The 72,089-nt window shown below is 33.9% G+C and overlaps 3 protein-coding genes across 5 annotated transcripts; 2 read left to right on the top strand and 1 right to left on the bottom strand.

Moving 5' to 3' along the window:
• Nucleotides 1-27,462: 27,462 nt before the first annotated feature.
• Nucleotides 27,463-36,915, bottom strand: LOC131952590 (zinc finger protein 62 homolog). 3 transcript variants are annotated; one of them, XM_059315335.1, is made up of 2 exons: nucleotides 36,878-36,915; nucleotides 27,463-32,986 (listed from the first exon to the last, which is right to left on the bottom strand). In XM_059315335.1, exon 2 carries the CDS (start codon nucleotides 32,954-32,956, stop codon nucleotides 28,919-28,921), a length of 4,038 nt encoding a protein of 1,345 aa, XP_059171318.1. In that variant the 5' UTR covers nucleotides 32,957-32,986; nucleotides 36,878-36,915; the 3' UTR covers nucleotides 27,463-28,918. The 3 variants fall into 3 exon arrangements, with proteins under 3 accessions (XP_059171318.1, XP_059171319.1, XP_059171320.1); XM_059315336.1 differs by lacking the exon at nucleotides 36,878-36,915 and adding an exon at nucleotides 35,420-35,441; XM_059315337.1 differs by lacking the exon at nucleotides 36,878-36,915 and adding an exon at nucleotides 35,145-35,204.
• Nucleotides 36,916-40,961: 4,046 nt separating this feature from the next.
• Nucleotides 40,962-51,058, top strand: LOC131952589 (zinc finger protein 729). Its single transcript, XM_059315333.1, has 2 exons — nucleotides 40,962-41,085; nucleotides 46,718-51,058. The coding sequence occupies exon 2, from the start codon at nucleotides 46,758-46,760 to the stop codon at nucleotides 50,811-50,813; it is 4,056 nt and encodes a 1,351-aa protein (XP_059171316.1). The 5' UTR covers nucleotides 40,962-41,085; nucleotides 46,718-46,757; the 3' UTR covers nucleotides 50,814-51,058.
• A 3,476-nt stretch (nucleotides 51,059-54,534) lies between these two features.
• On the top strand, nucleotides 54,535-71,053 carry LOC131952593 (ficolin-2). Its single transcript, XM_059315341.1, has 5 exons — nucleotides 54,535-54,686; nucleotides 66,284-66,597; nucleotides 67,259-67,414; nucleotides 70,286-70,405; nucleotides 70,643-71,053. The coding sequence occupies exons 1-5, from the start codon at nucleotides 54,632-54,634 to the stop codon at nucleotides 71,015-71,017; spliced, it is 1,020 nt and encodes a 339-aa protein (XP_059171324.1). The 5' UTR covers nucleotides 54,535-54,631; the 3' UTR covers nucleotides 71,018-71,053.
• Nucleotides 71,054-72,089: the final 1,036 nt, after the last annotated feature.

Here is a 72,089-nt window from a genome sequence, read left to right as displayed (position 1 = left end):
AATAATTTATGGAAATGGTTTGAACGTTTGCCTATCTTTCACACTACAGCTGTGTTTATTATTTTTTTATTTTTTTTACGCAACAGCATGTCTTAGCTACTATATAACATCACTACTGTATTAGATCTGTATTCTGTTTGTTACTTACAAAACCACTATCAAGTTGCCAGTGACGAAACTAATATATATATTTATATATATATATATATATATATATATATATATATATATATATATATATATAAAATGTGTATCTAAACAGAGTAATTTAGTCTACTTCATTGCAATATATAACCATTCTGAGAGAACAAACTAGACACATTTTGTGTTGTTCTTTTTTCTTTCATTTTTAACTGGTCAAAAATATATAAAGACGTAAGCCTAATGCGTGAATGGTTTCTCGCGTTATGTTTATTTTTTTCATTTTTGGCTTTTATAATATCAATTTTGAAAACATTGATTTTTATATCTATACCATTGTTTAGTACGTCATATTTAAATAACAATTCAGAGAATCAATTGCTTTTTACTATACATAGTACAAAACTATGTAAATGAGATTCATGGGCATCCCTATTTTAAAGAAGGGCAGTAAGTCATGGAAGTTGTGTGAATGTTTGCCTACCTTTCAGACTATAGCCCTTGGTGATTTTAAAATATTTTTCTACGCAACAATCTCTGCTATAGTAGACCTGTTTTTTTTTTTTTTTTTTTTTTTACAAAACCACTTTTAAGATGCCTGGAAAACATAATTTTTGAAAAAAAATTCATTGTTTTTTGGTCGGAAATGGGCCCCTAAACGTCCTGGGCCCCCCGCACTGCGGGGTCTGGCGGTATGGTAGTTCCGCCCCTGAGTCAGTGCAATCCTGGTTAAAATCCTAACCTCAGTTTTATAATAAAAGAAAACAAAAAAATACTTAATTTATAAAAATTACTGTATGAAAAAAATGGGACCCAAATTTAGCAAAAAAAAATGTAAATTAAAAAAAAAAGGTAACAAAAAATAACCAAACAAAACATCCAAAACACCCTGCCAAGTTGCCAACGCAACCTTAATGAGAAGGGGAGGAGATAAGAGAAAAGAATAAGAAAACATAAATATATTGCATGGAAAATTTATACATAAATATATACACATGTTTAAAACACTACTTACTACTACTAATGATACCTAGCTAAAGCCTCGAGTTAAATACTAATCCGTACTATTAACACTAATTCTACAAATACAAAAACAACACAGTATAAAAATAATCAAGTAAATTACTATTAAAACATACACACGTCCACACCAGTTTAAGAAATGCAACCTAAACATCCAACTAAACCACGTGGCCTAAAATTACAACACCACCACGGAATCAGAAAATACAAAACCATATTTTAAATCACAAAAAGGAATACACAACGTATGTACCCTTCACACAAATCTCGACATTTTACAGCAAAACTTAGTTTTGCAATTTTCTCTGTCGCTCTGTGTGTGTATGTGTGTGTGTGTGTGTGTGTGTGTGTCTGTGGACACGATAACTTGAGCACCGTTACAGCTAGGTTGATGAAATGTCGTATATCAAATTAGAAGTTCCTTATTTACTTTTCAACGTTTTCTGGCAACAGGGATTGGATCTTGTCATTTTTTTTATTTTTCAAAACATATCACTTGAATACTGTTTTAGATAGATAAACGAAATTTCACATATAAGTAGGAAATCTACTTCTCTGCCTTCTATTAAATTTTGAATAATTTCCGTTTACCTAAAGAAGTACTTTATGCTTTTTCCGATCTCTCAAAAAAAAAAAAAACACAAATGAATTTTTAAAAAACTAATATTCGGCACTAGCATACATACCTTGTTTCCTGTTCACTTGGTGCGCAATTCTTTTTTTCTACGAGATTCTATTCTATTTTTTAAAAGTTTAAGTAATTAAAAATGGATTAAAAATCATGATTATGTCCCAAGTTGCCATGCCCTGTAGTGTTATCTATATGTATAATTCTCTACGTGTGGACCATTCGAGACACCACCAAGACGTAAGCTCAACAGAACATATCGCTACCACCCCCACCCCAACCAGTCTGGTGAGCTGTTTACAATGGGGGCAGATAATTTAGTTTTTAAACGATTTAAAATTAAGGGGAGGTAATAGCATGTCCTGCTTTTTCATTGTCGCGTGTTAAATCTCGTCACAGACGGCTTCTTTCACGGAGGCGGGGGGGGGGGGGAGTGAGGGTGACGATAATCGTCCTTCACGAGCTACCGATAGTGTTTTAAAGTAGAATATTTTCAGTCACAGCATTGGCAGTGTCGAATTCACAAATTATAAATTACTAAAAATAAGAATTAATTTAAATAGCAGCGTTTGCCACATCGCGGGTCATCTCGTATAAGTATATTCGAGAAAGTTTAGGGGAGATCACTCCCGCTTTATTTGCAAAGGACTCGAAGACCTGCTCTTCATACAAGGATTATTTAATCGAAGAAAGTTATCTTGCTCAGTACATAAATACCAAGCTAGTCACGTAACTCGTACACTTGGGATTGCGTTGTTTGTTGTTTTAGAGGATGGGGGCACAAACAATTGGGTCTCCGATAAATCTTTAAGACTACACAATTATAACGGGCATAAACCCCTCTCCATCCTCCCCCCTACCAACATACATACACTTTGTTACGCTACTGATTACACTACAATACTATGCAACTGTTTAGAGAGACCATTAAAATGCGTTTTAGTAGAAAATCAAAGAAGATGATTTGAAAATTTCTTCAACCACACACACTATCCCCCACCAATTTACGATTCAGTTGAAAAATATATTTTTTTACAAAAGCAATGGGAATGTATAAAACTTTGCGACTTTTCACTCTTCTTTTAGATTGTTGTGCATCAACAAAATACTCTTACAATAATCCGTATACAAAATAAAAGTATAAATGATAAAGTTGTAAGGCAATCAAGAAGTAAATATATTTTACCCAATTCAAGGCCCTAAAACAATCTAAATATGTGAGTCAAAAATTAAAAGTAGAAAATATGCTAGATATATGAATTAAAAAATTGTGTAATGTCTATGTTAAGCTTGCATTACTTTGCGTTCTACATTAAAATTGTAACTTGTTTCATGCCCTTTACAAGCAAATGTACTAAATACATTATTGTTGTTTATTCACGACATACCCCTACACTATGGACTCAAACTACTTAAATAAGGGGATATGCTTAGTTTTGTTTTTCAATTATTTTCAATTTATCATGTGAACCATTTTAAATATTTTTGCCATGCTTGGCACATACAAGTAAGTACTAAACAGCAAAACAGAGTTTAAAAACAATTTCAGATTGCTTGGAAACCCGAAAAAATCATCCGCATATTTGAATTTTTGGGCACTTATAAAAACGTTGAAGGATTTTTAGTTATGCATTTAACGTAATCAAATATTCGGCATGGTCGAGTCGGTAAAGCTCATGGTTGCTAAACTGAAAAGACTCGAGTTCGAACCCTCAGGCAGATGAGGCTCGTTAGCTGGGGACAGCAACTCTTCTAGGAAATCAAGCAACTGCTGCCTTGTAGTTTGTTCTTGGTTGGACAAAGGCTATGGAAGCAAATCCAAAAACGAAAGCAGGCTGAAATTTGAGTCAATGGCCTCAATGGCGCATAACCAGTAGACACGTATTCTTAATTGTGTTGGAGGGGGATCCCTTCCAACATTAAAATTAAGAACGAAGAAGAAGAAGAAAATATATCTCGTGAATGGCAGTGAAATAGAAGCCACAGTTAACCAGAAAGCCAAGAAAGACGTGGGGGTACTCTGCAGAGAAACAATTGACAAGAGCACGACTATCTTGCGGAAGTGCAAAAACGTTGCCAGATACTGGTAAGATCGGAAAGTTCTTTCTGTGGCAGCTCCGTGTGTCCTCGGCACAAAACAGATGATGAAAGTAATATCGTTAAAAAGACTAACTTTCATAAACCAAATAATGACATGCCTATTTGTATATAGGCTTTTTTGTCCAAACCATGTTGCAGAACGCACAATCTGTTCCATTACTAACAACCCTGGACTTTCTTAGCACATCATCCAAAATACAACTTTTTCATATAGGTTGCTTCTCGTACTCAGGCATTAATAAATGGGCAAATATTTCTAAAACTAAACATAACCAACAACAGAAAAAAATATTTCAAATTTAGCTAAGAAAACATATTATCTCATGGCATAATAAACTAAGTTATCGCAATGTTTCTCATTCTTCTGAAACTATTTCACAAAATATCATAACTTCGTAATTATTGATTTGGTTTTTAAAATTTTGTAACAAACGTCATGGCTTAAAAGAAAATCCACCTCAAGTATTATTGTCACAATAGAAAAAAGTATTTTATTACGATTATTGTGAATTTTATCTATAAAGTAATGTTGCATAGACAATTAAAAAAGACATTTTGCACATATAACTGAGATATAAAATAGATATTGAAGGATCTCAGCGTTACTGAGATAACAATAAAAGAAGACATTTCTACTAGACTTTATTACACATTGTTCCACGAAAGAAATTTGCTTATATTACTTGAAGTAAGGTATGACTGTCATTTCTTACAATAGTTATTAATAGCGTAGCGTGAGGACAAAACTAGTTGTTTTTTTTTCTTGGGGAGAATTGTGTCACTTATGTCAGCAGGTCTTGTAGAAAAGCAAATGCAACCGCAATAACGATCATCAGCATACCGCTTTACTAGCTTTTTTAATAGAAATATAATTTTCAAACATGATTTTATTTCAAATTTCTAAGCATAAATTTACCATAACGCGTTCTGATTCAAAGTTATAATTCTTCTCATCTGCATGAACACTTGCAGTGTGTCTGTTTCTAGTAACATAAACGTATGGTGAACATTTTATGATAACATTAAGTACTTTTCTAAGTTATTTTAGAGTTTATTAAAACTTAGCGTATAAATACTAAGTAAAAATACACAAAAAAGTAAACATTTATATATATATATATATATATATATATATATATATATATATATATATATATATATCATGGTTCCTCCCTATTTTTTAAACCAAGCTTAAACTAGTTTTAAACCAAGATTTAACTTGATCGCTACACTGACATTCTACAAAATGGTGTTTTTAGCGTCAACCGGAGTAAATTTAACAGATAGCATAAGCCCTTTAACTACAGACAACTCAATGTATCTTGAATGTTACTTGACGGATGAGATTGATCAAGAAGTGTTTTATTATCTGGTGTTATGCTTTATGATTTTATTCAGCGTGCTCGGAACTTTGGGCAATATTCTGACTATAGTTAGCGTGTGTTGTCAGGGATTGCAAGAAAACATTGACATTATAATCGTGTTTTTGTCATCGTCAGATCTTTTCATGTCAGTTACTCATTTCATGACAGCTGCGTCTATGGTTATGGCGAGAAATTGTCAACATATAACTGTTTCTTTCGGTTTACAGTTTTTATCTACGATCATCTTCTTCAATCGTTTGTCCATCTCATCAAGTTTTCATCTTGTCTCACTCCTAGCCGTAGAAAGATTTGTGTCCCTTTGTTTGCCCGTTCATATTTCCCGTCTTATCACACCAAGACGTTTTGCAATTCTAGCAACACTAACACTTATTTACGTTATAATTATGTGTTTGTTTGATTACAAGTTAACCGAAACTTTCTTAAATTTCGATCAGTTTAATTTCATACGTGTTGACCTTAAAAATTACAATGCGTATGGATTTTATGATCTAATTGTATTTATTGAATTGCTTTTTATTCCATTTACTGTTACTTGTTTTTTCACATTAATTACGGTGGTTAAAATTAAAATTTCATCTAAAATAAAACAAAAAAACACATTGATTGAAGAAAATTCATCAAACACAGTTAAGCACTTAAAAGTGATGAAGTTATTTTTCACAATATGTTTGATGTTTGTTATTTTGACTTTGCCGTATTTGTATTTGCGCTTTCATTATATTCATTTCAGAAAAACTTTAAACTTTATTGACCCGATTTTATCAATGTTCATGTCCAATTTAAATCAGCTAGGCTCTTCGGTCAATTTTTTCATATACATAACAATGTGGGGAAATATAAAAAAACGCATAAATAAATGCTTTTGAAATATATTTGTTTACGTGTCGATAAATACGAAGCGACAAATACGATATTATTTTATAATTATTTTAAAATAAAAATTGAATTGTATTCAAAGCATAATCAATTTTTATAGCCCTAACTTTAAAGTAAAATAATGAACAAAACCATATATTTTTATCTACATTTATTGCTATTTCTTAAAATGTTTGCTCGTCTAAGAATATATTACATTCCATATTTTACAGTTTTGTAGAACTTTCTGTACTTTGACTGTGCCGTATTTATATTTGCGCTTTTATTTTGTTTATTTTAGAAAAATTTTTAAACTTTATTGACCCGATTTTATCAATGTTTATTACTATTTTAAGTCAACTACCTGCTTCAGTTAATTTTTTATATATATAACAATGTCTAAGAATATTCTAAACCGATTAAAACGTATGATAATAAAATGTTGGTTAACATGTTCATAGATTTAAGCAAATGCAAGAACAATTTTTTAAATTTATAAAATTTAAAATACAACACTATTTTAAAGAAATTAGTCTTTTTCTTGTTATAAATTAGGGCCTATATGCCCAAGCCGTAAGATATTTGAAATAATATTTAAGTTAATTGTTGTTTTATTTTTAAAATAAATGCTGTCTGACATTTTCCGGTCAAAAAGAAACATTAGAATCTATGAAATATAACTTTTAATATTTTTTTCCCAAATTTGCAAAAAGTTGGGGAGAAATGAAAAGAAAAAATTGAAAAAATCAAGTCTTGAAGAAAACCTAGATCTATCATTATTTTAAAAAAAAGTTTTTTCAGTATTTTCCCATCATAGATTTTATGTTTTAAATAGCAGACTTTATTTGCTAAGAAGTGATAGTAATAATTTTATTGTAGTTTAAAGGTTTAATTTTAAGCTATAAACTGTCATAAATCCCCAGTAGTGATTTTTTTAAAAATCTACTTCTTCATTTTAAGAATGACTGACAAATGTTAAGGTATTAACTTTTTACATAAATTACTTGTCCTAAGGTATATATTTTTGCCTCTACCATTATCTCTCTTTTTTAATCCCGTTCGTGCCCAAGACACATGGGACAGATGAAATAGAGTTCAACTAATTCATTGACCTCGGTATATGAAGGGATAGTTTGGTCAGCACTTTGCCCAGCCGCCTTTGTTTCTCTAATGTAAGTAAGGTACCCATCAGACCTGGGTAGACTCAGTGAAGTTCCACTGTTGGGAACTCGGATTCGAGACTCTCGGGTTAGTCGTATAGCTCTCTACTGCTAGGGCGACGCCGCCCCCCTCTGCCATTAGATAGATACCTTCAAAATTACGGAAGTGGTATATATTATTTGTTCAGCATTCACAAAGAACGTTTTTACTGTATTATATTTTTCAGATAAAGTAACCATCTGAATGGATAACTCCACCACAACTGAAGCATTTTCGCTTCAGTGTTCTGTTTGATATTTGAGAATTGACGCCAAATGTAACTATACATTCCCATGCCCTACGAGTATTCGTTACTTACATACTGTCTGTTCAAGGCGTGGTTGGGAACATTTTTACAATTGTAGCCATCTTCCGCAATGATATGAGGACCACTACAAACATTTTATTGTTTAATCTCTGTTTTTTCGACGGCATTTTCTCATTGACTAACCTAGTGTCTCTTGTTATAGATCAATTTAAAGATAAGTTTGATATACCGACTTTTCTCATCATTATGTTTAAAGTTAGACCGGCTGTATATTTTTTTAATCGGTTTTCAATGCCGGTCAGTTATCAAATCATCGCCTTGGTGTCATTTGAAAGGTTTATCGCCGTCTGCTTACCTTTCTCCGTGTCTAAAATTATGTCACCTTTTCGCGTCAAGTGCATTTTGGTGTTGGTTGTATTCTACATAGTGGTACTTAGTTCACAAGAGTATATCGACTCGAACGATTATCTATTTGCTCTAATTTTTATTAAAGATAACTCGCACAGAGTAAACTACGAGAGCAGTATCATATTTAAGTTTGTATTTTTAATCTATAGGCATACTGTTGAATCTCTAGTACCGCTTGTCATAGTGACTGTGTGTACAACAATGACTATCTTGAAGCTTGTCTTTAAAACTAGTGTGTTGGATGCTGCTAGTAAAAAATCATGGAAAGAAATGAGAGCAGTTAGGCTGATGCTGAACGTCTGTGTGGTGTACATCGTGCTTGTTGTCCCCGTGACAATTTTACAAGTGTATGATTACACTCAATTTAAACGCGGATCAATTTATAAGTCAGTGGCCGTCTTCTGTTATCAGTTAAATGCGTCGGCTAATTTTATTATTTACGTAATGCACAGTCCAAAGTTTTCTCGGTTACTGAAAAAGAAAATTAATAAAAAATAAACTCAAGGTTTTACAATAAAGTTTTATAATTTGATGTTTTATATTTAATGTTGTAGCACACTATTATATTTTTATTAGCGTTCTTCTAATAAACTAAAACAGATTTTAATGTAAACGTCAAAATGTACAAATGTCACATTTAAGTAATCTTTGTTAAAAGGCTGTAGACAAATCAACAAGCTTAGTCTCACGCCAAGCAGATTAGCAGATTAGAAAGATCAAATGTATTTATTGCTCATTACATTGTTTCAAATATTAAGTTGGTTAATGTAAGAAATTCCTTATCAAAGGACTGTGTATTTTTCAAATAATGAACTCAAATAAATATTTCGTGTTAAATAGTTGTGTCGTGTTGATTATTATATTTATTGGTAGTCTTTGGACATTACTTACTACGCGAATGTAGTTTCGCTCTGCATTTTGATCACAATTGATCAACATATGTGACTATAAAGTAACTTTAATGTAAGCCCTGTTAGGGGGGGGGGGGATACCTAAAATCTACCCTTCTAGGCTTATCTAACTAACTGTCCGTAAGTGCAAGTCCGGCTAAACCCAGACTGGTTAATAACCTAACCTTAGTCTAAATGATAAAAACAAAAAAAACTTTAACAATACAATAAAATTTATTTAACAAAAATATGGAACCAAAACTTACATTAAAAAACTAGAATCTAGAGTCTAGATCTAGACAGAACACTCAAGACATACAAAACAAACAGAACTCAACGAAAAAAAAAAACAATTTATATATAACAAAACATTACGTTCGACCATTTGATGGTCTTGCACCGACTTATGATGTCTACGATGTTCCAGGCCCTGACACACATAAACCTCCCTTCATCCATTCTCGACATCCAAAAGTCCACACCAAACAAAACACTACGTACAACCACTACGTACAATACTTTACGTAGAAAACATTACGTACAAAACAATATATACAAAACAAACTTTTTACACCAAACAAAACACCCAGCCAAGTTGACCAAGCAACCTCACTGGAAGGGGGGGGGGGAGAGAAAAAGAAAAGGAAAACATAAGAAAAATGAATGGAAAAATATATACATCATTATATACATATGTTTAAATACTAATAACTTTTGCTAGAGATATCTAAAGCCTCGAGTAAAAAAAACACAACTAACCACTGTCTAACCAAGAACTAGCAACTTAAAAATAACGAGTAAAACAAATTCATTGTAGAACCAATCTTTCCTACACAAGGAGCAGCCAGAAGCCATTGGTCTACCTATACAACATCCATATTGATAACACTGAAGTTAACAAACTCCGCTAGGGCCCCAATAAAGGCAGACACCAAGCAAGCGATACTCAACATGACGTTGCACGAAACAGCGCACACATTAATTTTAAACAACCTAAAACTCGAGGCAACTAAAATATACTCATTACTGTCTAAAAGAACTGACTATTGACTAAGCCAATCTTATTCATCGTGGGGGGGGGGGACACCCACAATAACAACACATCATAATAAAGTAAAATACGTAAATGCACACACACATTCGCACTAGTTTAAACACACTGACCTAAACCACGTGGTCCGAAAACACACGCCAAGTGTTTAGAAAATACAAAAATACATTTCAAATCTTTCTAAAAGAACACACCACGTGCATACCAGACATGCCGATGCTCACTATCTCGTTTTAGACGAAAATGAACGAAAACAAGAAACATCGGCAGTCGCATTCATACAAATCACTCATATAAAAGTAAAATAAAAACAAATACCTTCACGCGTGAGGTGCGCCACGCGCCACGCGCCCACACACACAGAAACCGACCCTAACTATATCTTGCCTCGGGTTAAAAGAAAGAAAATTATCCGAGTGGTCAGTTTATATGCTGACCGCTTCGGGCGGAAGGGGAACCCCGTAGCCGCTGTCCATTCGACCATTTACTCACAGATTCGCACCAAATAAAAATAATACAAAATAATCATTTCACCCGCTCACATTAATGAGGCTCTCAAATTACTTTATAGTTATATAGCATAGATTGGGCGTGCAAATTTGTGGTGTTTGTTATAGGTTGTCATGTTGGTGTGAAGTGTGTGGTGGCCGAATTCAGGGTGACTTGGGGTCCAGTGTATTACTAGGCATGCTGCCCAGCTTCGCTTAGGCTTTCGAAAACATTGAGAATTTGAATGCTGAATTAATTCGCCCGAGGGTCGGTCTACGACCTCAGGAGTTATGAAGAGGTTCCTATGTGGACATTTTTTTTCGATTTATAGCTCATATAAGGCGCCGGTCAGTCGAGGTAAGTTTTGACCCCCTCATCGTAAACTTTTCGGCCAAACGGACCCCGTGTTCTGTCGCTCCAAGGCAAGATCCTGCCAAATTTGAAGCGCCTGCGGCGCCGGGAAGTGCCCTATCGGGGATATCACAACTTTGCATTATATATTATAGAGAATAGCAAATTGCATAGATAAACAAAGATTTCGATTATAAAGTAATTAAGGCCTGAAATACTTTAGTATAGAAATGTATTATTTGAATAGATTCTAGATCTAGGTAGGGTCTACATCTGTGTAAGTCTAGTTTTTCGATAGATCTTGATCTAGATAGATCTTTCATCTAGATCTAGATTCTCTAGAATATATTTTGTTTTTTAATCTCTGCTTTTACTACTGTATTTTCTCATTGACTCATCTAATGTCTCTTGTAATAGATCGATTTAAAGATAAAATTGATATATCGACTTTTCTCGTAATAATTTTTATGTTCAGACCAGCTGTAAATTATTTAAATGAATTTTCTTAGCCCTGGTGTCATTCGAGAGATTCATTGCAGTCTGCTTACCGTTCTCTTTGTCCAAAATAATGACACCTTTTCGAATCAAGTGCATTTTGGTGTTGATTGTTTTCTACGTGCTGGTAATTAATTCACTAGAAGGAATCAACTCAAATGATTATTTGGTTGCTCTGATTTTTATTAAAAACAAAAATTATAGATTATCTATCAAGAGTTTTATCATATTTAAGCTTATATTTTACATGTACAAGTTAACTTTAGTATCGCTAGTACCGCGTGTTATAGTGACTGTATGTACAACATTGACTATCTTGAAGCTTGTCTTTAAAACTAGTGTGTTGGACGCTGCTAGTAAAAAAATCGTTGAAAAGAAATGTGAGCAGTTTGGTTGATGCTGAACGTGTGTGTGGTGTACATCGTGCTCGTTGTCCCCGTGACAATTCTGCAAGTGTATCGAGTAATTCAATTTAAACGTGGATCTGTTTACCAGTCAATCGCCGTCTTGTGTTATCAGTCAAATGCATCGTTTAATTTTATTATTTACGTCGTGCACAGTCCGAAATTTTCTCGAATGCTAACAAATAAATTAAGGAGCAAAAACTAATATGATGTATAAACTGATTTTTTTTTTCTGTGAAGGACTTGATATATTTTTTTCAACGTCTATTAATTGCAATGAATGGTTAAAACCTATACTTAGCAAAGTTTAGACGTGCATTGAATACATAATCTACTGATGTATTTAGGCAACACATCAAAATAAAAGAAAAAATTAACTTTTATCGATATATCATTTGCATATGTTATTGTTTTTTGAATATTGTGTAGTTTATATTACACGCTTGTTTTTATTTTAAGCATGTGAAAACACAATACATATTCTTCGTTCAATTTATTGTATGGTATTGATTTGTGGTTTTTTTGTTTTTAGTCATTAACATATATTTTTTTTCCTTTTCTTTCTTGAATTGTAATAATTTTGACATGGTAATACAGACTCTAAGAGTATAAATAACAAATTCACAGTTGTAAGCCTTTTTATTGAACATCAGTGGTTTTTTGTTTATAAAATAACTATCTTTAAACAAAAACAACCTTTTTAGATGTAAGCCCTGACAGGAGGTAACTATACTACTTCTCAGTGTTTCTTCCAGACTTTTTTCTTCGGGCGTGCACTTAAAAATTTCGGGGAGGGGGGGGGGGGCGGACAATAATTTCCGGGGGGGGGGGGGGGCGGATACTAAAAAATGTATATATTTTCTATATAAATTCCATTTCGTTCGAGGGGGTGGTAAACTTTCTTTGTGGAGTGGGGGGCACTGCCCCCCCCCCCCCCCCCCCGAAAAGATGCCTGGAAGAAACTCTGCTACTTCCCAAGGTTTATGTAAATAAACCATCAAGTCAGTGCAATCCTGGTTAAAATCCTAACCTCAGTTTTATAATAAAAGAAAACAAAAAAAAAAAACTTAATTTATAAAAATTACTGTATGAAAAAAAATAGGACCCAAATTTAGCAAAAAAAAATGTAAATTCAAAAAAAAAAAAGGTAACAAAAAATAACCAAACAAAACATCCAAAACACCCGGCCAAGTTGCCAACGCAAGGGGAGGAGATAAGAGAAAATAATAAGAAAACATAAATATATTGCATGGAAAATATATACATAAATATATACACATGTTTAAAATACTACTTACTACTACTAATGATAACTAGCTAAAGCCTCGAGTTAAATACTAATCCCTACTACTAACACTAATTCTACAAATACAAAAAAAAAACACAGTATAAAAATAATCAAGTAAATTACTATTAAAACCTACACACGTCCACGCCAGTTTAAGAAATGCAACCTAAACATCCAACTAAACTACGTGGCCTAAAATTACAACACCACCACGGAATCAGAAAATACAAAACCATATTTTAAATCACAAAAAGGAATACACAACGTATGTACCCTTCACACAAATCTCGACATTTTACAGCAAAACTTAGTTTTGCAATTTTCTCTGTCGCTCTGTGTGTGTATGTGTGTGTGTGTGTGTGTGTGTGTATGTCTGTGGACACGATAACTTGAGCACCGTTACAGCTAGGTTGATGAAATGTCGTATATCAAATTAGAAGTTCCTTATTTACTTTTCAGCGATTTCTGGCAGCAGGGATTGGATCTTGTCATTTTTTGTATTTTTCAAAACATATCACTTGAATACTGTTTTAGATAGATAAACGAAATTTCACATATAAGTAGGAAATCTACTTCTCTGCCTTCTATTAAATTTTGAATAATTTCCGTTTACCTGAAGAAGTACTTTATGCTTTTTCCGATCTCTCAAAAAAAAAACACCAAGGAATTTTTAAAATACTAATATTCGGCACTAGCATACATACCTTGTTTCCTGTTCACTTGGTGCGCAATTCTTTTTTTCTAAGAGATTCTATTTTTTAAAAGTTTAAGTAATTAAAAATGGATTAAAAATCATGATTATGTCCCAAGTTTCAATGCCCCGTAGTGTTATCTATATGTATAATTCTCTACGTGTGGACCATTCGAGACACCACCAAGACGTAAGCTCAACAGAACATATCGCTACCACCCCCACCCCAACCAGTCTGGTGAGCTGTTTACAATGGGGGCAGATAATTTAGTTTTTAAACGATTTAAAATTAATCGGAGGTAATAGCATGTCCTGCTTTTTCATTGTCGCGTGTTAAATCTCGTCACAGACGGCTTCTTTCACGGAGGCGAGGGGGGGGGGAGAATGAGGGTGATGATAATCGTCCTTCACGAGCCTCTGATAGTGTTTTAAAGTAGAATATTTTCAGTCACAGCATTGGCAGTGTCGAGTTCACAAATTATAAATTACTAAAAATAAGAATTAATTTAAATAGCAGCGTTTGCAACATCGCGGGTCAGCTCGTATAAGTATATTCGAGAAAGTTTAGGGGAGATCACTCCCGCTTTATTTGCAAAGAACTCGAAGACCTGCTCTTCATACAAGGATTATTTAATCATCGAAGAAAGTTATTTTGCTCAGTACATAAATACCAAGCTAGTCACGTAACTCGTACACTTGGGATTGCGTTGTTTGTTGTTTTAGAGGATGGGGGCACAAACAATTGGGTCTCCGATAAATCTTTAAGACTACACAATTATAACGGGCATAAACCCCTCTCCCTCCTCCCCCCTACCAACATACATACACTTTGCTACGCTACTGATTACACTACAATACTATGCAACTGTTTAGAGAGACCATTAAAATACGTTTTAGTAGAAAATCAAAGAAGATGATTTGAAAATTTCTTCAACCACACACACTATCCCCCACCAATTTACGATTCAGTTGAAAAATATATTTTTTTTACAAAAGCAATGGGAATGTATAAAACTTTGCGACTTTTCACTCTTCTTTTAGATTGTTGTTCATCAACAAAATACTCTTACAATAATACGTATACAAAATAAAAGTAAAAATGATAAAGTTGTAAGGCAATCAAGAAGTAAATATATTTTACCCAATTCAAGGCCCTAAAACAATCTAAATATGTGAGTCAAAAATTAAAAGTAGAAAATATGCTAGATATATGAATTAAAAAATTGTGTAATGTCTATGTTAAGCTTGCATTACTTTGCGTTCTACATTAAAATTGTAACTTGTTTCATGCCCTTTACAAGCAAATGTACTAAATACATTATTGTTGTTTATTCACGACATACCCCTACACTATGGACTCAAACTACTTAAATAAGGGGATATGCTCAGTTTTGTTTTTCAATTATTTACAATTTAACATGTGAACCATTTTAAATATTTTTGCCATGCTTGGCATATACAAGTAAGTACTAAACAGCAAAACAGAGTTTAAAAACAATTTCAGATTGCTTGGAAACCCGAAAAAATCATCCGCCTATTTGAATTTTTGGGCACTTATAAAAACGCTGAAGCATTTTTAGTTATGCATTTAACGTAATCAAATATTCGGCATGGTCGAGTCGGTAAAGCTCATGTTTGCTAAACTGAAAAGACTCGAGTTCGAACCCTCGGGCAGATGAGGCTCGTTAGCTGGGGACAGCAACTCTTCTAGGAGAGACAACTCCAAAATCAAGTAACTGCTGCCTTGTAGTTTGTTCTTGGTTGGACAAAGGCTATGGAAGCAAATCCAAAAACAAAAGCAGGCTGAAATTTGAGTCAATGGCCTCAATGGCGCATAACCAGTAGACACGTATTCTTAATTGTGTTGGAGGGGGATCCCTTCCAACATTAAAATTAAGAACGAAGAAGAAGAACAAAATATATCTCGTGAATGGCAGTGAAATGGAAGCCACACAGAACCAGAAAGCCAAGAAAGACGTGGGGGTGCTCTGCAGAGAAACAATTGACAAGAGCACGACTATCTTGCGGAAGTGCAAAAACGTTGCCAGATCCTGGTAAGATCGGAAAGTTCTTTCTGTGGCAGCTCCGTGTGTCCTCGGCACAAAACAGATGATGAAAGTAATATCGTTAAAAAGACTAACTTTCATAAACCAAATAATGACATGCCTATTTGTATATAGGCTTTTTTGTCCAAACCATGTTGCAGAACGCACAATCTGTTCCATTACTAACAACCCTGGACTTTCTTAGCTTATCATCCGAAATACAACTTTTTCATATAGATTGCTTCTCGTACTCAGGCATTAATAAATGGGCAAATATTTCTAAAACTAAACATAACCAACAACAGAAAAAAAATATATTAAATTTAGCTAAGAAAACATGACATAATAAACTAAGTTATCGCAATGTTTCTCATTCTTCTGAAACTATTTCACAAAATATCATAACTTCGTAATTATTGATTTGGTTTTTTTAATTTTGTAACAAACGTCATGGCTTAAAAGAAAATCCACCTCAAGTATTATTGTCACAATAGAAAAAAGTATTTTATTACGATTATTGTGAATTTTATCTATAAAGTAATGTTGCATAAACAATTAAAAAAGACATTTTGCACATATAAGTGAGATATAAAATAGATATTGAAGGATCTCAGCGTTACTGAGATAACAATAAAAGAAGACATTTCTACTAGACTTTATTACACATTGTTCCACGCAAGAAATTTGCTTTTATTACTTGAAGTATGGTATTACTGTCATTTCTTCCAATATTTATTATTAGCGTAGCGTGAGGACAAAACTAGTTGTTTTTTTTTCTTGGGGAGAATTGTGTCACTTATGTCAGCAGGTCTTGTAGAAAAGCAAATGCAACCGCAATAACGATCATCAGCACACCGCTTTACTAGCTTTTTTAATAGAAATATAATTTTCAAACATGATTTTATTTCAAATTTCTAAGCATAAATTTACCATAACGCGTTCTGCTTCAAAGTTATAATTCTTCTCATCTGCATGAACACTTGCAGTTTGTCTGTTTCTAGTAACATAAACGTATGGTGAACATTTTATGAAAACATTAAGTACTTTCCAAAGTTATTTTAGAGTTTATTAAAACTTAGCGTATAAATACTAAGTAAAAATACACGAAAAATTAAACATTTATATATATATATATATATATATATATATATATATATATATATATATATATATATATATATATATATATATATATATATATACATATATATATCATGGTTCCTCCCTATTTTTTAAACCAAGCTTAAACTAGTTTTAAACCAAGATTTAACTTGATCGCTACACTGACATTCTACAAAATGGTGTTTTTAGCGTCAACCGGAGTAAATTTAACAGATAGCATAAGCCCTTTAACTACAGACAACTCAATGTATCTTGAATGTTACTTGACGGATGAGATTGATCAAGAAGTGTTTTATTATCTGGTGTTATGCTTTGTGATTTTATTCAGCGTGCTCGGAACTTTGGGCAATATTCTGACTATAGTTAGCGTTTGTTGTCATGGATTGCAAGAAAACATTGACATTATAATTGTGTTTTTGTCATCGTCAGATCTTTTCATGTCAGTTATTCATTTCATGACAGCAGCGTCTATGATCATGGCGAGAAAATGTCAACATATAACTGTTTCTTTCGGTTTACAGTTTTTATCTACGATCATCTTCTTCAATCGTTTGTCCATCTCATCAAGTTTTCATCTTGTCTCACTCCTTGCCGTAGAAAGATTTGTGTCCCTTTGTTTGCCCGTTCATATTTCCCGTCTTATCACACCAAGACGTTTTGCGATTCTAGCTACACTAACACTTATTTACGTTATAATTATGTGTTTGTTTGATTACAAGGTAACCGAAACTTTCTTAAATTTTGATCAGTTTAATTTCATACGTGTTGACCTTAAAAAGTACAATGCGTATGGATTTTATGATCTAATTGTATTTATTGAATTGCTTTTTATTCCATTTACTGTTACTTGTTTTTTCACATTAATTACGGTGGTTAAAATTAAAATTTCATCTAAAATAAAACAAAAAAACACATTGATTAAAGAAAATTCATCAAACACAGTTAAGCACTTAAAAGTGATGAAGTTATTTGTCACAATATGTTTGATGTTTGTTATTTTGACTTTGCCGTATTGGTATTTGCGCTTTCATTATGTTCATTTCAGAAAATCTTTAAACTTTATTGACCCGATTTTATCAATGTCCATGTCCAATTTAAATCAGTTAGGCTCTTCGGTCAATTTTTTCATATACATAACAATGTGGGGAAATATAAAAAAACGCATAAATAAATGCTTTTGAAATATATTTGTTTACGTGTCGATAAATACGAAGCGACAAATACGATATTATTTTTATAATTATTTTAAAATAAAAATTGAATTGTATTTAAAGCATAATCAATTTTTATAGCCCTAACTTTAAAATAAAATAATGAACAATACCATATATTTTTTAACTACATTTATTGCTATTTCTTAAAATGTTTGCTCGTCTAAGAATATATTACATTCCATATTTTACAGTTTTGTAGAACTTTCTGTACTTTGACTGTGCCGTATTTATATTTGCGCTTTTATTTTGTTTATTTTAGAAAAATTTTTTAAACTTTATTGACCCGATTTTATCAATGTTTATGTCTATTTTAAGTCAACTAGGTGCTTCAGTTAATTTTATATATATATAACAATGTCTAAGAATATTCGAAACCGATTAAAACGTATGATAATAAAATGTTGGTAAACATGTTCATAGATTTAAGCACATGCAAGAACATTTTTTTTAATTTATAAAGTTTAAAATTCAACACGGTTTTAAAGGAATCAGTCTTTTTCTTGTTATAAATTAGGGCCTATATTCCCAAGCCGTAAGATATTTGAAATAATATTTAAGTTAATTGTTGTTTTATTTTTAAAATAAATGTCTGACATTTTACGGTCAAATAGAAAAATTAGAATCCATGAAATATAACTTTTAATATTTTTTTCCCAAATTAGCAAAAAGTTGGGGAGAAATGAAAAGAAAAAAATTGAAAAAATCAAGTCTTGAAGAAAACCTAGATCTATCATTATTTAAAAATAGTTTTTTTTTCAGTATTTTCCTATCATAGATTTTATGTTTTAAATAGCAGACTTTATTTGCTAAGAAGTGATTGTAATCATTTTATTGTAGTTTAAAGGTTTTATTTTAAGCTATAAACTGTCATAAATTCCCAGTAGTATTTTTAAAAATATACTTCTTTATTTTAAGAATGATTGACAATGTTAAGGTATTAACTTTTTACATAAATTACTTGTCCTAGGTATATATTTTTGCCTCTACCATTATCTCTCTTTTTTAATCCCGTTTGTGCCCAAGACACATGGGACAGATGAAATAGAGTTCAACTAATTCATTGACCTCGGCATATGAAGGGATAGTTTGGTCAGCACTTTGCCCAGACGCCTTTGTTTCTCTAATGTAAGTAAGGTACCCATCAGACCTGAGTAGACTCAGTGAAGTTTCACTGTTGGGAACTCGGATTCGAGACTCTCGGGTTAGTCGTATAGCCCCCTCTGCCATTAGATAGATACCTTCAAAATTACGGAAGTGGTATATATTATTTGTTCAGCATTCACAAAGAACGTTTTTACTGTATTATATTTTTCAGATAAAGTAACCATCTGAATGGATAACTCCACCACAACTGAAGCATTTTCGCTTCACAGTGTTCTGTTTGATATTTGGGAAGTGATGCCAAATGTAATTATACATTCCCATGCCCTACGAGTATTCGTCACTTACATACTGTCTGTTCAAGGCGTGGTTGGGAACATTTTTACAATTGTAGCCATCTTCCGCAATGATATGAGGACCACTACAAACATTTTATTGTTTAATCTCTGTTTTTTCGACGGCATTTTCTCATTGACTAACCTAGTGTCTCTTGTTATAGATCAATTTAAATATAAGTTTGATATACCGACTTTTCTCATCATTATGTTTAAAGTTAGACCGGCTGTATATTTTTTTTATCGGTTTTCAATGCCGGTCAGTTATCAAATCATCGCCTTGGTGTCATTTGAAAGGTTTATCGCCGTCTGCTTACCTTTCTCCGTGTCTAAAATTATGTCACCTTTTCGCGTCAAGTGCATTTTGGTGTTGGTTGTATTCTACATAGTGGTACTTAGTTCACAAGAGTATACCGACGCGAACGATTATCTATTTGCTCTAATTTTTATTAAAGAGAACTCGCACAGAGTAAACTACGAGAGCGGTCTCATGTTTAAGTGTGTATTTTTAATCTATAGGCATACTGTTGAATCTCTAGTACCGCTTGTCATAGTGACTGTGTGTACAACAATGACTATCTTGAAGCTTGTCTTTAAAACTAGTGTGTTGGATGCTGCTAGTAAAAAATCATGGAAAGAAATGAGAGCAGTTAGGCTGATGCTGAACGTCTGTGTGGTGTACATCGTGCTTGTTGTCCCCGTGACAATTTTACAAGTGTATGATTACACTCAATTTAAACGCGGATCAATTTATAAGTCAGTGGCCATCTTCTGTTATCAGTTAAATGCGTCGGCTAATTTTATTATTTACGTAATGCACAGTCCAAAGTTTTCTCGGTTACTGAAAAAGAAAATTAATAAAAAATAAACTCAAGGTTTTACAATAAAGTTTTATAATTTGATGTTTTATATTTAATGTTGTAGCACACTATTATATTTTTATTAGCGTTCTTCTAATAAACTAAAACAGATTTTAATGTAAACGTCAAAATGTACAAATGTCACATTTAAGTAATCTTTGTTAAAAGGCTGTAGACAAATCAACAAGCTTAGTCTCACGCCAAGCAGATTAGCAGATTAGAAAGATCAAATGTATTTATTGCTCATTACATTGTTTCAAATATTAAGTTGGTTAATGTAAGAAATTCCTTATCAAAGGACTGTGTATTTTTCAAATAATGAACTCAAATAAATATTTCGTGTTAAATAGTTGTGTCGTGTTGATTATTATATTTATTGGTAGTCTTTGGACATTACTTACTACGCGAATGTAGTTTCGCTCTGCATTTTGATCACAATTGATCACCATATGTGACTATAAAGTAACTTTAATGTAAGCCCTGTTAGGGGGGGGGGGGGGGATACCTAAAATCTACCCTTCTAGGCTTATCTAACTAACTGTCCGTAAGTGCAAGTCCGGCTAAACCCAGACTGGTTAATAACCTAACCTTAGTCTAAATGATAAAAACAAAAAAAAAACTTTAACAATACAATAAAATTTATTTAAAAAAAATATGGAACCAAAACTTACATTAAAAAACTAGAATCTAGAGTCTAGATCTAGACACAACACTCAAGACATACAAAACAAACAGAACTCAACGAAAAAAAAACACAATTTATATATAACAAAACATTACGTTCGACCATTTGATGGTCTTGCACCGACTTATGATGTCTACGATGTTCCAGGCCCTGACACACATAAACCTCCCTTCATCCATTCTCGACATCCAAAAGTCCACACCAAACAAAACACTACGTACAACCACTACGTACAATACATTACGTAGAAAACATTACGTACAAAACAATATATACAAAACAAACTTTTTACACCAAACAAAACACCCAGCCAAGTTGACCAAGCAACCTCACTGGAAGGGGGGGGGGGAGAGAAAAAGAAAAGGAAAACATAAGAAAAATGCATGGAAAAATATATACATCATTATATACATATGTTTAAATACTAATAACTTTTGCTAGAGATATCTAAAGCCTCGAGTAAAAAAAACAAACACAACTAACCACTGTCTAACCAAGAACTAGCAACTTAAAAATAACGAGTCAAACAAATTCATTGTAGAACCAATCTTTCCTACACAAGGAGCAGCCCGAAGCCATTGGTCTACCTATACAACATCCATATTGATAACACTGAAGTTAACACACTCCGCTAGGGCCCCAATGAAGGCAGACACCAAGCAAGCGATACTCAACATGACGTTGCACGAAACAGCACACACATTAATTTTAAACAACCTAAAACTCGAGGCAACTAAAATATACTCATTACTGTCTAAAAGAACTGACTATTGACTAAGCCAATCCTATTCATCGTGGGGGGGGGGGGGGGACACCCACAATAACAACACATCATAATAAAGTAAAATACGTAAATGCACACACGCATTCGCACTAGTTTAAACATACTGACCTAAACCACGTGGTCCGAAAACACACGCCAAGGGTTTAGAAAATACAAAAATACATTTCAAATCTTTCTAAAAGAACACACCACGCGTATACCAGACATGCCGATGCTCACTATCTCGTTTTAGACGAAAATGAACGAAAACAAGAAACATCGGCAGTCGCATTCATACAAATCACTCATATAAAAGTAAAATAAAAACAAATACCTTCACGCGTGAGGTGCGCCACGCGCCACGCGCCCACACACACAGAAACCGACCCTAACTATATCTTGCCTCGGGTTAAAAGAAAGAAATTTATCCGAGTGGTCAGTTTATATGCTGACCGCTTCGGGCGGAAGGGGAACCCCGTAGCCGCTGTCCATTGGACCATTTACTCACAGATTCGCACCAAATAAAAATAATACAAAATAATCCTTTCAACCGCTCACATTAATGAGGCTCTCAAATTACTTTATAGTTATATAGCATAGATTGGGCGTGAAAATTTGTGGTGTTTGTTATAGGTTGTCATGTTGGTGTGAAGTGTGTGGTGGCCGAATTCATGGTGACTTGGGGTCCAGTGTATTACTAGGCGTGCTGCCCAACTTCGCTTAGGCTTTCGAAAACATTGAGAATTTGAATGCTGAATTAATTCGCCCGAGGGTCGGTCTACGACCTCAGGAGTTATGAAGAGGTTCCTATGTGGACATTTTTTTTCGATTTATAGCTCATATAAGGCGCCGGTCAGTCGAGGTAAGTTTTGACCCCCTCATCGTAAACTTTTCGGCCAAACGGACCCCGTGTTCTGTCGCCCCAAGGCAAGATCCTGCCAAATTTGAAGCGCCTGCGGCGCCGGGAAGTGCCCTATCGGGGATACCACAACTTTGCATTATATATTATAGAGAATAGCAAATTGCATAGATAAACAAAGATTTCGATTATAAAGTAATTAAGGCCTGAAATACTTTAGTATAGAAATGTATTATTTGAATAGATTCTAGATCTAGGTAGGGTCTACATCTGTGTAAGTCTAGTTTTTCGATAGATCTTGATCTAGATAGATCTTTTATCTAGATCTAGATTCTCTAGATCTAGATGATCTAGATTATCTAGAATATCTAGATCTAGAATATCTAGATCTAGAATCCTAATAGAATTTTTTTTTGAGTTTAGTCTGAGCAAAATTGTATTGTATAAATTTTATAGCGTACGTAGATCTAAATCAAATGTGAATGAAATAGTTCATTTCTTTTTATTCTAAACACAGCAGATGACGTCATTAGTTAATGTATAAACATTAGTGACGTCACTGTTTTATGCAGTCTTTTTCACAACTATAAACGCTTTTCCTGTTGCATAATTAAAATTGTTTCTCCACATTCGAATACGCCTTTATTTTTTATTTTTCTTCTTTAAATAAAATTGTGGTTATACATTTAAGACATCTAACATATTATTTTCAACAAAAGTCCGTATAAAGGTATCCATATATCGCTGCCAATTCTGACGTGTTATCCAGCGAAAATATTTTGCGGACAGACAGAGAGAGAGAGAGAGAGAGAAGTGCGCACATGGGCTATTATATATTAGGATTTCTTTTTCTGTTTAACGGCCCAGAGGCGTAGCGACCACTTCCGGCGCCCGAGGAAAAACTTTCAATTTGGCGCCCCCCATATATTTCTATAACCCATTTTGGCGCCCCCAGGGTCGGCGCCCGGAGACATATGTACCCCCGTCGCTACCCCTCTGGTCCATGAGACAATTGAAGTAGAGTTCACCTGTTTCTACGTCCTCGACATATGAAGGAATAATGTGGTCAACAGTAAGTGAGAAAATCCAGCCGTCCTTACTTTCCCTAAGTGAGCCAGGTGTCCACCTGAGCTGGGTGAGCTCATGGACGTTCTACAGATACAAACTACAGATTTGAACTCATGTAGGGAAGGAGGGGGTGAAAAGTCACAGCAAGTTTTTGCCTCGAAGAACACACTTTTTCATTCCTTTATCAAGAAATGTATGTTTTTTAGTTGTTTACACTGCTTGGAGTTCACTGAATGTTTTGACTTTCTCAACCGGAACTGAGTTCAGAACCACATGTACTTGTTTTCATTGACAAAGTGGGAAATTCAATCTACGGAAACCTGTCGCATCTTTCATTATTTTTGCGTTTTCATGCAATGTTTGTTTTCTCAAGCAATAATAACAACAGTCTGGATTAATCGTTAGTACTTCTGAGAAACTGATTTGCAAGTGTGGATCATTTTGTATGATTACCACCTGCTGGGGTGAAATGTCACAGGCCTTGGGGTGAAAAGTCACTCTTTTTCTGGGGTGTGACTTTTCACCCCCGTCATTAAAAAAGAAGACTACTTGGTACAAAAAATTCAAAATATTTTAAATGTTTAAGAAGTCATTATATTTCCCTAGCATGTATACAGTGAATAAAATAATAATAGGCAAGTCAAGAAGTAGTAATGATTATTATAATAATTTTACTAAGTAATAATAACATTTATTGTCTAATCATAACATATGCAATCACTGAATTTTCGTGTTTAGATTGTATCTTTGAATTTAATCTAAGGCTTTTAATTTGCTTTTTTTCTTCACCAGAATCATGCCAAGACGATACCAGCACAAGACAACGCGAGGAACATTTACAAAGCATGCCAGTGAGTTGGTTTATGCTGCCCATTTTGAAGGAAAGTCGCTCCGTAAAGCTGCATCTGACTGTGGGGTTAAATAGAAGACCCTTCAACACTATGTAAAGCTGCACAATACAGACGGAAACTTTGAGAAGGCAACTTTTGGCTACAGTACGCAGATGAGCAAGAACAAGTTTTGCTGGACTAAATTCTTGAAGCCTCTTCAATCTATTATGGCCTAACTCTAAGAGAATTACGGAAACTAGCCTATGAAGTTGCTGTCGCCATCAAGATTCCCATGCCACAATCCTGGTCTTCTGCGAAAACTGCAGGAGAGGATTGGCTGAAGGCATCCAGACAACGTCATAAGGACAAGCTGCCTCTTCGAAGTCAAAAGGCAACATCACTAAAGCGCGCACAGGCAACAAAACAAACGCCGACTAGTTCTTCCCGTGTTCACAATAAAATGTGTTAAAATTAATCTTTTACGGTTTCATTTTAATCGTATGTAAATTTTGTAATAGTTACAAATCTAGTCCTCATTTATATATATATATATATATATATATATATATATATATATATATATATATATATATATATATATATATATATATTCATGATTGTTAAGGGAAATTATTTTCAATAGCAAAAAAAAAAAAATGCATTTGGGATCAAATAGATTCAACTATATAACATTTGAAAATGAGTGATTTTTTGACCCCGCACATGGGGTAAAATGTCACAATTCAAAATCACCACTTAGCAAGTATGTCATGGGCATACCGTGACCAGCTATTCCAAACGGTTCTGGATACAGTTATCTGAAGTGTAGAACTCGTATTTGGTGCATCAGCATTATTAAAGGTTCACAATTCTTGTTCCTAGATACTAAATAAACCGGGAGTGATCTCCACTAAACTTTCTCGAATATTCTTATATAATTTGGAATGTAGACATGATTTTTTATTATTTAAACTTTTAAAAATAGAATAGAATCTCATAGTAAGGAATTGCGCACCAAGCGAGCGCCAAAACAAAATGTGCATAATAGTGCGCAATATTATTAGTACTTTATAAATTTACATGCGTTTTTTTTGAGAAATCGGAAATAGCGTAAATTAGTACTTCCGGTCAACGGAAATTACTCAAAATTTGAAAGAAGGTAGAGAATTAGATCTTTTACATACATGTGAAATTTCATTTATCTATTTGAAATAGTACTCAAGTTATAGGCTTTTGAAAAATTCAAAGTAGAAAAAGTACCACTTCCAGTAATCGGAAATCGCTCAAAAGTTGATACGGATCTACGATTTTGATAAAATACTTATATATGAAATTTCATCAACCTAGCTGTAACGGTACTCAAGTAATCGTGTTTACACACAAACAGACAGTCGGACAGACAGATACTGACATACGGACAAGATTGCAAAATTATGTTTTTCCGTATCAGTGAGGTGTAAAACGTCGAGATTTGTAAAAATCTCTATTTTTTATTTTTGCACGATTACAATACTTTTTCTATACTTCGTATATACGAGAAAATAAAAAGTGAAATTTGTGACTTTTCACCCCCTCCTCCCCTACTTTAGGGTAGGTAGCCGTATGCTCTACCGTTCGCCAACCCGTCCCATTCTTTTCTGCCATAATCTACCATCACTTGTTATGTGAAATTAATATTTATTTTTACAATAATTACTTAAAACGAAAAAAAAATGGGTTGTGTTTTGTGTATTTCTTTTTTGTCCTCATAAGTGTAGCCTACTACATTCTCAATTTTACACAACAGCTGACACGCGAAGTTTGTATGATAAAACCTAGAACTCGTGGTTTTTTATGGGTCGTACAAAATAAATTCATGCAGAACAGTGGGGAAAATAAAGCCTATCTATAAGCAGCATTTCATTAAACCATTGATTGAATTCAGGTAGGCCTATACATTTCCTTTCAGATTAATATTTAATTATATATGCTCATCCTTCACTAACAAAATTGTTCTGACTTAAAGAAAATAATTTATCACTACATGGAGTCCCTTTTTGAGAATTTCTTAATGACTTTTAGAGTTTGACCAGAATGACTAAATTTTAAATGATTAAATTCAATATGTAGGCTTGTGTTGGGCTACTTTGTTGTATTGGTATCACTTTAAAATCCTCTCTCAACTGATGGAAAATAATGAACAAGTTATAGTAAGGCACTGTGTGGCAGGATGGATTTGCATGACTGTCAGTGTCAAGTGGAGTGGATTTTCCGGATTTGGATCCATAGGGTACACAATTTTAATTAGGGAATCATATGAATTTCATAACACCAATATTTTTGGCTTTTAGTTGTGAAGGTTTATTGTTACTTTTTAAAAATCAAATTTCTTTATTAAGCTACTGGATAAGCACAAGTGTAATTTATTTCCTTTAGTTTTGCAACACGCATAGGCCTAATTACCAAAAAGAAACAGATTTTTGTCAGCAATACTAATAAATATAAATTTGTATGTGATTTTGGCAAGTAAGATCATATTAAAAAAAATTTAATCAAAAAAAGTATTCAAAGTATAACATTCTTTAATTGATGCACTCAAGTTTAATTTTTATCATAATTTGAAATGTATTCTTTAATTTTAAATATAACTAAAAATGTACATAAACAATGTGAAAATACATTAATTATTGGGATACCATTTATATAATTTGAAGCATTCAGCATATGTACTAAGAATGTTAATAAAATGATAAAATAAATGTGTTGAGTCAAAGACATCATAGCCAATAAATTATCTAAACTTTACATATTATAATAAGGCAATTAATGGTAGAACTTGTATAAATATAAAAAAATAATTACCTATTATTAACCTCTATAATTAAACTATTACTGTACTTAATGAAGAATAATTTTTCAAGAACATTGAAGGAACTGATTTGACTACAGAGTGACATGACAAAAAAATTAAAAAGTATCTATACACAAACTATTTTGTAATAAGCAGTAGATTAAATCTACTTATGTAGAACTAGTAATATTAATTAAATTAACAAATGTAGCAAATTTAAAATAAAAAATATTTTTACAATACAATTAGATAACAACAAAGATATAAGGAAATAAGCAAGTGAAACAAATCGTTACAAATTTGGTGGAAAACAAGCCATTAGGTACCAAATTTTATTTGCATAGCACCTTAGAAAGGTTTAACAATTTTCTTTACATCAACTAGTTCTTTTCCCATCTCTAGTGTTTAACATATGATTTAGTTAACAAGTATGTTTACCACTGTATTTTTTATGCTAACTATACAGCTCCTTTTCTGAACAATTGAATTATGAGGTATTCACTTGTGTATATTACAAACATAACTCATCCATATTTTAATGTTTTTCTATAAATAGGACTAAACTGAACCTGTGTAAATTTCTGAGTAGCTTTAAAAAATACTTTACTATAACACTTTAAAACATTGATTCTTTTTCTTTCCTATCAGAACTATTGATGAATGTTGAAATGTTTATCTGTTATTATTATATATTAGAAAATGCAATTTTTTATGTCTTAAATTACAAAATGGAAACATAAGGAAATATGAAAACAAAATCAAATGAGAATGAACAGACATTTAAGCTATATTCATATCATAAAAGGTTAATTTATTTTTGATATCGATCGTGAACTGTATTTCTGTTTCTTGTTGCCTCACCACAAAGGTGCTAGTTGTATAAATATAGATACCCTGAATTTATACCTGCTAGGCTGTAATTTTTAACCACAGCTCTACTGTTTAATATTTAATATGCAGGTTAAGGGCTAAGCATTTATTGTAACACATAGGTATTTTAGTATAAAAAATTTAATGTGTGGTTGTCCACACGGACAGGAAGCCTAAGTTGAGAAGAGCCAGATGTTGCCCATGTATCAGGCCCCCTCTCTTCCCACAGCCAATGTACCCAAGGGACAGGACAATGAGCATCTAATAATTAACAACATGCACAGACTGAATTACACATGAAGAAAAAGTTGTAATAAAGTAATATAATTTACTGATTAAACTGTTTGAAAAATTACAACACCTACAGACTTCTTAATGTTTAAATGTGTATGTTTATGCTTCAAAAACAATTAAAAACAACACAATTTGAGCACATCATATTTTTATGACTCAAAGATCAGTTTTTGCAAATACAAAAGCTATTCAAATTCAAGCTTCTCAATATTTTAATGATTATATTTAAAAATTATTTTCCAAAAAAGTATATGTGGGCACACATTTAAAAGGCTTTTTTGCCTTAACAAATTAAGTAAAAGTTTACGTAATAAAATATAGGCTAACAGAAAAAATGCAATGTCTTCAACATACAGTGCATTAGATTATGTTCAGTTACATCTTTTCAAGGGTAATTGTTTTCATATTTGGATCATCATTTAATTGCTTTACATTTTTGTGAGTAAGTTTATGAACCTTCAACCGATAATTGAAAAAAAACTGTTTTAAGCATATTTCACATTTAAACCTTTTTTCTTCATGAATATGCTTATGTTGAGATAAAGTGCTTTTATTAAAGAATGCTTTAAAACAAATGTTACACTCAAAGCTTCTCTCACCTGTGTGAACCATTTTATGTTCTGTTAACTGTATTTTTCTGGCAAACATTTTGTGACACACATCACACTCGAAACATTTTTTTGCATGAATTGTTTCATGTGAAATTGATTGCTTTTTCAATTCAAATTGCTTGTTACCCTTATCACTGCTTACAGTCTTGTGAGTAAGTTTATGGGCCTTCAACCGATAATTGAAAAAAAATTGTTTTAAGCATATGTCACATTTAAACTTTTTTACTCCAGTATGAATGAGAATATGCTTTCTTAAAATATTTTTTTTAAAAAAGCTTTTGAGACAAATATCACATTTAAATCTTTTCTCACCTGTGTGAATCACCTTATGGTTTAACAACTGTGCTTCTGTAGTAAATTTGTAATGACACAAATCACAATCAAATTCCCTCATTTCATGCACATTTTTATGTCTTATCAACTGCTCATTCCATTTAAACTTCTTGTCACATTTATCACATTTATAATATTTGGAACACTTTTTTATATCTTCATCACAATTAAGAGGCATATTTTCTAATTGAGCTTCATAATTGTTTATTAAATGACCTGCAGGATTTTTCAGGCTCAGGTTACTACCTAATTGCTTAAGTGATTCGTGAGTACATTTGTGGAGCTTTAAGTTATTATTATAATGAAACTTTTTAAAACATATTTGACATTGAAATCTTTTTTCTTCATGAATTTGCTTATGACTATATAAATTGCTTTTATTAAAGAATGTTTTAAAACAAATGTTACACTTAAAGCTTCTCTCACCTGTGTGAATCATTTTATGTAGTGTCAACTGAAATTTTCTGGCAAACATTTTGTGACAAACATTACACTCAAAATTTTTATTTCCGTGAATTGTTTTATGTGAAATCAATTGCTTTTTCAATTCAAATTGCTTGTCACACTTATCACATTTATAATTTTTTACACCTTTTAAATGAATACGTTTATGCACAGATAAATGTTCAATATCAAAAAATTTTCTAAGACAAACATCACATTCGAATTCTCTTTTTCCACTATGGACCAATTTGTGATAATTTAGAGCAGATTCCAGGTAAAATTTCTTGGGACACAAATCACATTCAAATATTTTCTCCATTTTTTTAAAATGTCTATTCTTATGTGAGTTTAAAGATGTGATTTTGCTAAAAGTTCTTTGGCATATATCACATGAATAAAGTTTATCAAGTTCAATGCATGCATTACTCTGCTTATGCTTTTCTAAAAATGCCTCAGTTCTAAACTTTTTATGGCATACATCACACACAAATTTAACATGACATTGTTTGTGTTTTTTTAAAGATTTTTGAAGTTTAAACTTTTTATGACACAAATTGCATTCAAACCTTTCACCATTCATATGAACCCTCTTATGACTAAGTACACCACCATATTGAGCAAATTTTTTAAAACATACATCACACTCATACAATTTTTCTCCTGAATGTATTCGCAAATGATCTTTTAAGGATTTGTGTTCATAAAATCTTTTACGACACAAATCACACTCATATTTTTTTACCCCTGTGTGTGTTAGTTTATGTATATACAACCCACTGTGTGTACCATATGTTTTTGTACACAAATCACACTTGAAAGTTTTCTCTCCTGTGTGTGAATTGGTGTGACACCTCAAGTTAGTTTTGCTTTTGCAATTTTTCCCACACAGTTGACATATGTATTGGCCCAATGAATGATGGACACGTTTATGTTTTTTTAGATCTTTTTGTTCAGGAAAAATTTTAAAGCATACACGACACTCAAAACTCTTTTTAGTATGAATCATTTTATGTTTAGTTAAAAAAGTTGCAGTAACAAAATTTTTATGACATACATCACACTCAAATTTCAAGCATGATGTATGAAAGTTTTTATGCCTTCTCAAGTGATTTAAATTATTACATTTTTTAAAACAAACATCACATTCAAAAGCCTCACCTTTGTTGTTATGACTTCGTTGATGCATTTGTAAATTGAATTTGAAATAATAATGCTTTCCACAAATCTCACACATAAGTTCCTTTTTTCCTGAATGGAATACCATATGTTTGGCTAATATATTTTTTGTAAAATATCTTTTAAGACACACATTACACTCAAATTTCCTCTCCTTTAAGTGAATGATATTGGGTGTATCTAACTCTTTTTTGTCAGATAGTGTTTCAAGATGTTTACTAGGTTTTAACTTTTCCCCATCTACATGAGTTACTTTATGTTGAGCTAAACCTGTCTGTGTTAAGTATTTTTTTAAACACACTTCACACTCATAAATATTCTTCCTTAGATGAAGTAGCCGGTGATTGTCAAACTTGAGCTTGCTGGAGAATGTTTCAAGACATGTTTCACATTTTAATATTTTCTCATCAACATGAATTAATTTATGTTTAGCTAAACTTGCTTGGGAAAAACATTTTTGAAGACACACCTCACACTCGTAAATATTTTTCCTTAGGTGATCTAGCCTGTGTTCATCCAGCTTGCTCTGGCTAGAAAATGTTTCAAGACATAATTCACATCTTATCGTTTTCTCGTATTTATGAATTACTTGATGTTTAGTTAAACCAGTTTGAGAACAACATTTTTTAAGACACACTTCACACTCATAGATCCTTTTATCTTTGTTTACTAGCTTGTGTTCTTTTAACATCTGCATGGTGGAAAATATTTCAAGACATTCATCACATTTTTGCAGTAATTCTCTTTGACTTGTTTTATGTACAATTAAGTAATTTTGGCTAATGCCACACTCTAATACCTTTTCTTGTTTGTCATTTATTTTACCTATTTTTACGCGGTCATTGTTCTCTTTACTATGATCAAGTTTATGGTAAATTAAACCACTTTGCTGAGTAAATGACTTGTGACACACATTACAAACATAAAACTTTTTCCCTGCAAGAGTTTGATTTTGAGGTGCAATGATAGCTGTTATTCCCTGATTTTGTGATGATTTATCAACCATATTTTTACGTATACACTTCAGTCCTAATGAGACATCTTGGATAACTTCTTTTATGGTCATATTCTGCATAGCAGTGGAAGGTGCTTTATTGGATAAATTATCTCGTTTGCCCTGCTCTGTTCCACAGATTTCCTTATTGGTGCAATCACTATGTGAATCATGACATACATTAAGTCTTTTTTCTGTATCATGTTTTTCGTGTGCAATATTTGCTGCTTCTGTAGGTGCCCCCTCAGAAACGTTAGGTAGATTTACTGCGAAAGAGTCTGTTTGTTTAACAATTGATGTATCATTTTTTAAGTGTGGTTCATCATGAGGAGAAATGTGATATATATGACTATCAGATGATGCATTATCAACACAGCTTCTATTATGCTCCAGTGAGTTTTCCAGAAATTCAGATTTTATAGCCAACAAATCTACCACACTAGTCATTCCATCATTAGAAATATAGGGTTTAATATCTTTTGTTATTGTACAATTTTCCACTGTGCAATCAAGATGTGAATCAGCAGCCAGGCTAGATCTGATGCCTGCTTGAAATACAGATGAATGATCACTAACAAGTTCATCATGAGTATACTTTAGTTCTAGATCATTCTTATCCTCATCTTTAATATCAAGTACAGTCTCAAAAGAATACCTTTCCGATGAAAAAATCATCTGATCATTTAAACAACTGTTTTGAGTGTCATCAGCTGTTGAGCCTTCAAAAAATGAGATGATTTCTCCAGTTTCTGAATTGTGTACCAAATAGTAGGGTTTGATGTCTTCATTTGGCTCATCTTTTACTGAGCATTGGTTCAATACAGTATTTTCTTTCCCATTTTTTGGTTGATCCATGTTTTAAAACTGTTTACGCAGACTATCTAGCTGGAAAAAATTAATAAAATAAAGTTAAATGAGGATACAATAAAAATCCATCAAAAATATTTACATTTTTAAAAGCAACTAGACTACTCATTATCCTTGGATAACTTTGGGTTTCTGATGTCATACATAAAAGACATCAAGTTTGACGATTTTTATCTTTCCTCTCACACTATCACACAAAAAACCAGACCCCACATTAAAAAATATGTTACACCTCAGACATGTTGTTGTCTTTTAAAATCACTGATTTCACCTGAGCATAGGTCTGACCCTTCATATGTTGAGGTCACACAAACAGATAAACCTGCATAATATCCCACAAAGTGCAAAAGGCAATATTATCATTTGCATCTAAAAAAAAGAACTCACACCTCAGCTTACATGTTTTTCTCTAAAAACATTGTTTTCTTTCTATAATATTTTCTAAGCTCAAACCTCATTTGAATAATAGATGAATAAATTATTAAGCTAATGTCAAACTAATAATAACGAATTAAAACCAATCAAGTGTATTGTGATTTCCCATTGTGCATTGTCTATGAGGATAATCAAAACAAAAACACTAACACCAAAATGATTTGTTTCGAACCCATGCCACCTACATGTTCACTATTACACTCTCTTCTCGGTCAGCTAGGCACATAATACTGAGCAAAAATCGAGAGACTACTCTTCATCATAAAGTAAAATTATGTGAATATTATTTTAAATTAAATTATATCCTAATTTAGCCAATTTCATTGCTAAAAACACAAAGATTTATATAAGATATTTAACACCTGTGGGCATAGTGCTGACCACACTATCTCTTCATATGCCGAGGTCACAGAAACAAGTGAACTCTACTTCACTTGCCCTATAGACCTTCAGGTTTGAAAAGGGAACTTTTTAAGACCTGTAAGGAGTCATCCATAAATGCCGATTTTTTTTGACGATTTTTACCCCCCCTCCCTCCGTCACACATCGTCACAAATAGCCAGACCCCACCCCCCTAAAATGACGTCACATCTCACTCTACAACCCCCCTCAAAAATTTTTTTAAACATCAATATTTTTCCAAAATTTTGTCTGAACTTTGTCAAAATAGAGTATTTTAATAAATTCCTATTACAATTTATTAAAACACTTTTCTAAAACGCGATATAACATCTAAAATTTGTTTTCGAACATTGCTTATTTATAATGCAAAAGTGTGACGTCGCACCATCTGAACCCCCCTCCCTCCCCTTCATCACACACCATCACAAAATTAGCGCTGTTTTCATCAGATGCAACCAGGCTTGTTTACTTTAGAAGCCATCTTGCGTATATCTTTTTGGGTTAAATTATCGTTAGACCGTCAGGTTTGAAAAGGGAACTTTTTAAGACCTGTAAGGAGTCATCCATAAATGCCGATTTCTTTTTTGACGATTTTTACCCCCCTTCCCCCTCCCTCCGTCACACATCGTCACAAATAGCCAGACCCCACCCCTCTAAAATGACGTCAGATCTCACCCTACAACACCCCTCAAAATTGCAATTGAATTTTTTTTAAACATCAATATTTTTCCAAAATTTTATCTGAACTTTGTCAAAATAGAGTTTTTTAATAAATTCCTATTACAATTTATTAAAACACTTTTCTAAAACGTGATGTAACATCTAAAATTCGTTTTCTAACATTGCTTATTTATGATGCAAAAGTGTGACGTCGCACCATCTGAACCCCCTCCCTCCCCTTCATCACGCTCCGTCACAAAATTAGCGCTGTTTTCATCAGATGCAACCAGGCTTGTTTACTTTAGAAGCCATCTTGCGTTTATCTTTTTGGGTTAAATTATCGTTAGGGATTCAGGTAAATTCACTCTAATTTACAGATTGCCATTTATATAAATAGCAAATCTTCCTCTCAAACACTGCAGTTTAAAGTTAATTTAGACTTTAGACATTTAGGGCCTATTGCTTTTGGTTTATTATCCAATCATCTATTATATCTAGAATCTATATTTGACACAAATATATCACAATATTTTGAATATAGGCCTACTTGTATTAAGACCATATAAATCAGCCATCTATCTTTCACATTACTAGTCTCAGACGATTTTCATTTTACGTACCTAAAACGATAGATTACCGACTTTATAGTAATACTAATTTGCAATCACACTGGCCTTACTGGTCAAGGATTTCGATATAGATTATAGATCTAATTCTTACTTCTGATACTGATAATTTCATACTATAAAATTATCAGTATCAGTATCTCTATAATATAAATATAGAGTCACGAGAGTGTAGTTGCAAAGCACTTCATAGAAAATCTTTTGGCTAATCCTGTCCCATTTTGTAAATTGAACACACAGGGCTATTTAAATTTATTTGGTTAATTTTTATCGTGCTATTCGCGGTAAAACTCCATTTAGCGTATTTTATTCTCCGTTGCTTGTTTACCTCCAGTTGAGCGTATTTTATTATAACAACCGAAACATACCAAAACATTAGGAAAACATGATTTATTTTTTGTATTGTATTTTTGTTTTAGCAAATGAATAAAAACGAATATTTTAAAAAACACGACTTGTTTATTTGTATTGTACTTTTTTTTAAAGGCATTTGTCTCATGGTGAAACTTATAGACTGTTAATTATTCTGTATTATATTTTTGTATTTATGCAATAAATGTCTAAACTCTGTGTTTTTTAATTTGACAATTTTGCCAACACTGAAAAAAATATTTTATACTATAGAGTTGTATGTTATTTAAATTCATAGTAAATCTACCATTCTTCCCAATATTTTGATATATATATATCAAGTATGATTTTTTTGTATGAGTAAATTTCTGACTTTAAAAGAAAAATGTGCGGGTCGTCCATAAATGACGTTACACTCGTAAGGGAGAGGGGGGTCCGCAATTTTGTGACGGTGTGTGATAAGGGGGAGGGGGTGGGGTTTCAGACGGTGAGAGGTCACTTTTTTGCATTATAAAAAAGCAATGTTAGAAAAACGAGTTTTAGCCGTTATTTCGCGCTTTAGAAAACGGTTTTAATAAATTGTAATAGGAATGAATCAAAATACTCTATGTTGACAGAGTTCTTACAAGATTTTGGAAAAAATATCGATGTTTTAAGAAAAATTCAACAGAAATTTTGAGGGGTGGGGGGTTGTAGTCGGAGGTGTGACGTCATTTTAGGGGGGGGTCTGACTTTTTGTGACGACGTGTAACGGAGGGGAGAGGGGAGGTAAAAATCGTAAAAAAAAGCGTGTCGTCACAAAAAGCAGGACCACCCCCCCCCCCCCAAAAAAAAATAATGACGTAGCACCACCTGAACCCCATTCCCCTCATCACACACCGTCACAAAATTACGGACCCCCCCCACCCTACGAGTGTGACGTCATTTATGGACGACCTCTAACATTATTTTTTTTAAATGACAACATGAGTTGTCACACTTTCTCTAACACTCCATGCCATCCCTCGCCAACTTCCACCCCCCCCCCCGGCGCACTTTCGGCAGCATTATTATGCCTTTTAATACTTTTATTCAGTTTAGTTGAAATTTGAACACTTATTTATATAAAGTGGGCATCTCTATTTTTGTAACCAACAAACAAAGCATTTTAGTCAGTCTCTTTGTTGTTTTTATTCATTTGTTAAAACAAAAATACAATACAAATAAATAAGTCGTGTTTTTAAACATTCATTTGTGAAAACAAAAATACAATACAAATAAATAAATCGAGTTTTTCTAATGTTTTGGTGTGTTTCGGTATTATTATAATAAAATACGCTCAACTGGAGGTGAACGACAAGCGGAGAATAAAATACGCTAAAATGGAGTTTTACCCAATTCGCTACCTGTATCTACTAGTATCTAGGTTAATCTACTAACTACTTACACTACTTACCTACTTCATAGTACTTCCACTTGAAATATTGAATCGTATGGCAGGTAAGATTAAGAAGAATAATACTACAATATATGGATCTAAAGGCCTACTAATTAGGCTAGGCCTAATTAAAATTATATAAGAAAAACTTGAGAAGTAGCTTAGTACTAGAAGAGTGTAACAGACAACAGTTAAGAATTAAATAATTATTTTGACTGGCTTCAATCCAATATCAATAAGCCAACATAAAGTCGGTGTAAGCACCAAGTTCTTAAAAGCACCGCAATATTCAATATAGAAATATAGATTATAGACTGACCACGCGAAAACGAAATTCGCGCCAGTTTGTTTGGCAAATGACCACATCACCACCATTTCACGTTAAATCAAAAAACCCACAGTAGCCTAATAATCTAAATATATAATCTAGCCTAGGCCTGTTTAACTAGTTTAAAGTTAAAGCATAGGCCTTAGTTTAGCGTCGGAAATTATTGGGTAATGTTTGTTGAGTTTCGGTAACTAGAGTTACGGTAAACCATGGTTTATTTGACCTTTGAAATTTTTTTTAAGTTTAATAGTCAAAAGGAAACAGGAATAAATATAATAGTAGATTTCAATTAGTAGATCTAAAAATTAATATATATATATATATATATATATATATATATATATATAATAAAGTCAAAAGTAATAATTTGTTTCATGTTTTTGTCTTGCAGCGGATTTGCAACCATTAATTAATTAGATCTAGATCTAACTAGCTGCTAAGACAAGTTAAAAAAATAGTTTAAAAAAAATTAGTAAAAATGATTTTAATAAATAGTAGAAGTGACTAGAAACAGGGTTCGTAACCTATTTTAAAAATGAAACCAGACGTTTGACCACATCATTATTTATATAGTCGAGAAACTTTGTCAGCAATTAAAAACTATCGGTATCCCCCCCCTCCCCCCCCCCCCCCCACACACAAACACAACGAGAGGAGGTGGAGGGGTCACTGTGAGGTCACAAGAGCCCAGTCTAATACGTCATAGTATGAACTGCATGTATCGTAACTTTTATTCCCCCTCCCCCCAGCCAAACAGCACCAACTACGTACGGGCTTGGGGTCACAGTGAGTTCATCCAAGTTAGATATCAGTGACCTTAGTTACTAGGAGGGGTGGGTTAGTCTACCCCTAATCGTCAGCTCAAATATTTCAAAAACAGTTTGGAGAGTGAATTGAAAATACAGGTGGTTAAATTATACCTAGATTACCACAGCTTCCCTCAAAATTGTTTTATAAGACTACCTGCCTGTAGCCTCAGACAAACTTAAGAAACAATAGCAGGTACAAAAATAAGAGGTCAAGATTTGTATAGCCGATCATTCTTTTATTACATAACAATTTTAAATACTTGTAACACATTTACACGGTCAGCCAACACACAACAAAAACAAAAAAGACAGGTCTATCTAACACTCCCCCCCCCCATCCCCCCCCCCCCAGTGACGTAGTAACTGAGAAATCTGGTTTCTTCTGCGATCCAGCAAAAAACGTCATAATACCTAGACCAGACCAGACTCTGAAATACACTTTTCTACATTCAAGACTTTTTCCAGACTGCGTACGAACCCTGTTAAACAATGTTTAGTAGCAGAAATATTTATCTGAAACACTTTAAAATAACTAGTTATACAAAATGATTAGTAAAGCAGTATTTAACACGCAATTAAAATAAATCTAACCAAATGTTAAACGTTCTGTATTTAAAAATAAAAGATCACGCCAAATAAAGTATGGTTTACAGTACTTCCGGTGGATTCCGGAACTGTATGTCAGACTTTGCCATTGTTTTGCTGTTTTTTCTCCATTTTTAGCGTATTTTATTCCCCGCTTGTCGTTTACCTCCAGTTGAGCGTATTTTATTATAATAACCGAAACACACCAAAACAGTAGGAAAACACGATTTATTTATTTGTATTGTATTTTCGTTTTCACAAATGAATAAAAATGAATATTTAAAAAAACACTACTTGGTTTTTACTTTCTCGTATATACGAAGTATAGAGAAAGTCTTGTAATCGTGCAAAAAAAAAAAAAAAAAATCTAGATTTTTACAAATCTCGACGTTTTACACCTCACCGATACGGAAAAACATAATTTTGCAATCTTGTCCGTATGTCTGTGTGTCTGTCTGTCTGTGTGTGTGTGTGTGTGTCCGTGTGTAAACAAGATAACTTGAGTACCGTTACAGCTAAATTGATGAAATTTCATATATAAGTATTTTATCAAAATCGTAGATCCGTATCAACTTTTGAGCGATTTCCGATAACTGGAAGTGGTACTTTTTCTACTTTGAATTTTTCAAAAGCCTATAACTTGAGTACTATTTCAGATAGATAAATGAAAGTTCACATGTAAGTAAAAGATCTAATTCTCTACCTTCTGTTAAATTTTGAGTAATTTCCGTTGACCGAAAGTAGTAATTTACGCTACTTCCGATTTCTCAAAAAACTAATGTAAATTTTTAAAGTACTAATAATATTGTGCACTATTATGCACTTTTTTTATTTGGCGTTCACTTAATGTGCAATTAATTTGTCTACGAGATTTTATTCTATTTTTAAAACTTTAAGTATTTAAAATGGATTAAAAATCATGCCTATAGCCCGAGTTCACATCCCCTGTTATTTTATATAACAATATTCGAGAAAGTTTAGGGGAGATCACTCCCGGTTTATTTTTGTATTGTATTGTTTTTAAAGGCATTTGTCTCGTAGTGAAACTGATACACTGTTAATTATTCTGTATTATATTTTTGTATTTATGCTATAAATGTGCAAACTCTGTGTTTTATATTTGACAGTTTTGACAAAACTGAAAATAAATATTTTTACTATAGAGTTGTGTGTTATTTAAATTCATAGTAAATCTACCATCCTTCCCAATATTTTGATATATGTATCAAGTATGATTTTTTGTATGAGTAAATTTCTGACTTTAAAAAATTGGGTGTGGGGGTCGTCCATAAATGACGTCACACTCGTAGGGGGAGGGGGCAGAGGCGTAGCGACCCTTCCCGGCGCCCGGGGACAAACTTTCAATTTGGCGCCCCCCTCTGGAGCAAATTTTCAATTTGCACCCCCCTCAACTTTTCGATTTGCACTCCCCCTCAACTTTTCGATTTGCAACCCCCCCCCCCCCCCCTCAAACTGCAAAATGCAGCTAAAATGACATTTTAATTTGTTTCTACAGCCCATTTTTGGCGACCCCTAGGGTTGGCGCCCCGGGACATATGTCCCATCCATCGCTACGCAATTTGTGACGTTCGTGTGTGATGAGGGGGAGGGGGTTCAGATGGTCTGGAAAAATGTTGGAAAAAAGCAATGTTGATTATTTCGCGTTTTAGAAAACAGTTGTAATAAATTGTAATAGGAATTGATCAAAATACTCTGTTGACAGAGTTCTGATAAGATTTTGGAAAAATATCGATGTTTTAAGAAAAATTCAAAAGTAATTTTAAGGGGGGGGGGGTGTAGGCTGAGGTGTGACGTCATTTGGGGGGGGGGGGGGGTCTGGCTTTTTGTGACGACGTGTGACGGAGAGGAGGGGGGAGGTAAAAATCGTTTTAAAAAAGCGTGACGTCATTTATGGATAACCACTTTAATAAATTTGTAAATTTGTATTATTTAGCTGTTCGTTTTACTATTTAAATTCATGCATCACAATTGCATTTTTATTACAATATTAATTATATTAGTCTATTTCTGTACAGCCTTAAAAACGCGAAATAACGTATGAAATTTAGTCTCTAACATTATTTTTTAAAATGGAAACGTGAGCTGTCACAATTTCTCTAACACTCCATGCCATCCCTCACCAAATTTCAACCCCACCCCCCCCCCCCCCCACCCCCACCCACTTTCGGCAGCATTATTCTGCCTTTTAATACATTTATTCAGTTTAGTTAAATTGGAACACTTATTTTTACGAAGTGTGCATCTCTATTTTTGTAATCAACAAACAAAAATACAATACAAATAAATAAATAAATCGTGTTTTCCTAATGTTTTGGTGTCTTTCGGTTATTATAATAAAATACGCTCAACTGGAGTTGAACGACAAGCGGAGAATAAACACACTCACACAACGATTCCTGTTTTTTATCGTCTTCCGGGTACTAGAGATCTAGATCTAGAATCTAACTACAAGCTTCAGTTTATTTAGGCCATACTGTTAGTAGGTAGGTCGCTTAGTAATCAATTCGGTAATCTATCGTTTTAGGTACGTAAAATCGCCCGCGACTAGTAATGTGAAAAACAGGTGACGGTAATCCCTTAGTTTAGCGTCGGTTATTATTCCGGAATCGTATAGCAGTAAAAAACAGTAAAACAATGCCAAAGTCTGTCACACACTTCCGGAATTCACCGGAAGTACCGTAAACCATACTTTATTTGGCGTCTTCTTTTATTTTTATACAGAATGTTTAAAATTTGGATAGATTTATTTTTGTAATCATTTTTACATTTTGTAATCATTTTTACTATTTTCGTAATCTAGATTTTTTTACTTGGCCTAGCAGCTAGATATCTATCTAGATCTAATTAATTAATGGTCGCAAATCCGCTGCAAGCCAAAAACATTAAATTATTACATTTGATACATTATTTATATTTATATTAATATATGTTTTTATTTTTAGATCTACTAATTTAAATCTACTATTATATTTATTCTTGTTTCCTTTTGTCGATTAAACTTAAAAAAATAAAACATTAATTTACTACAATCGACTTTCAATTTATTATTATTTCAATGGTCAAATAAACCATGGTTTACCGTAACTCTAATTACCGAAACTCAACAAACATTACCCGATAATTTCCGACGCTAAACTAAGGGATTACCCAGGTGACTCCTTTAATTTTAATGATTATTTCACATTTTGAGAAGGATTTATGTTTTGACAATTTGATAAATACAAAAATGTTTCCTTGGTCCTTGTTTCATTTAATACACCAGCGAGATTGGGCTAGATCTAGTTGGCCTAATTTGCAGTGGAGTTAACTAATGAATACACATTTCTTGCATTTGGCCATTTATGACATATTTTACATAGGCCTAATGGACGCGAGTGAGTTGAGGAGAATCCTTCCATAGGCTAATGATATTATTAATGTCGTTGACATGGAATAAAAACAGGCTATTCTTAGTCGTGACTGTTTTTTATATAATTATTGTTAAAAATACCCAACTGGGCATGTAGATGAGTAGTCGAGCGGTCATAGGGAGTGGCTGTCGTGTCAGAAGGTGCGGGTTCAAATCCATCAGATGACATATTGCTATGATTCTCAATGTATGCCTTTAAAATATTTTTTCACAGTTAACTTGAGTTACTCATGGAAGGGTTATTTTTTAAATTTTTTTTTTCTTTTGTGACGTAGATTCTAATTGTTGGCAAATCAGAAAATAAATAATAAGACCTGTCCCATAGATTTTTGCTAAGAAAAAAAACACAAAAGTGTGATGGAAACTGTGAATAACGCACAGCTGATGAGAAAGGACATCCTATTTCACCTGATATTTATTCTATGTGATATTGTGAATTTTTAATGGTAATTGATAGTTGAATAGGAATGTGAACAACCAACTAAACTGATGCTTAATTAGTAGGGTGAAGGAGGGCGTTAAGAGCCGTGTGGTATTAAGCCCCAATCAACACCCCACCCCCACAAAACCCCCAATAACACTGCTAATCTACTTCTGAGGTAACAACCACTGCTGTTCTTTGATAACAGAGAAGCAGAGGATTCATTTTATGTAATTTATGACTCACTTGGTCCAATACGGAGAGGATGAGACAGGATTTAATCCCACTGCTCTTTCCCTAAAATTTCTCATCTCCATAAAACCATTTTGTGAACTTTTTTTTCAAATAGACATAACTTGGGAAACTTCACTTTGTAATAAACCAAATGAGTTTTTCAAGCCCATTCTTTGTTCCTGTATTAGAGCATTGGTTGTTGTACATTTTAACACTATTGTTATAGCTATGGCTAGAATAGTTTTATTTTGGTGAATTTTTTTTGCACAGTGATTATTGGTGCCAAAACAAAATGGCCAATAATTGAATAGTAGTTTTTCAATGGGACGAAAATAAAAATAAACGCATCGGCCGTCGTCCGACTGAATCGCACTGCCGTGATCTACACATCGTGTTGCACAGCCGAGTGTGTTGTCGCGTGACGCTAGGCGATTAACCCGATTGGATGATACTATAAACAATTTCTAAAGATAGATAGGCCTACATGTGTTCCCGTGTTTGACTTGTCGGCTATTGGATTTTTAAAATAGACAGGCATGTTTCATAACTTTGTCTTAAACTTAAACTATTGAAACAGCAAAAAAAAAGTTGTAGTAGTATTTACGGCTCAGGACTAATCGTCAAAATTAATCTTCTTTAGAAATTAACCTGGATAGCTGCGACCCGATCAAACAATGCTGATTCGCGGAAACGTTTCATTATTTTATTTTATACATTAATTTTTCGTAAAAATGGCTATAGAAAATAAATTAAATTTTTCCAGTGGCTCTTTTTTTCGGTTGACTGAAAATTGTTAATACGCTTAATACTAGCCCGCCCCCCCCCCCCTCCTCGCTACGCTACTGCAGTGTCACTTATCGTCACAAAAAAACAGACCCCACATTCAAAAATATGTTTTTTATCTTTTAAAAACATAGAAAACAACGATTTCGGACTATCCCTTCATATACTGATGTCACAGGTGACCTACTCAACTCTACTTCACCTGCCCAGTGTCCCGCCAAGTCTCAGACAACAAAAACGATTCCAGCCGAGCATGTCTCTGACCACACTATCCCTTCATTTGCTTAGGACAAAGAAACAGATGAACCCTACTTCACCTGCCCTGTGCCCCGAGAGGTCCTGATAGTCAACCTTATCATTCACATATAGGACTTAAGAAAAAATAATTGAAAACGTAAAAAAAAAAAAAAGTTCTATTAATGTTTATGACACTGACTTTAAAATTTAGCCTTCATTCTCCAAAGCAAATTTTAAAATGCTTTTCTGGCATATCTAGCCCTGGCCACCTATACCATGTTTAAATAATGTGAACACCCGCCATTTTGCTCGTGGTAAACATGGCCTAAAAATGGTCGGAAGTCATGTACGCCATATTGTTGTTAGCAGCCGACCACGCCTCCAAGTTAGTGAGTAATCCTACTATATCTAGATATAGAACCTAGATAACAAAAAAATCCCATGTATTCTCGAATTAGATGATCATTGAAGCTAAACAAAGATTTATATAAAATAATTAAGGCCCGAAATAGATTCTAGATGTAGAATTTACATTAAGTCTAGATCTAGAATTTACATTGAGTCTAGTGACCTAGATCTAGAATCTAGGCCCTAGGCTAGATTCTAGATTCATAACTTTCCTTCGACAGCTGATCTTTAGATCTTGAGAAATTTATTGTAAAACTAAATGAAAAAGACTGTTGAAAAATGATATAATTGTTGGAACGTAATAAATACAGCAAACGGACGTATTGTTTAAGTTATAGCCGGCAGAAAATTAGCTTTGTAACGCGTTAAACGATTGAATGGGCCACAAAGTCTATGATGGAGTCCGCCATTTTTATTTTACCAAAAAGTAAACACATCAAGGGACGTCACTATCCCCACAAAGTTTACTTAATGTTTTAAAATTTAAAAAAAATGTGGTTAATTTAACAATGAATAAATCAATAAATTAATTAACGTCTTTAAATAAATTTGTGATTAACAGTCTGTCTTAAAACAAAAATTTTTCGCTACCTGCATACTATTTTACAGCTTTCCACGATGAGTGCAACCATGCGAGATAGTCAATCAGGCAAACAAACAAACAAACAAAAAAATAAATATTCAAACATGTAAACAAACTTGAGTTTTAGTAGTATATAGATAAGGAAATTGCGCTAAAATTGTCACTAGACTTTTTAATTACCTTATTTGTTTATGGTCAGATTTTGAAAATTCAAACTGGTCTGTAGTCAGATTGATAGCCTCTATCCTAATATGTAACTAATATATTGTTTTACTTTTACTGAAATTAAATTTTTGCTTTGGCTTAGCTAATTAAATGAATAATTAAGTATGCTTTTTTTTAAAATGTACAAATTGGGTTTCTTTTTTGTTTTTAAAATCTCCTTGAATTTTTTTAAACTCCTGGAAAAGTCCTGGAAAACTTCTGGAATTTTATTTGAACTTTTGAGCATGAACCCTGAATTGGCCAAGAGGAGGATTTATGTTTTGAAAGTTACAAAAATGTTTCAAGGTTTTATTAATGTACCTGTTTTTAAAATAATTGTATTAAAACGTTTCAGTAAAAAAAAAAAATCTAGCAATGTTTTCATTAGATGTAAACAAGCTCAATTACTTTGTTAAAAAAACTTAAACCAGATGGCTGCTAAAGTCTTTTGCAGCCATCTTAACTTTCCAAGTCTAAGGACAGAATCTAGGCTTATAGTACTAGGCCTATTTTTTATGGTTAATAGTAGACTGTTTTGAAATTGCCCCAATTAGAGACAGAATTAATGTATTACAGTAGACTGTTTGTCAGTGGTGTATCCAGGGGGAGAGTTTTGGGAATAAAATAAAATGAAAACAAACAAGAAAAGTTAGTGATTAGTAACTAAATTAATGAAAGCGTAATAAAAGTGCTTTTATTGTGTCAGTGTGTGTACTAACTGTTAGTGAACAAAGGGGTCTATCTTGTTAGTCAATGAAGGTGCCTCTCTTGTTAGTCAATGAAGGTGCCTTTCTTGTGGTCGGCATGTGTATTAAACTGTTGGTCACTGAAGTCGTATATTTACGACGACTGAAACATTTACCATATTTTTTATGCCGATAGGTTTGCAATATAGGGCATATTAGGTGATGATTGTCACAAGCATGTGGCAAGTCTGAGTATTCTCAGACCAAGGCAAAGGAGAGATAGAAAAATAATCGTTTTTGTACTCTGTTTGAATTGTAGAGCCGTTAGTAAACCATTTTAAATGCATTGTATATCGTGAGTGGAACTTGAAAATGACTTTCCTTTTAAAAGTGCAATTACACATTTTTCAAACCAGTAACATTGATGTACACTATCTGCTCAAGTATGATGTTTGGAAGTTTGTGTCTAACGTGTCTGCGATAGTTTGCAATAGTTTGACTATTATTGGTCTAAGTTGTCGAAAAAATTTTTTTATCCAATTAATAATAGATTGCCAACTTATTACTCATCTTATCCTGTTTGTGCCCAAGACTGAAGGGACAGATGAAGTAGAGTTCTCTGGTTCGTTTTAAGTTCTCCATATATCGCTGAAGATACTGATATTATAGACTGTGAAAATATTTTGAGGACTGAGAGAGACAGACAGAGAGAGAGAGAAATGTGCACATTGTGCACTTGTCACTCCTCCTACCCGTTAAACCAGCATATGCTACTGCTTGTATGATTAATGCGTCTTTAAATCCTTGCTAATTGAAAAGCAGAAACATTGAGTAGGCCCTATATGATTATGTAGGCCTTGATTTTGATCATCACTGTATTGTTTTAAAAGTGTGTGGTCTAAATAATGTTTCCCCTATTACTTACTCCCATCATAATTTGTTGACATTCTTTATTTGTGCTAATACTGGACAAACAGCCATTTCTTTTAGCTTTGAAATACTTTGTTTGAGATATCTTTATAAGATCAAAGTAAATAAATAATGTTTCTTTTTGTTATTAAACTGCTGTATCTTGATAAAACAGTTTTTGTAAACTTTATTCTTTTTTTATTGGATTTTTAATTTCTTGTTTTTTTTTGTTTTTTTACAGTTATTATAAAAGAAATAATTTCAAAGTTTTCTGGCCAAAAATGAATGAAGAACAGGAGATAAAAGGAAATTCTACAATGGATGAAACTGTAGTAAAACAAGAGCCTAATGAGGGCATTGAGACGAGTGCTTTAAATGAGGAGATAATTTTTTCATCTGATTCAGTAACTTATGAGAAAATTCTTGAGATAAAACAAGAGGTTAAAAATGAGTTATTAGAACTGAAGTACATTAATGATAAATGTGACAATGATTTATCACGGAAAAACCAGCAACATCACATAGGTGCTACAGAGCTTGACAATAAACCAGAAATTTCTGTTCCTGTTTTGAAAAAATTGTTTGACTTAAAATCTGAGATTCAAAATGATGTATTAGAACTCAAGCACATTAACAACAAAATGGTTCATACTTTACCTCCAAAGAGCGAGCCTAATGAGAAGTCATGCTGTTCCGATGATTTACTTAGTGATAGCACCAATAAGGAAAGCTGTGCCACAGAGCAAGGTAAACCAGATAATTTATCCAATAAACCACCTTCCACTGCTGGACCTAATATTATGACCATAAGACTAGTTATTCAAGATCACTCTTTGGGACTGAAGTGTATAAGTAAACAGATGATTGTTAACTCATTATCATCAAAAAATCAGGGAGTTACAGCTATTATGGCACCTCAAAATCAAACTCTTGCAATGAAAAAGTCTTATTTTTGTAATGTGTGTCAAAAGACGTTTACTCAGCAAGTTGGTTTAGAGTACCATAAACTTGGTCACAAAACTGAGGAAAAAATTGCCAAGAAATTGAATGCAAAAAAGGCTAACAATACCAAGAAAAAGGAATTAAAATATGTCATTTCTGAACGTCTATCTCCAGCTTGTTGGGATAAAAAAAAGCTAATTAATGTTGAGAGAAAACAAAAGAGTAAACCAGTGGAGAGTAAAGCATTGGAAAGTGTAAGAGCTGAGAATAAAAAAATAGTTGAGAGTAAAGCATCGGAGAGTAAAGCATCAGAGAGTAAAACAGTGAAGAGTAAAACAGTGAAGAGTAAAACAGTGAAGAGTAAAACAGAAAAAAGAAAAGTACTAAAATGTGACGCATGTCTTGAAACATTTTCTGATGAAAACTTGTTTAAAGATCACAAGTCAGTTCACATAGGAAAAAGAGATTTTAAATGTGATCTATGCTTAAAAACGTTCTTCACTAAGCATGTTTTAAACAGACATAAGCTTTTAGTTCATTCAGGCAAAAAAAGATTTAAGTGTGACATTTGTGGAAGACAATATTATTTTATTTCAGACTTAAAGAAACATATGTTGGTTCATGATGCAAGTAAGAATATAGAATGTGATGTTTGTTCAAAAAAATGTAACAGCATGGTGAATTTACTAAAGCATAAACAGCTACATTCTTTAGACAAGAAGTTTGAGTGTAAAACAGTAAAGAGTAAAACAGTCGTGAGTAAAACAGAAAAAAGTAAAGTACTAAAATGTGACGCATGTCTTGAAATATTTACTGATGAAAACTTGTTTAAAGATCACGAGTCAGTTCACATAGGGAAAAGAGATTTCAAATGTGATCTATGCTTAAAAACATTCTTCACTAAGCATGTTTTAAACAGACATAAGCTTTTAGTTCATTCAGGCAAAAAAAGATTTAAGTGTGACATTTGTGGAAAAAAATATTATTTTATTTCAGACTTAAAGAAACATACGTTGATTCATGATGCAAGTAAGAATATAGAATGTGATGTTTGTTCAAAAAAATGTTACAGCATGGAGAATTTACTAAAGCATAAACAGCTACATACTTTAGACAAGAAGTTTGAGTGTGATGTGTGTCATAAAAAATACAATCAAAAAGCAAACTTAATTGATCATAAAAAATATCATACCTCAGGGGGAATAAAATGTCCAGTATGCTTTAAAACATTTGCAATGCCTAGAGATTTAAAAAAACATGAACTTGTTCATGCAGCTCCTAAAGAGTTTAAATGTGACCTGTGTTGCAGAGAATTCAAGAAATTGTTTTTCTTGAGGCGACACATGCTTGTTCACACAGGGGAGAAGCCATTTAAGTGTCATTTGTGTACCAAAACATATGCTTCACCCTCTGGCTTGTTAGGGCATAAACAAACCCATGAGTCAAAAAAGTATCAATGTGCTCTGTGTAGCAAAAAATTTTCTCATCAGGTTAACTTAAAAGTACATTTACAAATACATTCAGATGTGAAGAATTTTGAGTGTGGTGTGTGTTTTAAACGATTTTCACAAAGACGAGCATTACATTTTCATAAGTTAGTTCATACTCCGGCACAAGAAATTGAATGTGATGTGTGTTTTAAAAAATTTAAACACAAGTATAGTCTTAAAGCACACCTAGAATCTCATGTCACATATAAACAATATGTATGTGATGAGTGCCCCAAAAAATTCAGCTCTAAAGCACGCTTAAATTCCCATAAAAAAAATCATGGTAGAGTGGCAAGACCAAACATTAATTTTAAGTGTGAAATTTGTCAGAAAATGTTTGGCAGTAAACAAGGCTTAGAAAATCATAGCATAAATCATACTAACGATAAGCAAGGCCTAGAGGCATTAGATAAGACTGGGAGTAAAGATGAAGAAAAAGAAGAGTTTGAATGCAATATTTGTCAAATAATATTTCACTCTAGTCACAGTTTAGCTACTCATAAGCATATTCATATTGAGGGTAAGATTTTACAATGTGATGTATGCCTTGAAAAATTTACAGATAAAAATTTGTTAAAAGTCCACAAATTAGTTCACAGAGGTCAAAAACACCTTGAATGTAACTTCTGTTTAAAAAAGTTCTCTAACAAACAAAGTTTAGATATACATAGCCAGGTAAAGCATTTAGGTATAAAAAGATTTGAGTGTGACATGTGCAAAAAGACATATTATTTTAATTGGCAATTAGAAAAGCATAAATTAATTCATAACATTGGTAACAATTTAGAATGTGATGTTTGTTTTAAAAATTGTTACAATTTAGAAATCCTGGCAAAGCATAAAGAAATACACAAGTTGTCATTAGAAAAGAAGTTTGAGTGCAACTTGTGTCACCAAAAATATACAACAAAAAACAGTTTAAAATTGCATAAACTGAATCACACAGAAGGAGAATTAAAATGTACTGCATGTTGCCTAAGTTTTGTCAAGCTAAGAGATTTTAAAAAACATAACTTAATTCATGAACCACCAAGTATAAATAGTATAATTAAATGTGATCTTTGCTGTAAAGAATTTAAGAGTAAGGTAAACTTAAGGCGTCACATGCAAGTCCATACAATAGAGAAGTCATATAATTGTGAATTGTGTACCCATACATATCCTTCACAAATTGGTTTGAATGCACATAAAAAATTACATGTGGAGAGAGAATTATTAAAATGTAACGCATGTCCAGAAACATTTCCTAATATCAGCTTGTTAGAAGCCCACAAGTTTGTTCACATAGGGATAAGAAATTTTGAATGTGATTTGTGTTTTAAAAAATTCTTCACCAAACACATATTAAAAAGACATAAGCTTTTAGTTCATTCAGGCAAAAAAAGATTTACATGTGACATTTGTGGAAAAAAATATTATTTTATTTCAGACTTAAAAAAACATAAATTGGTTCATGATGCAACTAACAATATAGAATGTGATGTTTGTTCAAAAAAATGTTACAGCTTAGAGAACTTAAAAAAACATAAACAGCTACATTCATTAGACAAGAAGTTTGAGTGTGATGTGTGCCATAAAAAATACAATTATAAAGCCAGCCTTTTTGAGCATAAAAAATATCATACATCAGGGGGAATAAAATGTCCAGTATGCTTTAAAACATTTGCAATGCCAAGAGATTTTAAGAAACATGAACTTGTTCATGCAGCACCTAAAGTATTTAAATGTGATCTTTGCTGGAAAGAATTAAGGAGCAAAAAAAACTTAATGCTCCATATGAACAGCCATACAGGAGAGAAGCCATTTAAATGTGAATTGTGTACCAAAGCATATGGTACTTGGACAGGCTTGTATAGTCATAAAAAAAGTCATTCAAAGTCTGAGGAAAAAAATTTACCAGTGTGATCTGTGTTGTAAAAAGACTTATGGGGAAAATAACTTAAAAAGATCTTTACAAACACATTGCAGTTGAAGTTTGGTTTGGGTATGGTGTGTGATTACTTAAATTTTTTTTCACAACTATGTAGTATACTTTGTAAGTAATCTAGTTAATCTGTCAGCTAATAAAAATCACTGAGAAGTGTACTGTTCAGGTTGTCACTTTATATTAGAATTAAATCGACTTCAATTTTTAGAAAGATATTTCCACTTTTTTTTTTATATAACATGCATGATTTTTATTTAATACTATTGTTGTTTTGCTATAGATATAATGATGTTTATTTCAATATATTGGTATGCACATGCATTTTATGTAAATATTTTGATGAATGTAGATCCATGAATTTTGATATGAAATAAACAAAATCGAATTTTTAATGAGGAAATGAATCATTTAAACAATGTAATGTTTTAGATGGTGAATTGAGCTATTCTAACACAAATGCTACTAGCTGCTATTCTATTGGTTTTATAAAGCATTTGACACTGTATTGCATATTCATCATCTTACCCCTTTCTTCCCTAGAACACATGGGGCAGATGAAGTAGAGTTCAATTGTTTTTATTACCTTGGCTTATGAGCTGTAGTGTGGTCAGTACTATGTCCAGCCTCTTTTGTTTCCCTATGATTCCTTTGGATTGTGTTATGCTGATGATAAAAAGGGTTTGTTGATTTCGCATTTGAAACTGGTGTGGATCACTACCCCCAGAAAGATTAAGAACCACCGACCTAACTTACTTCAGGTACCTGTTCATAACTGGTTGGACTCAGGGGGTACTTACAGACTCATGCCTAGTATCCAAACTCAAGACTTTTGGCTTAGCAGTTATAAGCTCTAACATCTGACCAAACCTACCCATTCCATATTTGGATTTGACTTATTTATTTCAAGTAGGCCTACAATATAATTCTATCACCAACATGGTTTCATTATACCCTGTTTAAGCCTACATTTATAATTTATTGGTAGGAAAGTATCGGTTGTTTGTAAAATGTAACTTGTAATTTTCTTGTTACTGGTGGCAATATGGTGTGATACCAGATATTATATCTGTAATGGATAGTTTTACGTTGACACTGGGTGATAGCATGATATAACAATTTCCCCATGTGTATCATGTGTAGTTGCAGCACTTTAAATGGAGAGTTTTACAATGACACAGGGTGAAAACATTATATAACAATTTTCCCATGTTTATCATGTATAGTTGCAGCACTTAAAATAATTTAATGAAGTTGTCGTCATTTATCACACACTCATTGAAATCAATGTTATTGTACGCTTTAAAGATACATATATGTATATATATATGTATATATATATATGTATATATATATATATATATATATGTATATATATATATATGTATATATATATATATATGTATATATATATATGTATATATAAATATGAATGTATATATATATATATATACATATATATATATATATATATATATATATATATATATATATATATATATATATATATATATATATATATATATATGTATATATATGTATATATATGTATATATATATATATATATATATATATATATATATATATATATATATATATATATATAATGATATATGTATATATATTAGCATTTTTTATCCTTATATTGCTTATACAACTTCTAGGACACCCAGCAACATTTTTGCTTTAAATTCTCATAATAGACTTCTAAGAGACCAATTAAAATTCGTCGCTTTTAAATGAAGCCGACTAGCACTTGTTCCCAGCAACGACGTTCTCACGAAGACCCCGAGTTCTCTTGTGGTTCCATCCGCTTGTCCAAGTAATGTTGAAGTAATAAATGGTCCCTCATTTTTTGAGTTAGTTTCATAACAGTGAAGATAGATTTTTCAAATGTTAAAAGGTAAATGACCAATTAATAATTATTTACAACGCCTTGAAATAACGATGTTGGCTACCTCTGTCGAAGCATTATATTACGTACAGATGAACTTTAAAATACCGACGCTAATCTTTTACATAACTATACTTAATGTAGGCCTATAGCTTTACCTAAATCAATACATTTTGATTTGCCCGTGAGATTCTGTTTGTGTACGGGTGATCAAATCTTTTAAGTACTTTATCGTCAGAGCATTCAGTAAACAATCTTTTATTACAAAAGCAAGCATTCTTACGAAATAATGCATCTGTTAAAGGTTTATCTCAAACAGGATTAGTCCACTGACAAAACAGGTATATCATACGGGTATTAGTTAAGTAAGTTATTTTTCTTTCTGAAACCCACATCTAATATGCTCCAGTGTAGATTATTTAACTAATAATATAAATGCACAAAAATACAGATAACCTTTTGTTTAAGTACATATTCACATGTTGCCCGCCGCATTTAATCTTCATTGATGCGATTCGAAAAGTCTTTTGGGGTTTGTTAATCTAGTCATAATATTATTTAATCTTTATTCACAGTATGGCAGTGGCATAGCTACCGTGAAGCTAGCGTAAGCTAGGAATAGGGGCCCAAGGCACATAGGGGCCTTTTTAACTTTTTTAACTCTTTAAAAAATGTAAAAATTTTCATTGGAAATGTAATATATTCGTTTCATGTGGATAATTTTAAAAAGAAAATGGAAATACAAATTCTTTTCTTCTCTAGAAATAATTAAAAGTTCCAAAAAGGCCCCCATTCCTTTCTTATTGTACAAACAGTGGCATTCAGTATGGGGGAGGGGGGGGGGGTCGAATAGGGCCCATCCGTAATAACACAACAGACGTTGTCGCTTTGTCGCAGAAATGTATTCAACCTCCCTATATTGGAGGATGATTAACGTATACTCAATGCTTTAATACGGCACGCCCAATAAGGGCGTATGAGCGGTAGAGTGGTCAAAGCCGCGCCCCAGCAACAAAGATCCGGGGGAAAAAATAGCTGTGGCGTTTTTTACATTCTAACTATCACATTTTTAGCAAACAAGGTCACACGACTAACAATACAAAAATTAGTAACGCGTTGATGAAACCCTTAAAAATTGTTTGGGTATCCTGGTATGTGAAACTAGATTACTAGATAGCAGCAACGCGGACGGGTACGCTAGTTACGTAACTAAATTCTTTACATTCCACGGTGATCGGGAAATAGAACTCGGCCTTGACGATTGTTAAAAAATACAACTATAAGTAACTTTTTTAAATATATAAAAAATTTGACGACAATTTTTGAGCCCCCTTTTTGGTCCCCATCCCGTGCCCCACCCGCCACAGTACACTTTGGAGGATCGGTCAAAGAAGTCATTCAAATTTAAAGAGTTACCTATATTTTACACTGTAGTTGTGTAATGGATTTTATTTTTTGCGGAAGAGCGTGGTTTAGTGACTGTAAAATAAAGATAATCGTACCGCAGCTCCAGTGTTTTTCTTTTACAAACCAAATATCAAGGCAAAAATGCACGAAAATTAAATTCAAAATTTTAAAAATATTAATTTTGGTCAGCCGTGGGCCCCTAAACGGCCTGCCCCCCCCCCACCCGCATTGCGGGGTCTGGCGGCACCGAAGTTCCGCCCCTGGTGGAGGGCCACTCAAAAAAGTTTGTGAACCTGTGGCGTAGAGCAAGTTTAAAATTTAGAAAAAAACTATTTAAGCTAATGCGGTTACATGAGCCGGATTGTGCCGCAGGCCTAGCTAAACAGACCATCGTCAAACAAAGATAAGTAGATTCTATATATTCACATCACCAGTGTGCCGGTGCACCAAATGTGAGAAAACCAAAGTGTCAGTGAACATCATAACAGACATACACAATGTGTGTTGGTATTTTAACAACAGTGTTTGCAACTTTTGTATTTCTCTCATGTGGTAAGTTTAAATATTCTCGTGCCTTTTGTATAGGCATGTTAGATAAATGCAGTTGAATTACCTCTTATTTTATAGTTTAATTTCAATATAAAATGTCCTAATCGGGATTCTTAGGGAGATTAGTTTTGTTTTGTATATCTTGTCAAGAAAAAATATTTACAATATATTACTACCGCACGTTATTTGAATAGGTTAAGATGTAGGCCTACACGCTTGACACATTTTCTCTACATCATACTTGAAATAGCTTTCTAAAGTTTTTGTGTTGTTCTAATCCTAATTGTTTTTAAAGAAGTGATTTTGCTGAATCGCTTTCAGGCCCAAATATTTTTCAAAGAGCCCGATTGGCCTAATCGCCATAGACGTAATGAATAAATACGACGTTTATAATTATATTGATAAAATTTGGCGTGTTCATTATGTTTTCCATTTTATAATTTATTTTAGACAAAAAATTCAAAACATTTATTGAAAATAAAAAATGTGTAATTAAGTGTTGTGTTGTACTAATAGCAATTTTATTTAGCTATGCTTATCTAAAACAGCATAATTATTTTAAAGTCACATAGCATTCAAATCGTAGTGTAAACTATGTGACAAGTTTAATCCTTTCCCTGGCAACATATTTGGTACCCTGTCCCGGCAACTGGGTGGATTACACCCATACACTTTTTATAATGGGAAATACTATTTGTTCTGATTCCCGGCAAATAGGTGGATTACTAATAGTTAATTGTTTTCTTTGTTCATTGTAGGGTGGGTAACAATACTGACACGGTTAAGGTATTCAGGACATAGTTGACATGGGGAACCCAAGACATGTTATTGTCAATCGGAGAGCTATAATATGATACTACAGGTTGATGGGATTCTCAAGCAAGAATTGTTGTGATTTATACTCTTTTCTGGAGCTCTACCTTGCAGTTACAGACAGTACTGTAGTTTAGAGTTACAATAGGTCAATGAGATGTAGTGGTAAGATTGCCTGTGGGAGGACATATATGGTGTTTTGTGCTCTTTTAGGGAGCTCTGGAATGTAGATAGAGACAGTCGAGCAGTTTAGAGTAACTTGAAATTGTAATCAGACATTAACCTAATTAGGAGTAGGAATCCGGACAAAAAGGGCAAAACAACTTAGTACAGTTACTTGAAAGTTGATACTGTGCAATTAATTGATCAAACTGGGAGTAGGGTGGGTGTTCAGCATGGTGTGACACTGAGCGTAATGTGAAATAGAGTCATACACGTTATTGAGAATACAACAGAAACAAGTATTGAACACTTTTGTCTGAACTCAAGTGCTAATGAGAAAGAAATATATTTGCCAGTTTAAGTGTAGCAGGTGAAGATGGACCAACAAGTTTTGAGTCTGAACCATCAGCATCATAGGAAGAAGATGAAGAATGGCAGCCATCACTACTTTAAAATATTGCTGCTCTGATGACGAAGTCTGCCTAGTAGTAGTATACTGCATTTCAACGATTAATATAGTGTTAACAACTGAGACTCATAATGAAATGAAGCTGATGGTGCCAATGGAAGAAAGAGAAATATTTTCACGAAAAACAAAGTAACAGTACACTACACCACTGCTTGAAAAAATTACACATTAAGAGCCTGACTCACTGATAGTATGGTCTCTCTTATTAAAATATTTCTTCTGTAAAAGAATAAAACTAATACAACCAATATATGGCTGCTTTAACAGGGAAGGAGAGAACGCAAGAGGAGACCCTGGCACTCTGCAGAAAAAAACATTTTAGTTGTATATCAATTCAGTTCTGTTCACTGAAATTTTTGAAGACAGCATTTTATAAGAAGATATTAATAATTATTAAGCAACTGTCTAAGTCATATTCACGTTGACAACAATAACACTAAGTCAGTCCATCAGACTCATGGTATATTTGATTTCATTATGGGGGATATTCCTTAGAAATTAACATTCGACTCGTGAAACTTCACTAAAAGTACCCATATTTTGTCAAAGAGAACAAAAGTTCCCTGCCAGCAAAAAGAAATGTCCATTTATTTTAGTTGTATCTAACTGTGCTCTCTGAGGTGTTAATTATTAAAACGTGTTAATGTTCTATTATTTTATTACAAAAGTTGATTACTTGAATCACGTTTGATATTTTGTTACTCAAATACATTCAAATTAAAAATTTATAGTTAAAGTTTGAAAATGGAACACAATGAATAATCAACAATAAGTAAATACAAATATTTAGAAGCCAGTTTATAAGTAATAAATATGTTTTCCATTCAAAATTGCTTACGAGTGTGTTACACACAGTTGCAAGCAGTGTTTCTTCCAGACTTTTTTCTCCGGGGGGGCACTTGAAATTTTCGGGGGGGGGGGGGGGGCGGTAAACTTTCTTCGGGGGGGGGGGGGCGGACACTGTTAAAAGTATATATTTTCTATATAAATTATATAAATTTCATTTCGTTCGGGGGGCGGTAAAAAATTTTCGGGGGGGGGGGGGCCCCGAAGAGATGCCTGGAAGAAACTCTGGTTGCAAGGGATCGTATAAAAAAATTTCAAACCCTGATCACAATTTTTTTACGCATATTATTTAAATTTACAACCTTCAATATGTTCATCCCAACCACCTTATAGATGGAAATGAAGTTGAGAAAAATTAATAAAATGAGACTGGATAACACGCAGTGTGATGACGCAAGGTTGCGTCGAGCTCAGGTAGATAGCAGAAGCAGGCTATATCAAGTTGGTCAGACTAGTCAGAGAGAGAGACCAATAAAAATACGTGAACTGACCGGTCACATGGGACGGTCAGCTGACCACTGAAGCGTGGGCCACTGTTAGACCGGGAGATCATGATTAGCTAGCGAGGGCAGAAGGTGTTAGGTTGTAGAATGGAGCAGACGTAGTTATGTAGAGAACAGTTAGAATGTAGATAGTGGTAGGATTGGTCATGTAAGGGCGTGTTAGTAGAGTTAGTAGTAGTAGTAGTAGATAGTATTTAACAGGCTAGTTAGATAGGAAATTGATTTATAATTTCAATAAAGAACTTTGTATTTGGAATTTGAACTGTGTGTTATTGGATTCATTCATTACGCCTCGTAAAATCCCCACCCTCACAACTGGTGGAGCGCGGGTCGAGGACAGGAAAGACAGTATATCGGGTTACTCATGACGGAGTACATCTGGTGTACAGCTTCCTTTAACTCAACACAACAGCGGGTTTCTTCAACCGGAACGAGTGTGGATTACCAACACAAGGGAAAAGTCAACATGTCCAAAAAGATAAGTACCTTCCAAAAATTTTTTAAACGTTTGGGTTTAGACTCGTGCTGGATATTTGGTACCAGCGGTTTTTCTGCCTCTTTCTTATCTGTTTCTTCAACCACACTACCCTTAAAAATGCCCCAATTGTACGAAGTGGTCCCAAAAACTGAGCCCAAGTCAGGCCTAAAAGAGTCAGGTAGAATTGATGACTCGTTGCTAGATATAAATGTTCAGAATACAGTCAATGTGAAACACAATTCAAGAAGTATTGAGGATCCAGTTGTTCTGGATGAAGTTATTGTTAGGCTTGGACAATACAAGACAACAAAAGATGTGGACTGGTTATTGACTGTTAAAGAGATTGATGTAAGAACTTTTGATAACTCAGATGCTTTGGAAGATTTGATTAATAGACTTGTAGATTACAAGGTAACCAAGGATCCAGACTGCTTGTTAAATGAAGAAGAATATGATGCAAAGAAAGATGCCGAGTTAGCAAAGAAACTTGAAATAATGATCGCCGAAATACTGTTGGCAAGAGCAGAGAAACAAAGAGAAGCAGAAACATATATTGCCGGAATTAAAGAAGAAACAGACAGAATTCGTAAAGAAAGAGAAATAAACCGGGAGTGATCTCCCCTAAACTTTCTCGAATATTCTTATATAAAATAACAGTGGATGGGAACTCGGGCTATAGACATGATTTTTAATCCATTTTAAATACTTGAAGTTTTAAAAATAGAATAAAATCTCGTAGACAAATTAATTGCACACCAAGTGAACGCGAATAAAAAAGCGCATAATAGTGCGCAATATTATTAGTACTTTTAAAATTTACATTAGTTTTTTGAGAAATCGGAAGTAGCGTAAATAAGTACTTTCGGTCAACGAAAAATTCTCAAAATTTGACAGAAGGTAGAGAATTAGATCTTTTACTTACATATCAAATTTCATTTATCTATCTGAAATAGTACTCAAGTTATAGGCTTTTGAAAAATTCAAAGTAGAAAAAGTACCACTTCCGGTTATACGAAATCGCTCAAAAGTTGATACGGATCTACGATTTTGATAAAATACTTGTATATGAAATTTCAGCAACCTAGCTGTAACGGTACTCAAGTTATCGTGTTTACACACGGACACACACACACACACACAGACACACAGACATACGGACAAGATTGCAAAATTATGTTTTTCCGTATCAGTGAGATGTAAAACGTCGAGATTTGCAAAAATCTCGATTTTTTTTTTGCACGATTACAAGACTTTCTCTATACTTCGTATATACGAGAAAGTAAAAATGAGAGAACTTCGCCAAGCCAAACAAGAAACGGTGCAAAGTTTAGATACAAATAATAACAACCAGATAGCCGAAACATTTTACTATTCTTACCACTCAGATTCAGATGACACGTCCAGTGAAGCAAGCGAAATACCTACTACAAAAACTGAAATACCACATACACTCCAAAAACATAATACGGCAAATCACACCATTCAGATTAACTACAGTCAACAAAAACACAATTACAGTGTCAGATGCTACTATTGTGATAGAACAGGCCACAAACAAATAAATTGCAGAATACGATATTATGATAGACGCCAACAAGATGTACAACACAACAGAACACAATATAGACAGATTAATAGAATAGCATTTATATCATCGTTTACAGAAGCCAGTAAAAGAACAAACACATTTACGCCAAAAGTTAATAACAGATACGCCACAGCAATTAGGGATACACACTGCTCCACAGTAGCAGTACGTAATACACTCGTACAACACCACCAATACACAGGCAGAACACAACTTGTCTACAGTTCAAGAGGTAGCACATATGTTTGGCCAACAGCTATAGTCACCATAGCCACACCCTTAGCGTGTAAAACAATTGAAGCAGCTGTTTTTAAAAACGGTCCATACGATGTGATATTAGGAAATATTAGAGGTGTGAAACAATTTAGAGTTGAAACTCGAGTGAACTACTTGGAACAACTAAGCCAACAACGCTCATCTTCAAGGAACGGACCTTACCAGAGACCACAGCGAACAAATAAAGAATTCAATCAAGTCGGTCATACACAGAGAAACAACCCTTCACAAAACCATAACCAACCAGTTGAAAGAATCCACCTACTAAACACATCAAGCTCGTTACCAACATTTAAGTCTAAAGTAAACGGACAGATAGAAAACGCAATCCGAGACACTGGTTGTTCAACAATAGCAGTAAAAGCCAAATTCGTTAAAACATGCCAATATACAGGCCAATATGTAAATGTGGAATTATTCGGCGGTATAATTGCAGAATACAAAACGGCATTGATCAACATTCAAACCCCATATCTAACTGGTCGTGTAATTGCTGTGGTCACTGACAATGGATCATATGATCTGATCATCGGAAACATAGTGAGCAACGAAACTATTTCCCGAGTGGAAATCGACGATTGGGTACAAAGGGAAATAATTCAGATGGTCGAAACAAGAGCACAAGCAAGAAAAGCAAGAGAAAGCAACAAAAGTCATGAACCACCCGTCGACCTAAGTAGTCATCAAGCAGAAGACCAACAGAACAATGCCATGGATAATACTGAGGCCAAAAACATTTGGGAACCAGAAAAATTTCAATTGGCACAACAAGAAGACCCGTCACTAGAAAAGATATTTAGACTCGCCCGTAAACACTCAATCACTACATCGAGGTCATCAGAACACTCTTTCTTTATTAAGAATAACACGCTTCAAAGAAAATATAAAAGCAAAGGACAAGAAATAAACCAATTAGTAATCCCACAGAAATACAGACCACAAATTCTACACCACGCACACGACCTTACACTTGCAGGACACATGGGAAGAAAGAAAACAAAACAAAGAATTGAAACTACCCTCTACTGGCCGGGCATGGACAAAGACATCTCACAGTACGTGAAGTCATGTCAGACATGCAGGAATAGAGATACCACTAGACCACCCCAAGCCCCATTACAAACCACTGATTTAGCTAACAGACCATTCGAAAAAATAGCGATAGATATCATAGGACCACTGCCTACCCCATCAAAACGTGGTCACCGATACATCCTCACAATAGTCGACTTTGCAACACGTTGGCCAGAAGCCTTCCCACTAAAGACGATAACATCTAAGGATATAGCAGGCGCCCTACTTACGTTCTTCTCAAGAACCGGGTTCCCGGACACCATACTGTCAGATCGGGGCACACAATTTACCTCCGACTTAACGAGACAACTCACGAGCGTGCTGGGGATTAAGCAAGCATTCACGACGCCCTATCACCCTCAAAGCAATGGCGTGTGTGAACGACTAAACGGCACCATTAAATCGTTACTAGACAAAGTCTCCAAAGACAATCCAGAAAACTGGGATACCATGCTACCATGTATCCTATTCGCCTACCGAGAAATACCTCATTCTTCTACTGGATTTTCTCCATTCGAACTCGTCTACGGCGCCAACCCTAAAGGCCCTATGGATATACTTAGGACACTTCTCTACAAACAGAACATAGAAAAAGAAACCAGAACAACATATGAAGCCATTGTCAATCTTAGAGAAAATATAATCAATGCATGCCAGGAAGCAAAGCTCGCGCTACAAGAAAAGGGAGAAATAGCAAGACACAGGGTGAACAGGAATAGAAAGCTACGCCAGTTCACAGTAGAAGAACAGGTCAGAATACTGTTACCTTCTAAGCACAACAAATTACAGCTTGCATGGCAGGGTCCATTCACAATCACAGCCAAAATTTCAAATGTAGATTACCAAGTCGAAATAAAAGGGAAGAAAAAAACGTTTCACACAAATATATTGAGCCCTTACACCTTAAGACCAGAAGAGCTTGAAATTAAACAAACGGCAACAATAAACTGCGCAGAGTTACACGAAAATGACACAGACTCGATCGGCAAAATATACACATTACCTACTAGCAAGGAAACATGGCAAGATATCAAAATCGGCAGAATGCCGCCAGAAATCGAAAAACAAATCAAGGAAATATTAGAAAAATTTAAAGAGGTACTGTCCCCACAACCTGGTAAAACAGATACAATCGTCCATGATATTAAGTTGACTTCACTTAGAGCAACCAAAATGCCCGCATACAACATTCCCATACATCACAGAGAAAACGTACAAAACCAAATCCAGGAATTATTACAAGCTGGAATAATAGAACATTCCGACTCCTCATATGCTGCACCTATCGTATTGGTAAAGAAAAAATCCCACGACCTTAGACTGTGTATTGACTACAGACAACTGAACAGCATTACAATACCAGACGCAGAACCAATGCCAAATCCAGAAGACTTATTTGCTAAACTTAAACAGGCTAAATACTTTACTAAGCTTGACTTATCCAGGGGTTATTGGCAGATACCAATAAAAGAAGATGTGAGACACCTAACAGCCTTTATAACACCATTTGGCTTGTTCCAGTGGAAGTACATGAGTTTCGGGCTAATGAACGCACCGGCTACCTTCAACAGACTCATGCGAAAAATACTACAGGGTCGAGACGACCTCATATCCTACTTAGATGACATATGTCTGTTCCACAACACCTGGCAAGAGCATGTGAGAGGACTGGAAACGCTGCTGGAAATATTAAAGCAGCATGGACTCACTGCTAAACCTAGCAAAATAGAAATAGGAATGGAAGAGATAGAATTTTTAGGTCACTCCATTTCACAAGGTCAACAAAAGCCACTCCAACCTACAGTGAATAAAATACTGGACATAAACGTGCCGACATCAATTAAAGAGGTCCGTAGCTTGATCGGTCTGTGTAACTACTATAGGAAGTTTATACCCAATTTCGCCACCATCATAGAGCCACTAACGAATTTAACAAGAACGGACAAAAAGAATAAGAAACTACTGTGGACAGAAAAATGTGAAACAGCACTAAACAGAGTAAAACAAGCATTCGCATCGGAACCTATTCTCAGATTACCAAATACAGATCAACCCTTTATCCTCTGCACGGATGCCTCTTCGGTCGGTATAGGTGCATGTCTTTTACAAGAATTTAACAATGAACTCCACCCAGTTCAATACATTAGCCGAAAATTGTCGTCAGCTGAGAAAAACTACGCAGTCATTGAGAAAGAATGTCTGGCCATAGTCTGGGCCATAAACAAGTTTGCCAGATACCTGGCCGGTGCACACTTCACTTTACAGACCGATCACGCGCCCCTACAAGCACTAAAAACAAAGAAGCTGTCAAACGCAAGACTGGTACGCTGGGCACTGAGCTTACAAGATTATCAATTTGACATTGTTCCTATTCCCGGCACACAAAACGTGTTGGCCGACACGCTGTCACGCAACTAGAACATAAGTCATACAACTCTGGTCATCAAGAATGTTAGGAATTTAAGTCGCCGAGAAGTCGGCGTGAAGTAAAAGTCAGAACTGAAGTCAAAGAAGTCATTTAGAGTCAATCGAGGTCAGTCAGCGATGTTTATGAAGTCAGTGATGTCGTTGAAGCCTTTGAAGTCATATTGAAGTCGTTGAAGTCAAGGAAAAGTCATTGAAGTCAAAGTGAAGACGTTTAAGTCGTCGAAGTTTTCGAAGTTTAAGTCAGTCAGTGAAGTCTTTTAAGTTGAATTGAAGTCAAAGTCAGTCAGTGAAATCAGTCGTCTAGGTCAAGTTAGTCGGCAAATTGAAGTAGTTGACATCGTCGAAGTAAAAGTTAATCGTGAAAGTGAAATAAGTCGTAAATTGAAGTCAGTGAAGTTACTGAAGTCAGTTAAAGTGAAATAAGTCAAGCTACTGAAGTCAAAAGTGAAGTCAGTTAATTATTCAAGCCAGCCAGTTTAAGTCAAGTCAGAAGTCACATAGTGAGAGCTGCTCCACTATATGATCACGTGTTGAAATGTTGATTTGAAATGGCACTATATTATTGATATACACTAACATGTCTGTTCTTTTTGTGAAGCTATTTCTAAGCTCTAGTAGTGTTTACGTCTATTGAGTTTATTAGGCTTTACAGATTGTTGTTAGAGTGTACTGATTTTTTATTTGGTTAATTTTGTAATGTTATATTTGTATGCTGTATGTACCGCCAGACAAATGTTCAGCACGTTTACATTTGGGATTGAGGTTTTTATTTAATGGAAGGTACCTCTGTCTGAATACTTGTCTGCGCGGGCACTAAATTGGTCACGTAAAACCCTTGCTCATAGTCTCGTTATACAATTTTCAGACCCACCAACGCTTACAGAGAATGAGACGAGATGAAGCAAACACTTCAAAAAATGCCGCCACCTGAAGCCCTGATTACGTTGAATTACCTGGACAGCGAACAGCCCTGCTGAACAGAGAATTGCCCTGGTCAAGACAGCGGACGCAACGCCACCGCTTCGCCCCCGCACTGGGGTTGAATAACAGACCGCCAATTACGTACACCTCCGTCGGCACATACAAAGGGTAGAAGACCCATCGTCCAGGTTCCCAGCGTCGGAATGTTGCGTCATTGTTTCCCCACATCAGACAGCTTCAGTTCATCGTATAACCACTCTACGTGGACGTCTCAACCAGCGTTGAGATGAGATTGTTGCGTCATCACATTGACCAACGAAGTTACGCATACACCCGCCTCACGGGAATTTACATCAAAACTCGCCACAACCCACCCACCACAGAGGACGCCAACAATTACATAACTTACACATACACTTACACTGCTCGCTGAGCCGTTCAACCAGTTACACATTACCACTAAGATTGTCTCAAGGCCAGTACACGACAACCTAGCCAGAACTGAGTTGCACATTATTGGATTCACACATTCCATAACATAGACATACATTATCAAGCAGAAACACTACAGACGTCAGGATACCTACACAAGAACGAAAACAATGACATTTTTTTCTTCTCAGGAACACAGACACACGATTTTATGTTTTTGTAAACTGTGCTGTCCCATTTTGTATTTGATTTACATGATTGATGTTAGGGATAGAATAGAGTAGTAAGATAGATAGTTGTTGATGTATTAGATTAGTAGCAGACGCTGAAAAATATAATTTGTCAGCTACAGAAAGGGAGGGAGATATGTGATGACGCAAGGTTACGTCGAGCTCAGGTAGATAGCAGAAGCAGGCTATATCAAGTTGGTCAGACTAGTCAGAGAGAGAGACCAATGAAAATACGTGAACTGACCGGTCACATGGGACGGTCAGCTGACCACTGAAGCGTGGGCCACTGTTAGACCGGGAGATCATGATTAGCTAGCGAGGGCAGAAGGTGTTAGGTTGTAGAATGGAGCAGACGTAGTTATGTAGAGAACAGTTAGAATGTAGATAGTGGTAGGATTGGTCATGGAAGGGCGTGTTAGTAGAGTTAGTAGTAGTAGTAGTAGATAGTATTTAACAGGCTAGTTAGATAGGAAATTGATTTATAATTTCAATAAAGAACTTTGTATTTGGAATTTGAACTGTGTGTTATTGGATTCATTCATTACGCCTCGTAAAATCCCCACCCTCACACCCAGTCGCAGGGGAAAGGGTTAAAACTAATCTGTTCGGCAGAATTTGGTGAAATTTTGCTGGTAATATTCCACTTTCTGACAGACAACATAGCTTAGTGTTTATAAAAGCCCTTCCTAACTGAACACAATTTTCCAGCCAGAAAAAAGAAATGTTCAGTTATTTTAGTTGTATCTAACAATTGTGCTCTCTGAGGTGTTGATTATTAAAACGTGTTAATGTTCTATTATTTTATTACAAAAGTCGAATACTTGAATCACGTTTGATATCTTTGTTACTCAAATACCTTCAGAATCGGACCTTATAAATAAATTTCAAACCTTGATCAAATTATTTTCGTATATTATTTAAATTTACAACCTTCAATGTGTTCATCCCAACCACCATGTAGATGGAAATGAAATTGAGAAAAAATTACAAAACGAGACTAGTTTACACCAAGTCGCAGGGGAAAGGGTTAAAACTAATCTGTTCGGCAGAATTTGGTGAAATTTTGCTGGTAATATTCCACTTTCTGACAGACAACATAGCTTAGTGTTTATAAAAGCCCTTCCTAACTGAAGCATATTGGCTTAATTGCTTCAGGTCCTATTTTTTACATGCTAAGCGCGTACTTCAATCATTTGATAATCCAAATAATTATAAGAAAGTTGGTTGGTTAAACTGATTCTAAAATTTAGTTGATTAAATGGAAGTTCGTTGCTGAACTGACGAAGTAAATATTTTTTATAAGGTAAACATGTTGGCTTATGTCTCTTAAAACCAAATAATTTGTTGGTAGTTTTTATAAGTTTATCCAATTCTAATGCAGGAGAGATCGTACAAACTGACATGACAACGGCATCACGTGATAGCAGGGCTGTGAGCCAATCACCTAGTTGTGAGTCACAAGTTTGTCAGTCTCTAGAGACGTTGGTGGGAAGTATTGCGGCCGATATTCTTTGCATAAAAGAAAACCTAAAAGTAATTGATTTTAAGCATCAGTTACAAGAAGGTAATGAACAAGTCTGTCTAAACAAGCTTCAAGAACAGCAAGGTCAGGTTCTGGCGATTCAAAACAAGCTACAAGAGCTACAAAACAATGTTCAAGATAATCTTAAGAATACGATGCTATCGGTGTTGCAGGTATATGTGATACTTTTAAGTATAATCATTTGTAAAATGATATTAAACACATTTAGTTACACGTTACAGAATGCAGTAGAGCGCTAGGCTGCTAACCTGAAAGTCTCGATTCAAGTTCTATCCTGGTTCATGTCAACAGAAGTCCAGGAGTCCAGCCAGTTGTGTTTCAATCCTAACTCGCGTAAGGGAAAGTTAAGGCGGCTGAGATTAGTGCTGACCACACTGTCACTTCATATGCCGAGGTTACATAAACTTGTGAACTCTACTCTCTTGTCTCATAGACCGTCAGGTTAAAAAAGGGAACTTTAAGCTAGACATTAATTTACATAATTAAATACCTACCGATTTCTTTGTATATCCAGCAAGTAGATTTGGCACCAACAATCTATTATTACTTGGTCAAAGCTTTGATTTTTCGATAAGTACTTTCTGATTTTATTCATTCTTATTTTGAAATAATGAGTAGGAGGGTTTATTTGTATTGTTTCAATGTAGTCTACAAGGAAGATCCATATTGTTAGCTTTGCATTATTAAAGCCTAAGTATCTAATTTAATGTAATGTTGATTTTAAAAATTCCAAGTACATTATAGTCAGCTTAGATCGTTTTTACATTTGCGACATTTGGAATTTGATTTATCACTTGCGTATTTTGTATTTAGATGATTTTGCCGGCTAAACTTCCCAGGCTTGAGATGTGTAAAAGAAATCAACCAGCTATCACAATCACTAAATATTTAGCTGTCCTCATTATGAGAGACATGGAACAGACCTGGTGCGATACGGTTACTGATGGTGGAGGATGGGTCGTCATTCAGGTTTTCCTGCTGTTATCTTTCTTTAAATGAAATTATATGTGTGTGAGTGTATGTCTTTTATCCATTACTACACAATTCATCCGATCGCGATGAAACTTTGTGGAGTTGATGAAAATATTCATGCGAAGGTTTCTGCGAAGATAAAATTACACCAATATCCAATTTTGCCCAACAAACATTTATAGTCTTTTAACCCCAAATGAATCCATGTTCTTAATAGGCTCAAATACCCGCCCGATTTCTCAGGGACATCTATTTATGATGTCTATACAGGATGAGGGAGGGGGGTCATAGAGAATCGAGTTTTGTGGACACTTGCAGAAAGGGAAGTTTGACTTAGCGGTAACTTTCACACATCAGATATAACATTCTAATTCTACTACGGAAAAAAAGATACAAAAATCTATCTATATATATAATTCTCTTCTGGGAGCCGTTAGAAAACAAGCTGCAAGCGCGCGCCTTGCAGTCCCCTCTCTTCCTCTCTATCGCTACCACCCCCCCCACCCCCCCCCCCCCTCACATGGTCCGGTGAGTTGTAGTTCACGCTAAATGTTTTGTTTGGTGACGGCTATTAGGGCCAGATAATTCAGTTTGAAACTATTTTAAACTTAGAGGAGGTAACTAAGAGGAGGCTGCTTTCACGGGGGGGGGGGGGGGGGGGGATGGGGGTTTAGTGTTTTAAAGCAAATATTTTCAGTGGCAGCATTGGTACTGTCGAATTCACAAATTATGAATTACTGAAAAGTAGAAAAAACAACTAAATAGCGGCGTATGATACACCGCGGGTCGGCTCGTATATTTATATTAACCAATCAACCACCTTATTACTTAATTAAATACCTAAACAGATTGCTTTAAACAATTCAGTCTTTTTTTAATTATTAAATCACTTTTTTTGCTGACCAAAAAAATTAAAACCAATACGAACAATGTCTTAGTTGCCCTTGTCTTATGCTTTAATAATACGATGAATTAAAAAAAATTCTATAGTCTCGTATTGCACGATCTATCACACGTATTTTAATGGAATGTGTTAATATTGGTGGAACTTAGATCTAATAGGAATAAAAAAATAATATTGTATTAAAGCTAGCATCGAAATATCATCAATGGATTGGAACAATTGGCGTGAGATTTTCCACTGTGTACCAACCGTATGTGAAGATTTAAAAACTATTGTTGTTGCATGGCTTTTGGACCAGCAACTTAAAAATAATGTCTAACACGCTGTCGACTGTGCGATCTAGATCTATAAATAATACATTTGCTTATTAGCGTAAATTTACGCTAATAAGCAAATGTATTATTTATAGATCTAGATCTCTAGCTCTATCTTTTTCTTGAGTCTAGTTTTTCGGTAGATCTACATTTTAGATCTAGTCTAGATAGTTAAATTCCTTGTATTCTGGAATTATATGATCCTTGAAGCTAGAAAGCAAAGATTTGAATCACATATTTAAGGACTAAAATAGTTTAATAAAGAAACTCAATATTTTATTGTTTTTATAATTATTTTTATTTTTAAATAATTAATTTGGGTTTGACCTAGATTCTAGATCTATAACTTTTCCTTCCTGATCTGTAGATCTAGAGAAATGTATTGTATAGGCTACTCAAATTAGAACTGTTGAAAATTGATAATAGTGTTGGAACCTAATAAAAATTAGCTTTACATTGAATAGGCAACAAAATCTTGTATGGAAGTCGCCGTTATTGTTATAAAAAGAAAATAAATCATGTGACGTCACTATAAGTAATGTCATTGTTCTGAACGTTTATAATTAAAGTGGTCTATCTACCAATGAATATATCAATACATCAATTAACGTCTTTAAATAAATTTATGATTAACAGTTTGGAAAAAAAAGTACATTATTCTCTACCTAAATTGTTATTTTACAGCTCTACACATAGTGCAGACTCTCTAATGAAACAAAAAGACAATAATAAATAAATAAATAAATATACAAACATGTAAATAAAAATTGAGTTTTAGTAGTATATAGATAGATAGATAGATGCCCTAAAATTGACATAAAAATGTTTTTCTTTAAATGTATAATAGTAAATTACTGTTTAATTAACTATAAAGAAAAAAGGGGGCCACTGTATTATATATTGGATATCTTTACTAATGTTTAATTAATTTATTTTTTATTTGCAGTATTACATACATACTTGTTATTACAACGTATTTTATACATTTTTAAGTACTTTAAATATTTTAATACAATAGAGTTACATGACTAAAAATTGTTGCGCACCAAACTTAAAAATTGATTGTAATAAATTTCACAACTAAAAGTAATGAAGACGCTTACTAATTTTAAAAAAAAATTCATTAATTCACAACAATTTTTTAAACATCCGATTAAGTCAAATTAAATGTCATAATGCATTGTCATTGGGTCTCACCTCACGTGCCGAATTTTAGAGAAATTGATCGGTTAGAAATGCTTGAAATTTTACTCGTTCATTTCAATCTAGAGAGGCGGAAGGGAGGAGAAAGACGGGGGAAGCAAGTTAAATAAAAGTGTGTATTAAACGCTTGTTAAAACGTTTTAATAAGAAGCTTTTATTTAATGATACACTAAAATTAGAAAATAAATGACTTTCTTTAAATATAAAATAAAACACTACGACTTAAGGGGCCTCTACATGAAAAGAATATGCTAACGGTACTTCAAAAAATATTTAAGGAAATTGATTTTAATTAATTTCACAAACTAGAATCGAAAACAGTTTCAAGTACAGTTCAACATTTGCTTTAAATTTGATAACTGTAAAGAAAAGCTTACTTTAAAACTAAATAATTGTAATAAAGACATGTACAATAAGCGTAGAAAATATCGCTTATTTTTTTCCAAGAGACGTGTAAGCGGTGGCGTTGATTTCAACAGAACGTGGAACGAATATAAACAGGGATTTGGCGTAATATCTGGTGACTTTTGGCTTGGGAACGACTTGATTTCACAGCTGACTATGAAGGTTCGTTACGCAGAAATCAGTTTCAAGAACTTAAAGGAAAAAACCATATTGTGTAATAATATCGCTAACTTAATTCGACTGTTGCTATGTTAATAAATTGTATCGTGCTTTATATATATTACTAGCCAACTAATAGTTAACGATGACTATTTCTTTAAAGATCTATAATCTACACATTTATATTTGTTTTATCTCTATAATCTTTATTCCTTAATTAATTTTTTTTTATCTAAAAAGGGTTACAACGAGCTAAGATTTGACATGAAGTTTAAAGGCAAAGACTACTATGCTGTGTACAGAGGTTTTAAGGTAGAAAATGAAGCAGCGCAGTACAAAATGACCTACACGTCAATGAGTGGTGGGAACGTTGCGGATGATTTCAAAGAGAACAACGGCATGAAATTCACGACCTTGGATCGTGATAACGATAGGTTTTACGCTAACTGTGCAATAACGTATAATACTGGTGCATTTTGGTGGAATGATTGTGGGAAAGTTAGGGTCAACGGTGATTGGGCAAGTAAAGTATGGGATAAGGAAATGCATTGGCGCAGCGTTACAGATGCTTATAACTCTCTGGATTTTGTTGAGATGAAAGTTCGTCTTATGTAATCGGACTGAATTTCACTGTACAATAAATCTGGGTCCTTCAACACAAACTGTATGACTTTGTTTTGTTTTTTTGCGATGCTGGCCATTGGCTGGACCAAGAAAACGACACAGAGTTAAAACATCATAGCAACTACTGCCATATAAAGGCAGAAAATGTAAGTAGATCTATACATTTAAGGGCCTTAAAATGTAGCGTCTTATTTGCATTTTGATTTATCAATCAGTATATTCCATTGTGGCAAATTTGCTCTATCGAGTCATACCGCACATAAATATATATCCACTGCAACAGAATTGCTTGTTTGGCCAAGGGTTTGTCTCGTTGGACAAGAGATCCCTTAATATTTAACAGTGTGTTTTATCAATGTTCTGTTGTTTTTATTGACTCGTTGCCAATACTTGGCTCAGTGAAATAATTTAAGAATAAGAGTCAATAATTAACTCAGTGCGAAGTTTGAACATTTATTTAACTTTTAATACATGAAGGTAAACATAGAATAATTAGCATAGGAGCAAAGTTTAAACTCAGAGTAGCCTGAAATGGGCGCGTGGTCTCCAGGGCGGCGTGGTCACACTCAGTAGCGTCTAGGCTTTAGCCCCAAGCTGGCCGGCTGTAAAATGCATTTTATAAATTTCATAACATCTGTGGGATATACACAATCATTCAGACTTCAGACACATACAATTTTACTATTTTTACAAAGATAATACATTTACATTAGCCTGACATAGGCCTACCATAAACATTACTTAAGATATGATTTTCATTCATACATTGTTTATACACATTCCATACTTATAAAAGCTAATAAAAGTAAGTATTAATTACCTTCCAATGAAGCCACACAATCCACTACACACGTTGCCAAAACGTTAGATCAATTTCTCCGTGAAGAGCAAGTGACAAAGCACCAGAATAAGTATAATTTTATGATGGCAAGTGCCTTAGCACCAAAGAAACGTGTACCTGCGAAGAAGGGAGAAAGTAGGGTGACCGGACTGTAGCGTCCCTACCTTACAGGTCACATGACTCAGGCTCCGCCTTCGTGACCGCAGTCTGAGGTCGAGGCCC

This window comes from Physella acuta, unplaced genomic scaffold (genome assembly GCF_028476545.2).
Source record: "Physella acuta isolate Inbredline_101_S28 unplaced genomic scaffold, ASM2847654v3 ptg000878l, whole genome shotgun sequence".
NCBI lineage: Eukaryota > Metazoa > Mollusca > Gastropoda > Physidae > Physella > Physella acuta.
This window is presented reverse-complemented; position numbering and strand designations above follow the sequence as displayed.

Excerpts from the sequence above, each read along its gene's own strand:
- LOC131952593 (XM_059315341.1), top strand. The coding sequence starts at position 54,632 with ATGTGTGTTGGTATTTTAACAACAGTGTTTGCAACTTTTGTATTTCTC. Across the intron at positions 54,687-66,283 it reads TTTTGTATTTCTCTCATGTG|GAGAGATCGTACAAACTGAC; the intron begins GTAAGTTTAAAT and ends ATTCTAATGCAG. Across the intron at positions 67,415-70,285 it reads GAGGATGGGTCGTCATTCAG|AGACGTGTAAGCGGTGGCGT; the intron begins GTTTTCCTGCTG and ends TTTTTTTCCAAG.
- LOC131952589 (XM_059315333.1), top strand. The coding sequence starts at position 46,758 with ATGAATGAAGAACAGGAGATAAAAGGAAATTCTACAATGGATGAAACT.
- LOC131952590 (XM_059315335.1), bottom strand. The coding sequence starts at position 32,956 with ATGGATCAACCAAAAAATGGGAAAGAAAATACTGTATTGAACCAATGC.